General features: G+C 32.2%; 1 protein-coding gene across 8 annotated transcripts; it reads right to left on the reverse strand.

Annotated features, from left to right (window-relative positions):
• Positions 1–4989: 4989 nt before the first annotated feature.
• On the reverse strand, positions 4990–38245 carry LOC8289784 (probable cyclic nucleotide-gated ion channel 20, chloroplastic). Of its 8 annotated transcripts, XR_007214728.1 has the most exons (15): positions 38035–38232; positions 36861–37384; positions 35269–35460; positions 34432–34530; positions 31561–31698; positions 27523–27771; positions 26280–26546; positions 26011–26156; positions 24813–24890; positions 11084–11213; positions 9650–9896; positions 9159–9321; positions 8612–8729; positions 8034–8235; positions 4990–5452 (listed from the first exon to the last, which is right to left on the reverse strand). XR_007214728.1 is itself a non-coding variant. In XM_002524587.4 (14 exons), exons 2-13 carry the CDS (start codon positions 37368–37370, stop codon positions 8612–8614), a joined length of 2337 nt encoding a protein of 778 aa, XP_002524633.1. In that variant the 5' UTR covers positions 37371–37384; positions 38035–38232; the 3' UTR covers positions 4990–5452. The 8 variants fall into 8 exon arrangements, 7 of the variants coding, with proteins under 7 accessions (XP_002524633.1, XP_015578127.1, XP_015578126.1 ...); XM_002524587.4 differs by lacking the exon at positions 8034–8235; XM_015722641.3 differs by lacking the exons at positions 4990–5452; positions 8034–8235 and having other exon boundaries at positions 8470–8729; positions 38055–38245.
• Between the last annotated feature and the right edge of the window lie 21480 nt (positions 38246–59725).

The following is a 59725-nucleotide window of genomic DNA, read 5'->3' on the forward strand; positions in this document are numbered from 1 at the left end:
AGGAGAAGTTGGTATAATTCAATAAAAAATAAACCCTCAAAAAGAGGTGTGTAGCTCTATTCTTGACAGTAGGAGCACATTAGAGTTGCTTCACCCATCTCAATTGAGTGAGGAGTTGAGGTTGAGTTCGAGCCAATTTTAATTGATGAAGGCAATAATCTTCAATTATAAAGGAGTATAGGTTCTAAAACTCCTAAAAGGTATTTTTAAATAGAAAATGAGGCCTATATTGTCACTCCTCGTGATAATGAAAAACCTAAAACAATCAATGAGGCACTTGAATGTCTTGCAAAAGAAAAGTGAAAAGTTGCATTGAAAGTAGAAATGAAATATATAAGGGTCAATCAAGTTTGGAACTTGATTGACCTACCGCCATGATGTAAAGCCATTGGAAACAAATGCATTCTTAAAATAAAACGTAAAGCAAATGGTTCCATTGATAGATAGATACAAAGCTCGCCTAGTGGAAAAATGCTATACTCAATAAGATGGTATAGGCTATGAGAAAACTTTTTCACCAGTTGTCAGATTTTCCTCCATTCGCCTAATTTTAGCTTTGTTGCATATTTAGATTTAGAAATGTAGGGGCTTTTTTCGAAAGGCTATCAACGTTTACGTATATAGATAGAGTGAGTGTGCGTGCAGGAGCTACTTATTCGGTGCTATTTTGAGTTACTTTCTTTGCCTATGGTTACTTATTATTTGTTTGAAGATGCGTAGATTTAGAAATGTATCAAAAAACAGCTTTTCTCAATGAAGAGCTAGACGAAGAAATCTACATGGTACAACATGTAGATTATGTTGTTAAAGGGCAAGAGCATAAAGTTTGCAATCTCTAAAGATCTATGTATGGCCTAAAGCAATCATCCAAACAATGGTATCTCATGTTTCATAAAGCTATTTTGACCTACAACTTTAAAATGATTGATGTGAAACACTGTATTTATGTTAAAAGGTTAAATAACATATTTGTAATTCTATCTATTTATGTTGATGATACTTTGAAAGCTAGAAATAACGAGTATGTAATAGATATCACATTTTGACATGAAAGATATGGGTTAGGCTTACTATATACTAGGAGTTAAAATTAAAAAAAAATATCATTCAAAGAAACTTCTGGCTCTATCATAAGAGAGTTATATCCAAAATATTCTAGAATGTTTCCATATAAATAGTTACAAGCCTGTGGATACTCTTATGTCAAAGGATGAGGCTTTAAGTCTTAATATGTGTCCTACCAATCCATAAAAACAAAAATAAATGTCCATTGTACCATATACTAATGTTGTAGGAGGTCTTGTATATGTTATGATGTGCACCCGCCCAAATATGTATTTTATTGTTGGGCTAGTTAGTCGGTATCAATCAAATCCTAGACAAGAGAATTGGAAAGTTATAAAAAGGATATTGAGAATATCTAAAAAGCTTTATGGATTATCGTTTGCGTTATCAAGGGTCAGAATTGCGTCTAATTGGATATTCATATGCTAATTAGAGAGGAGACTTTGATCAATGCAAATAAACCTCTGGTTATGCTTTCTTACTTAATAAAGGCGCCAATTTTTAGGGTAGTAAGAAGCATACTAGCATAGCCTTATCAATAATGGAAGCTGAACTTATTGCATATTCGATTGTTGTGCAAGAAGTAGATTGGTTGAGAAAATTCTTTGGAAATTTAGATTTTTAAAATGATTTTATTGTAATAATCAAGCACCAATTGCTTTCACTAAAAGATTCCACATACTATAGTAGAACCAAATATATTAATACCAAGTACAATTACATCAAAGACATTGTTGCTAGATGGGAAGTAGCCATACAATATATTTGTACACACTAAACGGTTGCAGATCCCCTTCTTAAGCTAATATCAAGAGACATTTTTTTTACACATGTGAAATCTCTTGGATTGTATAGAATTTAGATAATTTAATCAAAAGTTGTTGAACTTATATTGTACTATTTAAATAAATAAAAATTATTATTATGTTCTCGAATATTAATATTCATTTCAGTAGCATATACACATCATATATTGCTTTATTCAAAAAGCTCAATAAAATGATGTGATACAGGCTTTAGATTGACTCGCTCACATGAGAAATTGCCTCTAGTGTTGAATTAGCGAGAAGAGATGAGAAGTTATGTTAAGATTGCCACCTCAAAAGAAAATAGGTGAGGTTGTAATTATGAACGCAATCCCCATCCAAATAACCTGTAAAAGCTAGATTTGAATTCTCAATTTTAATCTATTAAGAGAGAGAACTTAAAGAATTTAAGTTAGGTACTAAGTAGTTACTGAACTTGAATCTGTATAGTATTTTATTAGATATTAAAGAAATAGAAAATACTATAGTATATAATTCATACCATATGTGCTTGTTCGGCTAAAAAGGTAGTGAAAGAATAATCCCTTACTTTTCTAATGTGTAAGACCATGAGAATAACTTTATCCATATACATGTACCCTTATACTTTACTACTATTTGTATTTTATGTTTGGTGTTTTACTATCTTAGCATATTGCCTATATGGTTATGGATGATTAGGCCTATAGAACGTGTCTAGAAAAGCGGTTAAGCGTGAATTACAAATCTCGAGTGAAAAAGGAAGACTTTATTCATTGTCTTTGTTGGCTAGCCAATCTTGTCACTTGATAGAAATATGACTTGATTATAGATAAACAAAATTGATTTGTACAAAATATACTCTTTAAGAGATTAGAGATGCTACAATGATTCAAAAGGATGAGTCTAGGACACCGCAAGAATTACTAATTAATTACTAATTACTTTATTTAGGATTGAAACTTCTATGTTATTCTTAATAAATGCATAGTAATAAGCTCTCATGTGCAGGTCTATTCTCTAGGTCGCATGACCCATTTATTGGTATGAAAGTATATATTTGTTTAAATTTATAGAGTCGTATAATAGGATCTATCTGTCATGTGCGAGTCTTAGAATATGGGTTGAGTCGCCTATGACATGTTGACCAAACCCATTCATTTATCCAAATTCATTTGCCTTCATCTTAATTAATTAAGATTAACCTTATATTAGTAACTATTATACAGTTACCAACACAAAGACAACTAATCCACATGAAAATGGATAAAGGGGAGAGGTAAACATATAACAAATAATACTCATATTTGAGAAATATCAATTAACTCTCTACAATTTTTACTAAAAGAAGTATTTGGGTTATGATATAAGAGTGCATGTCCTTTGTGATTTGCATTTGACCTGGTGAATAATCACTATACTTATGGAATCTTCAAGAAGTAAGTAATTAACACTTGATTCTTATTAATTTCCGTATTATACAATATAAAAATTTTATGTATTAATATATTTTTTTATCAAATCTACAGCATTATGATGTTACATATACAAATTTCAACTTAATGTTCCTATTATCATTGATTCACATGATTTAAATATAAAAGTTTATAAAGTTTCAATAATTAGGTTAAATACTATGTACCTCTGAGGTTTATACAAGTTTGTTTTTGTGTTTTTTTTATTATTTTAAAACCCAATGAATTTTAATAAAACTAATTACTATACTCTCTACATCAGTTGAACGACAAATAATAATTTAAAATTACAATTTCATCATTGAACTTATTATCAAGTATCAAACTCACCCAAATTAGTTTTATTACCAGATTAGAGTAATATCTTATTTTTAGCACGTGATAATTTTAGTGTCTAATTAAAATAGTTAATAAATATTCTTTTGCTTTCTATGATTTTATTTAAAAATTTAAAATTGAAATGTACAGTAATTTAATAATATTGTTCAAAGAATAAGTGTTCTTAATACGTTTAGATTTTTTAGGATTAAATTATTCTAAAAGATAAAAGATACAAGCAAGTAAAAGGATTTTGATTTAATTATTTTAATTAGATACTAAAACTAATTTTTGCTGAAAATATAATTTTATTCTAATTTAACAATAAAATTAATTTTGGATGAGTTTAATAATAAGTACAAATATCAAATTATAATTGTAAATTATCAGTTTAATCCTTCAATAATAGCTTTATAAAGGATACGTTAAATTTGAAATACGATTCTGAAAGGATATTATAAAAGATACATAAAATTATTAAATAAAATGGTCGTCCATTGTCAATAATGCTCTACCCTTTCAGCCTCCTTCTGTAGAAAATAAATCATTCAAATTACTATTTAGGATAAGTGGTAAATACTTTCTAAGTATGAATTATCTTCTTTTTTATTTTATAAAAATTATAAAATTAAATCTTTTAAGTTTAATATTCTATTTAGGTTTAAGTATCTAAAATATATTTAAATCATTATCATTATTTCGGATAAGTATAAATTAAAATTAAAAAAAAAAGATAATTCATACTTAGAAAGTATTTACTATATTTTACTTTATTAAATCATTAGTGTGCAATTCTTTAAATAAATATACTTTTAGGATATATATAAATCTGTTGTTAAAAAAAAAAAAACAATGCATCTGAATGTTAGTTTTATTAATAATATATTAATTCATTTATTACTTAACTATAAAAATAAAGCTTAATTATGTTTGAACGTTGTAACAATTTTAACCAATTATATCAATTTTTTTATAGAAAAGCTTAGTTTTTCAATTTAATTTTTAAAATATAATCGGGCCACTCACTTTTTAATATCACAGTGGTTTTGCTGATTGTATAATTATTTAAAGAAAAAAAAAAAACAAGCCAACAAATATTGCTGGCCATCACTTTTTGCCTAAACGCAACATTTAGGCCCTTTCGTTATTTTTCTCGGTGATCATTTTTGGCTCTCCTTCTTTTACACATACTTTGATCCTATTGTCCCCCTACAGTTCTCATGTTCTACAACCACCTAAATATTCATTAACAAAACAAAAATCAGACCGATAACAATGCTATACTACTTAATTTGATAATTCACTTGTTTAATTTTGTGTTTGTAATAACAATTAAATGCCTCAACTGAAACAGAGAAAAGAAAATCAAAGAAATTGATATCAAAGAAATCAAGACTTTTTTACACAGAAACCTCGCCTTTGTATCGTTTTGGACCTTATCAACATTTCTTTTCTTAATACTCTCATTATCAGCTACACCAAGAATTCTTTACACAGAAAATCCGTATTCCCAACAAGGACCAAACCCACCAAATTAGTACTAGAAGTAATACTCCAGCATCCATTATCTAAGAACCAAGGTCAGGCTTTACAGACCACAGCCTCACCAAAATCACCCCCAAAAACCTGATTGTTGCTGCTGCAATTGGAGCATTCCGCTTAAATCACCACAAAATAATTCTCCCCTTAGTTATGCGGATGTCGTTCTACTTGAAGATGTTGCTCTTCTTGCTATTTCAAATGAACCTTTTGTCTTTCAAGAACTGTCAAGTTCATAAGTATAACATCTCCGGCAATAATGCTTCTTATCTTTAAAAAGATAATACCCAAAATAAGAACCCGTATAAAGAATACAAAAAGAGAAAAATACTGGGCTATAAGTCTAGTGCAAAACAGAAAGATAAATAACAGAACAGCAGGAGGAGGAAGAGGAAAAGAGGTGGCAATGGTAGTGGTAGCGACATCTCATTCCAGATTACTGTGAAGGGCTGAGAGATTAAAAGAATGAAAATGGCAATTATAAGATGGGGCTTAAGTCGTTCTGTTTAGGCAAAGTGAATAAGTCAGCATACTCATTTTATTTAAGAAAAATATATGATCCACGAAAACCACCATGGAATAAAGAATAGGTGGCCAGATTATATTTTTAGATATAAAATTAGAAAACAGATATTTTTGTAAAAAAGTTGATAGAATTGATTAAAATTGTTAAAGTGTTTAAAGTTAAAGAAAAAAATTCAAGTAATTAGGCCGAAAAATAATTAGTATAATTAAAAATATAAATAAATTCATCTACAAATGAATTTACTATAATATAAGAGTTTTCTTAATTGCAGTAAATTAGAAATTTTTATAATATTAAATTTAAAAATATAAATATTATTTTATTTTTTAAATAATAACAAATCAAATAACTAATATTAATGTAAAAAAAAAAAAAACGAAAACTAGTTATATGTAAAAGCTTTGGAGTGTTATAAAAGGGTGGTGTGCGACTATGTCCCAATTTCTCAGTATAATGCATCATCTGCCATGGCCAAAAACTAGTTAAACATGTTAATACTCTGCAACTGAAAATTCACAAGAAGTTAGAGATTGTCATTAGATAATAATTCTACTTTGGGTTCCAGAGTTCAGAAATAACCATAACCACCATAACAATAAGCATTTGTTATGGAAGTTGCATGGGATTGTATATAGTAATTAGAAGACTGATTTAATTTAGAGTTATAATCCTACTTAGATTATAATTGTATATATTAGGATTGTATATATTGTGTATATATATATAAGTATAACTCCCTTGATCATATAATAAGATTTTTGGATTCTTCACTCAAATCACATGGTATCAGAGCCGGTTTTTTGTCTGCGATGATGGGTTTAAACCTGGCCTGTTTGCATATCATGTTAAGCGTGAGGAAAGGTGTTTGAAGTTGTATTTATCCCACACCGACACTTTCTTTATCATCAGTTCTTAGTTTACCATAACTATCATTTAATTTAATTTTTGTAAACAAACTCACTCGTAGTCTTAACTGTTATGTCTCATTTTTTTCAGATCATTGTTTGTTTCAAGATCTTATGAAAAAGAGGATTATTGGTAAAGGACATGAGTCTGAGGGTCTCTACATTCTTGATACACAAATTCCAAGATCTATAGCTTGTTCTGGAGTGGTAACCCCTTTTGAAGCATATTGTAGGTTGGGTCATTCTTCTCTTTATGTGTTAAAGCAATTTTGTCCTCAGTTTCAAAGTTCGTCTTTATTAAATTGTGAGTCTTGTCAGTTTGCTAAACATCGTCTTAGTTCAAGTCCTAGAGTCAATAAACGAATTAGTGCTCCTCTTAAGTTAGGCCATTCAGATGTTTGGGGTCCACGTCCAGTTGAGTCCAAAATTAGATATAAGTATTTTGTTACTTTTATTGATGATTACTCTCGTATGACATGGTTATATTTAATGAAAAATCGTTTGGAGGTGTTTTCTCATTTTTCTGCTTTTTATGCTGAAAATAAAACAATATTTAATATTTCTTTACAAATATTGAAAAGTAATAATGCTAAGGAGTACTTATCAAAATTCTTTTAAATTTGCTAAAGGATACGCTCAACCTTATGGGGTAGATTATTCTGATACACTTTCTTGTTGGTAAGCTGACTTACATAAGATTGTTTACTGTTAGTTGTGTATGTGGATGACATTGTCATTACTATGAGCGACACTATAGGAATTTCATCCCTTAAATCTTTTCTCCACACTCAATTTCATACCAAGGATTGGAAATGTTGAGATACTTCTCGAGTGTTGAGGTAATAAGAAGTAAGAAGGGAATATTCTTATCTCAAAAGAAATATGTATGTGACATGTTATCCGAGATAGGAAAGTTAAGAGCTAAGCCATGCAGTACTTCAATGGTTCCTAATTTGCAACTCACAAAAGATTATAAGTTATTTAAAGATCTTGAGAGATATAAAAGATTGATTAGAAAGTTAAATTATTTCATTGTGACTTGTCCAAATACTGCGTATTTAGTTAGTGTGGTAAGTCAATATATGTCCTCTCCAACAGTTAATCACTGGACAGCTGTCGAACAATTTTGCTACTTAAAAGGAGCACCTGGGCAAGGAATATTATATGGTAACCATGGTCATAATGGAATTGAATGTTTTTCGAATGCTGACTAGACGGGATCCAAGGATGATCGAAGGTTTATTTTAGGCTATTGTGTATCTGTTGAAAGGAATTTGGTTTCATGGAAAAGTAAGAAGCAGAATGTTGTCTCACGTTCAAGTGCGAAATCAGAGTAGAAAGCTATGATCAAGTCAGTATGTGAAATAACGTAGATATATCAACTATTAACTGAAATATGAATTAAAACTTCAGTACCAACCAAGTTGTGGTGTGATAACCAAACAGCTTCACATTGCATTCAATCATGTATTTGATGAACGAACTAAACATATCGAGATTGACTGCCATTTCGTTCGTGAAACGATTCAGCAAGGTTCGATTTCCACAGGTTATGTGAAGACAAGAGAACAACTAGGAGATATCTTCATAAAGGCTCTTAATGGGACTCGAGTTGATTATCTCTGTAACAAACTGGGCATAATTAATATTTACGCTCCAGCATAAGGGAGAGTGTTATAGAAGTTGCATAGGATTATATATAGTAATTAGAAGACTAATTTAATTTAGAGTTCGAGTCCTACTTAGATTAGGATCGTATGTTTTGTGCATATATATATATATGGGTTAGATTAGGATCGTTTTGTGTATATATATATATATATATGGGTGTAACTCCCTTGATTATTTTCGGACTCTTCACTCAAATAACACATTCAATTACTTAGAAATTGAACAAATTACGTCCCCAGGAAGTATGATTCTAACACATGTTGGTCTAAGAATTGACTATATATGCAAGTAGTATATATATATGTTCATATATTATATACTTCACACCTATATTTTAGATTGATTTGATCGAGAGGTGCTGATATGCTTTAGACGCTTCTGCCGGTATCTCCATGCAACTTGAATGCGTGTAGCTGCAAGACCTCTCCAATAAGGAGATTCATACCTGTCAGGATGCAGAAAACAGAAATTATGTCAGGTTATAGGACCAAAAAAAACTTATGTCAGGTGTTAAGGATATTCGGATAATTACATATAATTCTCAACATTTCACCATGTTAGACTGACAACTAAAGCATTGGAACCTGAAGAGAACTAGTTAATTATCAGAATCAAATCTCAAGGATTCATTAATTTGATTCCACAACAGTAGGGAAAGATTAGTACTTAGGACCTAAACTCATTGGGAAATAGTAACATACTTCAAGGATTTTATAAGTGGAGAAGGCAGGATGCTTAAATACCAAGTATCTCACTTGCATCCTTTTACAAGATGAACAAAGTTGAATGCAAGCAGATATCTAGAAGTTAATCACTCTACTAAAATAGTATTATTTTCAGGTTCTGAAGAAGATGCATTGGGGAAGAAAATCACCTTATGGCTCCTTGAACACGTGAATCCCGTAAGTTTCTTGCAAAGAGATTTGTCACTTCTTCAAGATCTGCAGCACGAAGTGAAAATGCTTCTACATTTGACAAGCATCTTACTGTCCTACTGCTAATCAATCGTTGTCCAGGAATCTTTACTTTCACTCCATCTGTAGATAACAATATTTCTAAAATAACTCATTCTTGGTTCATCTACTATGCTTTGGGCACAGAAGAGGATAAAGCATTCCTACAACCAATAGAACTCCTAACCCCTTATTCAGGTGGGACTTGAATCTAGTATCTTCAAATTTAAATCTAGCATCTTCAAGCCCCAAATACAAATATTCAAACAACTTGAAAATGCACTACAGAATTAACCAAAAATCATTTCACCGACTTTTTGTATGCTCTTATGGTTCAATAACATGTTGATCATCATTTGTCCAGTCCACAAATAATGGAGAGCTGATTTAATTTTAAGAATGACGACCATACCTTTGCTAACTGAAGAACGCTCAAGACACCAAGTGAGAAGTTCCTCACCGCAGACATTCCCTTCAGATAAGGGGAACATAGTGCCATCTTCTCCTATACTTTCCAGTTTTCCACGCACAATAAAGACCATCTTCTCAACCAGACCACCATGGTACAAAATTTCACTGCCTTTGATGTATATCTTTTGTTTTAGTCTCTCGCAAATGGCATCCAAGAAATGATTATCCATCAAGGCAAAAATCCAAACCTACAAAACACATTTAATTTTCAGTAAAGTCACAAGGAGTTAATTCAAAATCAAAGTATTATGATATAATAATCATTAGTACACTTGAAATGCCATAATTCAACTGTTACTCAAGATTTGGATTAACTGAGTGGTGGGATTATTGGAATTATGTCAACTAGAAAAGAGAAAAGTCCACGAAAATATCACCAACAAAATTGCACACCACATTGGTCAAATTCAATGTTGGAGACAAATCCCATACTTATCCACTTTCTTTAGTGTATTATTCAGATACAGTTCTCTGCCACAAGATCTTGAAAAAGACAGGAATATACATACATGCAAATTTGTTAAAGAGAAAGAATAAAGAAACATATTTTCTAGTGTACTAAACAGTATGGTATCATTCAACCATTTCACGAATTGATGAAGTTTTCTTTGCATGGATTTGCATCTAAAAGGTACATCTGGTGCAAGTTTCTCAAAAGAACGAGAATAATTTTATTTTCTCACAGTAATCAAAGACTTATCCTTGATCCTTGCATAGCAGGGTAGCTCATACACTAGGATACCTTAATCAATAACTGAAATTAGAAAAATATTAAGAATCTATTCTTACCCAAGGTTCTTTGACAAATCACCACTCATTTGTTTGATGCCATGTTAAATAAAGTAATGTTACATCTAAACTCGATTAAGCTAAAATATCAAACTAATTGAGGTTGGCTATATGAATATTCTCCATTCCATCCTATGTGTGCGATGAGGCAACAGATTAGGATAAGATACATCTAAAAATCAAATACTTCAGTATAGCTTTAGGATTATACCCTTTGTCAGGATCATTAGACATACACTTGGTTATTTGTTGCAACCATCTTTTACTGGTAACTTTAAATGTTTTCTAGTTTCACAAGATTAGTTTTCAGGAACAAAAGAGTACCCTTCTTTTTCCTCCATGATTCCATCAGCAATTGATTGATATGATGCTAGAAGGTTGCTTAGCTTATTGGTAGCAACTTTAGCAGGTGAACAGAAGGGCAAAGGAAAAAAGTTTTCGCGAGGCCCTACTGATATAAGCTGAAAAATCTAATTGTTTTTCATCAATCTCAGCTTTTTAAGGATCTAAATCATGCAGTATAAATACACTCGTATGCATAAATTGAATCTGTTCTATTACTATACTCATAAATTCCAGACCTTACTTTTTTAACAAATTTGAAGAGGTGCCGTCTTATATCCCTCTGGAGATCTTCAGGCAAGTTCTCCAAGAGCATTCCTTCAATCACACCTCTGGTCGCAGCCCAGTTATACCTTTCAGCTTCTAGTACTTTCCTATATGATAGTAATTTAGAAGGCTCAACAAGCAAATAAATGCCACATACTGGAATAATATAAGTTTTATGTCAGGAGAAACATTTCAACTAACATACTATATCAAAAGAGAAATAAGCAGTGATTGGTTTAGTATAAAAAAGAAACAATCCCCTTATCAGGGTGAGTCGGAACTTGTTTCTTATGACACTCAATCAGTATGTAGCCCAAAAGAAGATTTGAGAAGGGGACTGTCTAGAATGACAAACAAATTGCCACTTATGATGGGAATCTGGTTGTCGACCATTCACCATTATAAGTGAGTATAAGATGAATTAGGAGATATTGTGCATAGGCATGGGATGATACGTTAGATTCTGAAGTCACCTTTATTTAGAAAACTTTACTAGTTAACTTGTGTTTGACAGTATTCACATTCCATTATGTAATGATTTGAACCCTATATTATAGTAGGAATTGTATATGCAGATGTTATATAATGAGGTGAATCTTACTTCAAGTTAATGAATCTTTTTTAATTTTTAATACTGATATATTATGATTTAAAGATAAATTTTCTAGTGAATTTTATATCACTATCAATGCCCTTGTACATCAGATGAACAAGTTTTATGCTGGAAGATTATTTTTGGTATATGTTGATAAGTTAGAATAACTAATTAGTTTTTGTTTGTTAGAGATATGGATAAACATTCTAAGGTTTAGGGATAAGATAAATTAGTTCCTATCTAAGTTCTTTTTCTATCCTTTAGCTAGTATATATAAGTTGTGTTTCTCCTATGTTTGATATATAAAAAAAGTATAAGAGAACATTTCTCTTTTTTCCTTTCTCTATAAAATTCTACATGGTATCAGAGCTGAGGGCTTGATCATGAATTTTAAGGCTGCCATGGTTGGCTCTAGTTCAGCCACTTCAGAAGCTAGCAGTGGCGTGACACCATCAGGGGGAGTTTTTCAGCTACTTCCACCTGTTCCTCCTGAAAATTCTCTTCAAATCACCATTCACAAACTGAATGGCAAGAATTATCTTGAATGGTCTCAGTCCATGAGGTTGGTGATTGATGGAAAAGGGAAACTTGGATACTTGAATGGTGAGATAAAACCACCAACAACCGATGATTCAAATATAGGCGATGGCGCTCGGAAAATTCAATGGTTCTGCCTGGTTGATTAACTCAATGGATCCGGTTATTGGAAAACCATTCATGTTTTTGCAGACTGCTCGGGATGTTTGGGAAGCAGTTCGAGAAACCTATTCAGATTTGGACAACCATTCGCAGTTATTCGAATTAAACACCCATATGTGGAAAATGCAAAAGGTAATCGAGAGGTAGCGACTTACTATAATGATATGATGGTTGTTTGGCGGGGAATTGGACATGTTTGAAGATGAACAATGGGAGAATCCTAATGACAGTTCTCGGTACAAAAAGAAAATTGAAAGAGGACGAGTATTTGTTTTCTTGGCTGGTTTAAACAAAGATCTTGATGAGGTTCGTGGACGTATATTAGGAAAAAATCCTTTACCAACTATTAGAGAAGTTTTTTCAGAAGTGCGTAGAGAAGAAGCACGACGAAAGTGATGCTGAAAAATGATGAACCAAAAATAGATGCTGACGGATCTGCTCTTATAACTCGAGGTACAAACTCAGGGGGAAAGCAGAAACCCTGGTGTGATCATTGTCGAAAACCATGGCATACTCGAGATACTTGCTGGAAATTGCATGAAAAACCGAAGAAGAAAACAGGCAGCGATAACACCAAGTTAGGAGGAGATGTACGAGCTTTTCAAGCTAGCAATACTAATTCGGGGCAGCAGTCTTCTTTTGAATCTCTTCCTTTTACCAAGGAACAGATAGAGCACCTGTATAAAATGTTTAAGTCCCAAACTTTAGAAAAATCTGACTTGTCTTGTTCTTTTGCACAATCAGGTAATTCTTTCATTGCAGCCATAGCTTGTTCCAAATCCCATAGCACTTGGATATTAGATTCAGGTGCTACTGATCACATGTCTGGCAATTCGCAAATTTTTTCCTCTTATATACCTTGTGCAGGAAATCAAAAGGTTAAAATTGCAAATGGTTCCTTAGCCACTGTTGCTGGGAAAGGAACAATTCCTATTTCCTCTTCTCTAGTTCTTAAGAATGTCTTACATGTTCCACATTTGTCATATAATCTTTTGTTTGTCAGTAAGTTAACCTCTGATCATAATTGTCAAGTGATTTTTAAGTCTTCCTATTGTAGATTTCAGGATTTAACCTCGGGGAAGATGATTGGGGGTGCTAAATTGGATGGTGGACTCTACTTCTTCAATGATGAGTCAACCTTTGGAAGGCAAGACCTGCAAACTTGTTTCAATTTTATTTCTGTTTCAAGTGACACTAAGATTATGTTATGGCATTATCGGCTAAGACATCCAAATTTTCAATATTTAAAGTATTTGTTCCTAAAGTTATTCATGAATAAAAATCCTTTATTTTTCCGATGTGAATTTTGTGAATTAGCTAAACATCACCGAATTGTTTACCAATCGCAACCTTATAAACAGTCCAAGCCACTTACCATAATTCACAGTGATGTTTGGGGTCCTTCTAGAGCGCCAACATTTTCTGAAAAACGCTGGTTTATCCTTTTTATTGATGATCATACTAGAATTACTTGGGTCTTTCTTTTTAAAGAGAAATCTGATGTTGAAAGTGTGTTCAAAAATTTTTATAATATGGTTCAAACACAATTTCATACTCAAATTAAAATTTTTCGAAGTGATAATGGAAAGGAGTTCTTTAACAATGTGTTAGGACAATTTTTTGCTGAAAAAGGGATTATTCACCAAAGTTCTTGTAGTAACACGCCTCAGCAAAACGGAGTGGCTGAGAGAAAATAAACATATCCTAGAGGTTGTTAGAGCTCTTAGTTTTACAACTAAAATTCCAAAGTATCTTTGGGGAGAAGTAGTTTTAACTGCCATATATTTGATTAATAGAATGCCTACAAGAATTTTGAATTTTAAAACACCAATTAAAGTTTTTAGTGAATGTTTTCCCATAACTCGGCTAACTAGCAACATTCCTTTAAAAATTTTTGGAAGTGTGGCTTTTGTCCATAATCATGATCCAAAACGTTCAAAACTTGATCCAAAAGCACATAAATGTATTTTTGTAGGTTATCCTGCAAATCAAAAAGGTTATAAATGTTTTGATCCAGTTTTGAAAAAAATGTTTATTTCTATGGATGTCACTTTTTTTGAAGGACAATCATACTTTGACAAGTTTCATCTTCAGGGGGAGAACACTAGTGAAGATGTCTCAACTGATTCTGGTTATGATTTAAATTCTGATTTAACTTTTGAGTTTCTTTCAAATAATGGTATTTCTTGGGAGTCTAATCATGTTTCAAAAGAAAATGGGTCGAAAAATAAAGAAACTGTGGAAACATGATTTAAATATTGAAAATACTGAACAGCCTTTGATAAGGTCATCTCAAAATCAAAATATTGAAACAACTGATATCTATGCGGAAAAGTTTAAAGGTCTTGTATATTCAAAGGAACATCAAGCACAAAAAAGAGCCACCATCCCACAGCACCATCAAGAATCTAATCAGAGGTTGGATCATGAAATTTATGGTAAGTCTCCAAAACTTCCTACAAATAATCCATCTAGTCAACTTGGTCTTCCCATTGCTCTTAGGAAAGGTGTTAGGTCATGTACTAAACATCCTTTGTCATATTTTGTATCTTACAAAAATATTTCATCACCATATTGTGCTTTTATCTCAAAAATGTCTAGTATGGTTATTCCAAATAGTGTTCAGGAGGCTCTAAATGTTCCTGAGTGGAAAGAAGCTATTTTGGAGGAGATGAGAGCCTTGGAGAAGAATGCTACTTGGGAAGAAGTGGATCTGCCAAATGGGAAGACAGTTGTCGGATGTAAATGGGTGTTTACTGTGAAGTACAATTCAGATGGATCCTTGGAAAGATATAAAGCTCGTCTAGTAGCTAAAGGATTTACTCAAATATATGGAGTGGACTACTATGAAACTTTTTCTCCTGTGGCGAAACTCAATACTATTCGAGTGCTCTTGTCTGTTGCAGCTAATCTAGATTGGTCCTTGAATCATCTAGATGTGAAGAATGCCTTTTTGAATGGTGACTTAGAAGAGGAAGTATACATGGAACCTCCACCTGGTTTTGCTCAGAAATTTGGAGCCAAGGTATGTAAGCTAAAGCGATCTTTATATGGCCTTAAACAATCTCCTAGAGCATGGTTCGAGAGGTTCACAAAGTTTGTTAAAAGTCAAGGTTATAATCAAAGTCAATCTGATCATACTCTTTTCATAAAGAGTTCTATTGAAGATAAAATTTCTGTTTTAATTGTCTATGTAGATGATATAGTTTTGACTGGAGATGACATAATTGAAATAAGCAGATTGAAACAAAACCTAGCCAAAGAGTTTGAAATGAAAGATTTAGGCCAACTAAGATACTTTCTTGGAATGGAAGTGGCAAGGTCAAAGAAAGGCATTGTTGTCTCACAACGGAAGTATATTCTAGATCTCTTGAAAGAAACTGGAATGAGTGGTTGTAAACCTTCTGAAACTCCAATTGAAGCTAATTCTAGACTTGGGAGGTAAAGAATGGTGTTCCGGTGAGACACAGGGAAGATATCGGGAGGTTGGTTGGAAAACTGATTTACTTATCACATACTCGTCCGGACATTGCTTTCGCTGTAAGCTTGGTAAGTCAGTTTATGCATTCCCCATATGAAGAACATCTTGAAGTTGTATATCGAATTCTTCGTTATTTGAAAAGTACACAAGGAAAAGGACTTTTTTTCAAGAAAAATGAAAAAAGAGGAGTTGAGGTGTACACGGATGCTGATTGGGCAGGTTCAATCACTGATAGAAGGTCAACTTCTGGATACTGCACATTTGTTTGGGGTAATTTAGTCACATGGAGAAGTGAAAAGCAGAATGTAGTTGCTAGAAGTAGTCTTTGAGGAATTCAGATCAATGGCACAGGGAGTGTGTGAGATTCTTTGGCTGAAAAGGGTTCTGCAAGAGCTTAAAAGATCTGTGAGTTTACCTATGAAGTTGTATTGTGACAACAAGGCAGCTATCAGTATTGCTCATAATCCTATTTTTGATATAAAAGATCTGTGAGTTTAACTAAAGGGTTATTTAGACAACAATTTGAATTTCAAGTTAGCAAGTTGGGCATGACAGATATATTTGCTCCAACTTGAGGGGGAGTGTTGATAAGTTAGAATAACTAATTAGTTTTTGTTTGTTAGAGATATGGATAAACATTCTAAGGTTTAGGGATAAGATAAATTAGTTCCTATCTAAGTTCTTTTTCTATCCTTTAGCTAGTATATATAAGTTGTGTTTCTCCTATGTTTGATATATAAAAAAAGTATAAGAGAACATTTCTCTTTTTTCCTTTCTCTATAAAATTCTACAGTATAGATAATAAGGCATGGGCTTTTGTATAGTAAATTGTTACTGCAAGCTAAAAAATTTCTTAGATGCAGATTGGGCTGGCTCTTCTATGGAACGAAGGCCCACTTTTAGGTTATTGTATATTTATTGGGAAACATAGTTTATTAAGAATAAGAAGCCAAATGTTGTGCGGAAGATGAAGATTTCACCGACTTTGTCTCTCTCTCTCTCTCAATCTTTCTATAATTGTCTAGAAAATTCTTTCTCTAGAATTTTGCATATTTATCTATTTAATATTAAAAAAAAAAAAAAAAAAAAAAGAAGAACCGATTTTGCAAAAGTCAATAACCGACTTAACAACACTACAAAAAGGAGCTCAAATCCTTAAATGTGCCCAAGTAGTGCATGAAATAAAAATTGTGTGGTGAAAGTGAGCACTAGTGAGAGCTAGTGTGTAGTACATATTTTTGTACTAAGAATCTATTTAACATTAAAGAATTCTTTGTGTGCAATCAAGTCCCCCACATAAATTCTACAAGTGGTATTAGAGCAGACGGTCAGCGATCAACTACCAAGTGTTTCAAGAACAAGCAATCAGGGATCGTGTTACGTCGAGGTGCCGCTAGTGTGTAGTCTGTGTTTATGAAGCTCGTTCATCTGGGACCAAGCTTACTTGGTTAATTGGAGAGAGTAACCAAGTCATAATGGCGGATATATCCAATTCAGTAAGTAGCCTTGAAAAACTGAATACTAATAATAATAGCAATTGGAGTACTCATATGCAATTCTACCTACTTGGTCAAGATTTATGGGAAATTGTTGGAAGGAGTGAGACAACACCTGCAATAAATCAAAATAACCATAAGAGATGGAAGGTCAAAGCCAATAAGGCCATGTATGTTTCCGTCGGTATCGGTGAAGGATGATTTGCTGCAACGCATTAGGGATGTCAAGACATCCAAGGAGGCATAAGAAACTCTTGCTGGATTATTCGCTCGGACGAGTGATGCCAAGCTACAACACCTCGAGAACAAGCTATTATCAATCTCGCAACGTGATATGACAGTGAGTACGTACTTTACCAAGCATAAAACTTTATATCAAGAAATCTGAAAATTAGATCCTCAAAATCAAATTACGGATACAAGAACAAGGAAGATCATAATTCATGGGTTACATCCCGAGTTTAATGCACTCGTCACGGCATTTCGTGGATGGTTTAAGGAGCCATCTTTAAATGAGTTAGAAAATGTATTAGCAAATCAAGAAGCTTTAGACAAACAAATGTCTAAAGTATCAATCAAGGAAGAGGAGAAAGCCCTCTTCAGCAATAAAAAGGGCAAGGCTCCTGTAGGCGGTGATCAGCTCTGTGTAAAGCCGATTAGCTCTGCGCAGAGCCGATTGACTCCATACATGGAAAGTTTGACAAAAGTTTGCATTTCAGTCCCTGAACTTGTGAAATCCATCGTTTTGACCCTCAAACTTTATTTTTCTTGACAATTAACTCCATTTGATTCGAAAAAGGTAATTTTGGTTGAATTAACTCCAACGTTAACCTCAGATTCGCCTGTCCTTCGTCTCCCGAGACCTAAGAAGGCAGTAACTTTCATCATAGGGTTTTTTGTAATTCTCTCGATATCTAGATCCAGAAAATAGGTGCTGATAGCTCCTTACACCGTAGGATCGAGGAATGGAGGAAAACCAAAGCAAGAAGGGTGGTAGAAACGTCACAAGGAGTTGGCAACAGCGGGGAGCTCACCACAACCATCAGTCGGAGGACAAAACTAGCCATCGCAAGAATGGTCAGTGCTATAATTGTGGCAAAGGAGGCCACTATACTCGAGACTATCGATTTAAAAGAGCTGAAGGGAATGTTGCAACATCCACTCAGTCTCAAGTCGGAAGTGAAGATGAATGAATTTCTAGGCTTCATGTGCCATTGCCGAACTAGTAATAGGCAACTCTGATGAGTTTACACCTTCCTTCACAACTATGTTAAAATAGGAGCAAGCGCTTATCACAATGAGTGCTAAATCTATCAATTACAATGATAACTGGATATTAGATTTTAGGTGCTCTAACCATATGACAGAAGATAAAGAAAATTATCAAGCATGACAGTATATGAAGGGGGATGAGTTGTTACCACTGCAAACAACTCGAGGGTACCAATTATTCACATTGGCAAGACGACAATGATGACTAGATATAATTCGAGATAAGTACCACCTGAGAATGTATTTCATGTATCTATGATGAATAACTTAATATCAGTGTCTCAATATACACCCTCGAGGAGCTATATGGTGTTTAGGCCACAAGAGTGAAAGTATATCGAAGTCTAAAAGCCAACAACCACACCACTCATGGAGGGACGAAAGCTAGAGTCTATTTACGTGATGTCAGCACAAACAGCGTACACGGATAAGACCAAGAGAGACAGCTGATTTATGGCATGCCCGACTAGGACACATGAACTATCACAAGTTGAAAGAAATGATAGATAAGTCCATGCTTAAGAGACTTCCTGAGCTCGACGTTCAAAAGTGTTACAGCTTGTATATAGCTTAATTAGAGGAGACTAAATTAGATTTCTAATAGGAGGTCTTCTTCATATAGTTTTCCTATTTAATTTAGGATTCTTTATAACATGTGTATATATGTGTGGTTATTGTTGATAAGAGGTGTGAGTTTTCCAATTATGTGATTTCATGGTATCAGAGCACGCAAATTAACTCTAGAAATCAATTTGGGAATTTAGGAGTTTTTCTTGGTTTAGCAGTAGGGTGTTTGATTTTTTGGGTCTTGTGTACCAAAGTTCAATTTGTTTCATCGCCTGCATCAAGACGAGCGCCACCTTCCGATCGACGTCTAGAGATTTTGGTCACCCGAGTCCAAGCGCGTGAACCATACGTGCCATCACAACTTTCTGGGTCTTCTCCACTTGTCTGCACGTGGAGGTGCGTGAATTGTCAGAAACTTCTCTGATCATCTTTTTTGAGGTCACACAGGTCTATATTAGGCATTATGTTGTCTGGTTGTGTGAAACTTCGAATAGGTCAAGGAGTTGTTTTGATACAGGTTCTGAGTTTTTTATTCTTTGATTGTTGCTACTGTTTTGGATTTCGTTGTGCTTTGTTTTGAGGTTAGGGTTATTATCCATTGCTTTAATTAGCTAGTTTCTCTGAATTCTTGAAGTATGGTTGAAAAAAGTTGGTGATTATGCCTAAAATTGTTCCCATAGGGTCAAAAATCACTGAACATAAACTTAATAACTCTAATTATTTTGATTGGAACAAATCTGTGCATCTTTATTTGCGGAGTGTTGATATGGACTACCATATGACGGATGATCCGCCTAAAGATGAGTCTAAACAACCTTGGCTATGGGAAGATGCTCGTTTATTTTTACAAATTAGAACTGTATTGACAATGAGATTGTGGGCCTGATTAATCACCATGAATATGTGAAAGATTTACTAGAGTATTTAGAATTTGTACACACTGGGAAGGGGAATATGAATCGCATGTATGATGTGTAAAGCCTTCTATCGAGCTGAGAAACGAGACAAGTCTCTCACGAGCTATTTCACTCCCCATCATACCCTTTTTCCAACTAAGTCAGTATTTCCTATTGAAATTAGGATATTTGGTTGTACTTGCTTTGTTCGTGATGTTCGCCCTCAAACCACGAAACTTGATCCTAAATCTTTAAAGTGCATCTTTCTTAGCTATTCTCGTGTTCAAAAAGGTTATAAATGTTATTGTCCTAGTCTTAATAGGTATTTGGTCACCTAACGTCACTTTTCTAGAGGATAGAGCATTCTATCCATCTTCCACATTACCGGGGAAAATGGTAATGACGTGTTGGTATATACTATCATATCTCCTGTTTCTGTTTTAGATGTTTCTGCTCCTACTTATCCACCAATTACTCAGGTCTACTCTAGACGGCAGAATCCTCCTGATACATGTCCTGAACCAGATCCTTCGCCATCAGATCCCGTGTCAAGTGATGATCTTCCAATTGCCCTTCACAAAGGTAAAAGTTAGTGTACTTACCCTATTTCTTCCTTTGTGTCTTACAACCATGTCACCAACTACCTGTCTTTCATTGCATCTCGACTCTGTTTCTATTCCTAAGGCTATTCAAGAAGCCCTATCCCATCCTCGCTAGCGTAATGCTATAATGGAGGAGATGAATGCCATAACTGATAATGGTACTTGGAATCTAATAGATTTACCTGCAGGGAAGAAGGCCATTGGGTGTAATGGGTTTTTGCAGTTAAAGTAAACCCTGATGGGTCAGTTGCTCGTTTAAAAGCTCGTCTTGTAGCAAAAGGATATGCTCAAATTTATGGAGTTGATTATTCTGACATTTTTTCTCCTGTTGCTAAGTTAACTTCTGTCAAATTATTCATATCTATGGCAGCCATTCACAATTGGTTTCTGCATCAATTAGATATTAAGAATGTTTTTCTTCATGGAGATCTTCAGGAGGAGGTGTATATGGAGCAACCTCCAGGTCTTATTGCTCAAGGGAAGTATAGGAAAGTCTGTCATCTTCGGAAATCTTTATATGGCTTGAAATAGAGCCCGCGTGCCTTGTTTGGCAAGTTCAATCAAGCAGTTGAAAAATTTGGGATGAATAAAAGCAAATCTGATCATTTTGTCTTCTATAGACAATCTGAGGGTGGCCTAATCCTGCTAGTTGTCTATGTGGATGACATTGTCATTACTGGAAATGATGCTTTAAGTATTTCATCTCTTAAATCCTTTCTTGACAGTCAATTTCACACACAGCTTGTATATAGCTTAATTATAGGGGACCAAATTAGATTTTTAATAGGAGTTCTTTGTATATTTTTCCTATTTAGTTTAGGAGTCTTTATAACATGTATATATATGTGTGGTTATTGTTAATAAGAGGTGTGTGAGTTTTCCAATTCTATGATTTCAGAGAGGATACAGTATGTGTTGGATGTCAATATAACACCAGTTACCTTATGAAGATTCCAAGTACAAAGCAAATGACCCTCGAGTTAGTTCCTTCATACGTGTTTGGACCTGTGAAGCAAACATCCATCAGTGGGTTTTGGTATATAATAACTTTCATCGACAACTTCTCAAGGTACGTATGGGTATACTTTATAAAGGAAAAATCATAAGCTTTAAGCAAGTTTAAGAAGTTCAAGGAGATAGCTGAAAATGAAGTTGATTGGAGAATTTTGTCTACTGACAAATAATGAAGGTGAATATACTTCGTATGAATTCTAGAAATATCTACAAGATTGTAAGATACACCGTCAATTGACGTGTACCAACACTCCATAACAGAAGATGTAGCAGAAAGAAAGTATAGACACCTTGTAGAGATATGCACAAGTATGTTTCATACGAAGAATGTTCCACCTCAGTTTTGGGCAGAGTGCATGAAGACGGTTGTGCACGTGATCAACAAGTTGCTACAAGCACCACTTGGATCGATTTCATCTTTTGAGAAGTTACAGAACATAAGACCTACTGTAAGTCACTTTTGAGTTTTTGGTTGTGTATGTTACATTTTTGTACCTGATTATTTGCGCACCAAGTTAGATAAGAAAGCAATAAAGTTAAATTTTGCGGGTTATGACAATCAAAGAAAAGGGTGGAAATGTTATGGCCCTATAACTAGAAGATGTCATACTTCAAGAAATGTGATATTTGATAAGGCTTCATTTTGGTGGTCCTCTCAATCAATGGTTTTACCAAACTCAAAAGAAATTGAGAAGAAAATACAAGAGAGATTTGAACAAGAGGAAGCAGTTGAAAGAAGCACTCGGGAGGTGGAACTAGACACAGAAAAAGCTGGTAATAAGTAACCCGAAAAAGCCAAGTCTCCATGGCATATGAGAGCACACCAAACATCAGAAGAAGCAAGACCAAGCCAGTCTGAAGAAATTCAAAATGTTGAAGATGCAACAGATTTGTGCCACATTTACGAACATCATAAAGGAGACACAAGCAAAATCCTAAGTTTGCCAAAACAGTGCTTATTGAAGTTAAAAATATAAAAGCAAGTACGTGTGCATTAGGAGAGAGTAGTCGGTAAGGGGAGTATTATAGATTTCACCGCCTCTCTCTCTCTCAATCTTTCTATAAGATGCTAGAGAAGAAGAAGTCCTTGCTGCTGGTTATCGAAGCTCGACTCTGGAATTCTCAAGTGAGACCTACTTTGATTCAAAAAGAAGGCGAAGGCTTTGGCAAGATTTGTGGAACTAATCATGCCTTTATGCGTGCGCCCAGAAACATAGGCCGACTGCTGAGCCCAATCTGGCTCAGCCGCACCACCATGGGTGAGCGGTGTGACTTTCTTCCATGCCCGGGATGGTGCTCTTTACTTGAAATCCTTATGAAGTTAAGCCTATGTGTCCTAAAAAAGAACACACTATGCCCGACCCCCTTTTCTCTGGAGAATATTTTCTCTAGATTTTTGCTTATTTATCCATTTAATTAAAAAAAAAAAAGGAAGATCCAACTTTGCAAAAGTCGGTAACAAACAGACTTAACAACACTATAAAAAGAGCTTAGCTCCTTAAATGTGTCCAAGTAGTGCATGAAATAAATTTGTGTTATGTAGTATATGGTGAACATGAGCATCAATGAGAGCTAGTGTGTAGTACATAATTTGTACTAAATTCTATTTAATATTAAAGAAGTCTTTGTGTGCAATTAAGTCCCCACATAAATTGTACAAGATCTACCACAAAGTCGCACTATGAGCCATGCCTTGAGTTAGATGTGGATTCTCATGGGCATACCATTGAAATGTTGGCACTTTAGCTATCAACACAGTATTCTAAGCATTTAAGATATTTTGCATGTGGTAACAACAGACAGACATATGATAGTAATCCAAATAGGGCAGTTGAGTGAATAATATGGTCATTCTGTAAGAAAAGTTTCACCCAGTGCAAGGGCACTTATCCTTTCTTGCACAAAGGCCATATTTTCAAGTAAGAAAGACTATAAAATACTATGTATATGTATGTGTGATTGTGATCCTGTTATTGGAGATAAGTGAAAAATATGGTCTTTGCGTAAGAAAAATGGTCTGGTTAATCAGTTGTATTACTATAGTAAAGATCTCACTTTAAAACTCCACTAGTAAGATTATAACTATAGTAACATCTTTACTGGCACATTTTTTACATGCCCATCCCCCAAACCTGGATCAGCTTTTTCTAATTCCTGAAAATGGAACCAAACAGCAACAAAAGGATTGGCTGTTACAGTTCGAACTCTGTCTGATTCTGAATACCAAATGGTCCTATGCTCAGTTACAATTGCAAGGTATTTCAGGAAACATTTGCACACATATAAGAGACGTTCTTCTATGAGTATTTCTAAATTACCAGTATGATGAGCTTGTCTACACAAATTCATGAATTCACCTATTCACAGTTCATAATAAGCATGACCCTTGCACTTTTATTGATTTTTCTGGAACAGTTGGAAAGGTGACAAAGATAGCACAGTTAAAAGGAAAATGATGCAGGAGACGTCCCATTCAGAATAGAGTTTTATTTATTTTGCTTATTTCGTTTGGTTTAGGACCTTATTGAGTTTTCCGATTTAGTTTGTTTAGGTTTCTTTCCAGCTTTATTTGGGAATTCTTATTTGATTAGTCTTTTATTTAATAGTATTAGTTTTTAGTCCAAGATTACAATTTATCCTAGCTAGTAAAAATGGGGATACAAGTGGAAAATTTCAAGTTGTATTTTCTTATTTCAACTTCAGTTTTAATTAAGAGGTTCCTTTAAACTTTAAATACCTAATTTTAGGTCAGGTCTCTGCTTCAATCTACAAATCTTTGTCTAAAATTCTGTATTATTCATATCTCTACTGCTGTCCTACCAAGAAAACATGATGAATTTATTAGTAAACATGCTATTCTCATGGAGAAGATGAATACTTTTGCTCAAAATTAACAGTATTTTTTTAGAATTGTAAACACCCCCAATATATCAATAAGAAATAGTATGCTATTACATGAAAATATCATAACATTTTAAGCAAGTGTTTCTTTGTAATTAAGATAGAGATGTGTTTCTTTTATATGGTTGTCAGAAGGGTGGAAGGGGGTTTGTGGGCGGGGAACGCAGAATGAAAATGTCATACCTTCTTAGTTCTTGTGGTAAGCGCCGATGGCTCATCCATTGCTCAACATCACGTCGTCTTAGTGACATTTCCAACCTCCTAAAATTAAGAAAAATAACAATTCATTAAGAAAATTATTGTCTTGCAAACTGACGGAAAAATCAAATAGAAAAGTTTAGTTGATGAAGAATAAATTCAATGCAAAATTAATTGGCACATTGCATCATAAATAGATATCATAGTAGGTGATTCGTAGAAGTTTGTTTTGAAAATGGGATTATGGTACTATATATCATCTACTAAATGTTATCTTAACATTTTGGACATTTAACATGTGTAGCTTATACCAGTTAAATAATTCTCACATATCTCCATGTCAATTAAACCAAGCAACTAAATAGTGCAACTTACTCTTTAATTACTGTCAACAAACGAACTAATGTCATATGATATGAGAAAGAGCCCCAAAATCTGAGTAAGACTTAAATTTACAAAGAATAAACTGTTGACTTTTTTTCTTTTTTGAGAATAACAATAACTGTTATTACTGTTACCTTCAATAACAGATTTGTCACCATATGCATAGAGATTAGTCAATCAAAATCAAACTTTTATTTTCATAGAATGTGCATACAGATCAAACTTGCTGCAAATTTCAGGGCTGCAAGTTCAACAAACGTTTCTCCATCATGCTATCCACTGATACCTAGATATAAAAAAAATTTCAAAAACAAAAAACGGATCTTGAGTGTGTCAAAGACTTGCTAAGTAAAGGAGAACTCTGTCCAAGGTTATGTAATGTAACTTCATTTGCATTATTTGTTAAACTCATCTTATTGAACGTCCCAATCCTTAAGTAACAAACAATTATTTTAAGACTAATTTTTTAAGGATGGTAGAAAGGTTAAGCAGCAATTTGGTAAATAACCTTATCTTTGTTAGTTGCAAAAAACCTATAAGCAGTTTCTAGAGAAACTACTTAATAATAACATCAGATCAAAACCTAACTAATTAAAACTTGAAAAGGCACAAGAGTATAAACCTCCTCTCCAGTAAAGCACCTTATACCGCACTTACATTCACTAGTGCCATCCATGCATTCAGAATCAAGAATATCATTTCAAAGAAGTAGTCATTTCTTCAGTAAAAAACTAGGAAACATTAACTGGAAAGAATAAAATCAAGTGGCATTTTTCATAACATTAAGAAAAAGTCGTACCTTCGACCAAGTGCTTGGAGAAAGTTTTGAATATTTCCTATGAGAAAAGCAAACAGTAAGAGGCCAACTCCAACAATGGCCATCGTAAAGAGGACTTCCCAGACAAAATAACTTGGCGTCTGATTTCCAGCAAGAGTGCTGATTTGCTTCAAAAATACAAAATTGCATTCATGATGTCAACACTCAACAACTACCATGAAAGAGAAGAAAAACTATGATGATTAAGATTATGATCAGAATCCTTGAATAAGTCGCCTTTGGGTAGTTACCTGGAATCCCCAAAACAATGAATACACATATCTAGTGACAACACTGTGCCTTGTTGTGAGGTTAACAGCTTGGATAAAAATTCCATATGAAAAACCATCTTCGGTGAAACAAGCACTAGCATTGACATTGCTCTGTGTCCAATTTTTCCACTTTGAATTAGAAGCATTGCGTTCTACATTATTCCCATGACCACAATCTATGAACTGCATACACTCGGGCCAAATACTAGAATGACGGCAGGCATCACGAAGACACCGGTTAACCCTCTGGTAGAATAATAGGTTGGAAGGGTTAGGTGAGAATAAATCATTTAAAAACTATCAATGATGCACTGCATCATTGATGAGTAATTTCAGGATTTTTCCAGTCAACTCAGAACAATAAGATAAGAGACAACCAGAGCATCAAACACAAAAATATATGACAATATCTAATTGAAGATATTTAAGAAGCCATGCAACTAAATCAAATATATCTGGGAATCAATTTTACTGCCTTCATGAGAATAATGTCATCTGAGTATATAAACTTACCATAAGCATTTGAGCTTACAAATAATAAAGCAACAACTCAATATATACTGATAAGTTCAAGATCTTAAATTCTGAAAAATACAGTTCTGCTATAATCCAACATATTGGAACAAGGTATCGCCTCATGGATAGAAAGTAAATAGAAGGGAGATAACTGTAACTCATATATGTGCACGCACCTATTCATATAACAAGTAAATGTTAATAACATATCTTTTCTGGATTGGAGTATTGGCATCAACAGTCCCAGACTTATATGCAAAAATCTATGGAAGTTTACTTCAATCAACATGTATCCAGATTCCATTTCAGTCTATTTGTTTTTCTAAATTGCCAATCAGTCAATAGGCTTTAACAAAAGCTGATTGAGTCAAAAAAATCGCTGCAATGTTTAAGGTTCCACTATGCAGTTAAATTAAATGCGAACAACAGAATTTGTTATATCATAATATACTTCAAATTAAAATAATATCAACAAAAAAAATTTAAATGATTTGGAGAAAAATGTTATTTTGGTTGTTGTACTGCCTGTAGATTTTAAAAATTGCAAACCGTAAAAACACTGCTCATTTTCCGTTGTACATGAAAAAACTATAGAAAGAATGATTATGTTCAGGAATAAAGTTCCAAGCATAACATCTGGAGTATGAACAAAAGTAAAGAACTCAACAAGCACGCTTGTTTAAACATTAAGATGACTTTTGCCCACCTGCAACCCAAAGAGGTACCAGAGTGCCCCGACAACATGGCCAGACAATATAAAGGTGAGAAGATTTATGAAAAAGTTTGACCATGCTGTCTCAAATATGAAGCCACTAGGAGACACGCCAACAAGAAGAGGTAAGAACCTATATAACCTCGGAACATATTGGACAAGAACTGCTGCTTGTAGAAGGTTCTTGGCATAATTTGCTCCAGATGATCCCAAGCCATTTGGTAAGACCAATAATATAATAATCTGCACAAGTACCGTCAACATGAAGCATGCAGTTCGAAGTAGAACATGAACTAACAAATTCAGGTGTTAATTCAAAGACGGCAGCTCACAAGTACCATCAACATGAAGCATGCAGTTCGAAGTAGAACATGAACTAACAAATTCAGGTGTTAGTTCAAAGACGGCAGTTAAACACCTTGTAGAAACCTCTCTCTCTCTCTCTCTCTCTCTCTCTCTCTCTCTGCACAAGTACCATCAACATGAAGCATGCAGTTCGAAGTAGAACATGAACTAACAAATTCAGGTGTTAATTCAAAGACGGCAGTTAAACACCTTGTAGAAACCCCTCTCTCTCTCTCTCTCTCTCTCCCTCTCTCTCTCTCTCTCTCTCTCTGCACAAGTACCATCAACATGAAGCATGCAGTTGGAAGTAGAACATGAACTAACAAATTCAGGTGTTAATTCAAAGACGGCAGTTAAACATCTTGTAGAAACCTCTCTCTCTCTCTCTCTCTCTCTCTCTCTCTCTCTCTCTCATAATGCAGCTTTTACTCAAAAGTTACCATCAAATCATCAGTGTAAAAATCATACTGGTTTGGAAAGTTTGATTGACATAATCCAAAAATTTACTTTTACTTTGACACAATGTCCACATTCCTCAAAAATATCTCTCTCTCTCTCTCTCTCTCTCTCTCTCTCTCTCTCATAATGCAGCTTTTACCTTTTTGCTTTAAGTTTTCAGTCATGATGCTAAGTTCCTTACGACATACGTGTAACAAATATCAAAAGTTACCATCAAATCATCAGTGTAAAAATCATACTGGTTTGGAAAGTTTGATTGACATAATCCAAAAATTTACTTTTACTTTGACACAATGTCCACATTCCTCAAAAATATTTGATGTTCCTAATGTTTGAGTTATGAAAAAGACAAATTGAAGTTGGGTTTACAAAATTGACATCTCTAGTTTTTAAATTTTTATGTTTTGATCTTCATTTAAGTTTTGGAAATCTATTTTTTACAGTAATTGATTAAAAGCCTAATAAAATTTTGGTTTTCTAAGCTCGAAATGCACCATAAGGAGTGCCTATCTTCTTTAAAACCTTTGTTGGTGGTGTTGATCTAAAGGCTAATTAATCTCTATTTTTATCTTAACAACCAAATTGAATGTTGCTAACTATATGTTTGAGTCTCTATATGACAGTGCATAAGGGTTCAAATGTTAGGAAAAAGTACCTTAAGCTTTCAAGTAAGATTTGTAAAAAAAGACATGTAAAGCATGAGAGCTCATTGAAAGCGCAAGGGCGCATTTCATATGGTCAAGTTGACCATCCACGAGTAAAGGAACCCCTGACAGAACACCAAGAACTTGAAGACACCTGGCAGTCAACAAGTCTTCATTGCCAGAAGCGCAAGGGTGGCCCAAAAACCTGAAATGGCAGTAGATTACTTGACGAGAAGCACGGGGGCAGTTTTTGCAATTAATGCGGAGTCAGTAAATGCTTCTGCAGTGCCACATGTCCAAAGCCGTTGGAGTCCCAACGACTCTTTTCAGAAAAAGTGTTTTTCAGGCAGGAAGTAACTTTTGTCAAAATCGTCAAGGTTTGCATTAAATAAGCTATGGGCTATTTGTGACATCTTTTTGAGGATTGGTATGAATATAAATACCCCTCTTGCAAATTTATTTCTTAATTTTCTACACTTAAATTCTTCCTTTGCATAATGTATTAAGTTGAATCTCTTTATTCAACTAAACAAAAGAGATGTTGTGTGAGCCTAGACATTAAAAAATAAGGAATTAGTTGTTGAGTAACCATTAATACTCAAGGGTTAAGGGACTTAGTGAGGGAACTGAACTAAGGGAAGAGGTTTAGTGTTAGCCTGTGAAAACACTAAGTTGTTGGGTGAACTTGCTAAAACCCAAAGGTTGTAATCAAGTTGATTATAGTGGAATATTCAAGTGTGATCTCGAGAGTGGACATAGGAAGGATTGTTCTCAAACCACTATAAACCTTTGTGTCAATCTCTCTAACCCTAATTCTCTTCCAAACCCCTCAATCCTTCTTTAAGATTCTTATGTTTTATACTTCAAATATTTTCTGCGATTTGAAATCACTAATTCAACCCCCTTCTTAGTTCCAAGGGACAACAGGTGGTTTGGATGTTAACCATGTGTTTTAGTGGACACATAGATCATCATTGGTCTCTAAGCAAAGCAATATTCTTTAATACATTGTGATTGCAGCCGCCTAAAGGTTGAGACTTGAGACCAATTAGAAAATGGGACAAATTAACTCGTCCAAATAATGATTATTGTGGTTGCAGCTGTCTCACGGCAGGGAGAATTAAAAAGAATGGAAATGAAGATTAGTAAGAGAGTCAGAAGAGGGAGAAATTGAAGTTTTGATCTGTTAGGATCAAACAATCCATTATTAAGTATCAAATTGTCACCTTTATATGCTAATCACAGAGCCCAAAAATATACTAACACTTCTTAGCTAAAAACTCTCTTAACATAATGTCCAGCCCATGATTAACTTGATCAGCTAATTGCTAGCTCAACAGTTTCCCTAACTCCTTTCCTGTCATTGGAACTGCTATAACTCAGTTCACCAACTTGCCTAAGCTGTTGCTTTGGTCACAGATTTATGTTTTCTTCAGCTTAAACTCACTAGTTGTTGTTGTAGTTCAGTTGCAGCTTGGCTATAGCTTTCCTTTTTCTATCTATGTCAGACTCTCTTGTAACAAAAATTGAACCTTCATTGCTTGCAAGGCTAACATTATTACTCTCTCTCTCTCCCTCCATACTTTTATTAAAATAATTACTGTAACAATAATTGAATCTTCATTGCACAAAACTGCACTATGTTTACAAAAGGTATGATAAAACCAGGTCGAGTGCTTAAGCACTTACTTTGGCATGTCTAATGATGAGAAGCTTAATTGGGAACTCAATTAACCTTACTAATATTGTTTTAATGTTCTTTATGCAGGAAAATTCATCTTTCACAAAGCAAGGGTACTTTCATAATTTCCAGATTTGCTGGAAATTTTATTCTAATGCCTTTGCTCTCATTTTTAAGTAGTATGTTAAATTTTAGCTGATTTAGGAAATCATTACTCGTTTTATTCTTATGTTTCAGTTCCAGCTTTCAGTAAATGTATCTTTCCTGCAGTTGTTGCCTCTCCGCTTATATGATGCTTATGAAATATTTCAACTAATTCTAATGATGTTTATGTGAAGCTTAAATTCCTTTTTCTTGTGTCATTGTTCATCATTATTATCCACATTATTGTACACAGGCATGCACTGCTCACAAGTCCTAACTTGTAAGCTGTCCAATGATAGAACTTCTTTCTCTCAAACTCTTTCTTGTGCATTGGCATCCCCCTCTACAAACTGTATGCATTAGACTCAATTTGGGCTCGCCTTGACTCATGAATCATGAGATCCTCACCACTATGAATATGGGGATTGCATATGGCACTAAAGAGTCCAAGAATTAGCTAATACACAATAGTACTTAATGCTCAATATTCAACATTCATTCTCAATAAAATTTCTCAAATTATAAAGTGGTAAAACACCAGTCACATGCTAAGTGACTTCAAAGCTATAACTTGAATGACATAATATAGATTAAATATGTTGGTATTTATAAGCAGTCAAGAGCCCAAAACCTGGATTGCAACCAGATCTTAAATGAATGAATATAGATACAATATTTGATCATAAGGCATTGGAAAAGGGGGGAAAGAAGAAGACAAATGTAAGTCACTATGCCAGACGACTAATGAAGTAAACTTACTTGAGGAAGCGGTAACATGATAAATAAGTCAACCAAGAAATAACCACAGAGGTAGTTCATAGCAATTTTCTTTGGATGGTCAACTAACTCTCCAGCACCAACCACCCTAGACTCAGGAGCTATATAAGCCAGCCTAAACTGCATTGAAAAAAACAAAGGGAAATAAAATAAGAGTTAAAAAAATCCATTGACATCAATCCAATTAATTTCTTCAGTATAGATAAAATACTATAATTAAGGCATCCCAGTGTTGACTAAGACAGATTTGATATTAAATAGGCAGGCAAAGAGAAATTTCTAGATCATGAAGAATGAGAGGAGGTTAATATGTAATATCGAACATCAAACTGAATAGTCTCAAACTTATGCATTAATTATTCTAGAGGTCTTTACAATTTACACTGACGCTCAATACATTCATAGCAATAAGATCACTCAAATTTGATTTTGTTGCAATCAAGATAATCAGGTGAGTTTAGTCAGAACCATGTGATAATACCTTAAATTGAAATTAAATAACGTCATTGCCATAAAGTGACGTTTTTTAGTGTACATCTCAATGACCACGAGAATAAGTTAACCCTCACACTACAAGAAAACTTTTATATGTGACCTACACTGCAACAACAACTACAATTAAGAAAACTACAATTGGTGATATGAATCTAGGAAGGTAGGAATTTGATTTAAGGAAGTGGAAATAGTAAGCTAAAGTAATTATATATCATGTTAAATAATAAAATACTTCCAAATTAGTAGCCCAATGACATGGTATCATGTTTTAACAAGAAAGTAATCTTGTATTATAAGAATTCGTGAACTTGGATATTAAGTATGGCTAGCTATAAATGTAGCCACTAGGAAGGATTTTATGGCAAGGGATAAAGGTGAATATAAGCAACTTGTAGTGCATTAAAGATCAATAAATTGTGTGAGTTTTGTGAAATTTGGGCAAGAAAAATACAATCCAGAGTATACTAAGGTAGTATTTGGTAAAACTGAGAATTAAGTGCCGAAACATTAGACATTAAATATAATATTACTGAAAAGTTTTAAATCTAATTAAGTTGTTTGATAACTGTAATTACTACAAATCATTAAAATTCTTGATTGGACATATTTAGGAGAGTGTATTCAATTAAGACTTTTCAAGACTTTGACGGAGTATAAAAGTCATAATGTATTCAATAATAACTTTAAAAAACTTTGAAGTCATGGGGTATTCAATAGACTTTTAAAGACTTTAAAAAAGTCTATAAAAATTAGGGGGTATTCAATTACAACTTTTTTAAAGTCTTTAAAAGTAAGCTAGTATTCAAAAAGTCATCGACTTTTATAAACATGGACTTTTATATACTTTTAATGACTTTTATGCATTATTATGAATAAAAATTCTCAAGATTTCAATAGACCTTTTTTTTTAAAAAACTCATCTTTCTTCTTTTCAAATTCTCATGCATTATCATTTTCATTTCTCTTTACTATATTCTCCATCTTCAAAGATATAAGAACTTAGATGAAACTCAGAAGCTAAAAATTAATATTTTCTTATACTCACACATACAAAAAATTAATTGAAAGTTTTTAATTTAAATTTAGAAAAGCCCTCATAAAAAATATGAATTTTAAATGAAGTATTTAATGAATTGTTTTGAGTAAACAACTCCACTATATATAGTATTCTAGGTTTTATTAGGATTATTTGGATAACTTTTTCTGTTGGTAAGCGTAATTGTCAATTTAAGTATTTATCAAATAATTAGTAAGCGTGATTATTATTGATTTAAGTATTTATCAAATAAGTAATAAACAAAATATAACGAGTATGATATGAATTTGGTGGTTTAATTGGAGAAAAATTGTAATATATGATAATTTCTTTTTAGAAGAATTATTCTCTTGACAAACAAAAATAGTGTTCATGTTGTGAGATAAAAAAATTTAAAAATGGTATGAATTTAACACAACAATGAAATGAAATCCGTTACTTGTATATGGAGTTGTATATAACATTATGTGGATTAATGTTTAAAGTAAACGCAAAAAAAAAATGAAAAAATAATAAAAGCAAAATGATTAAATTCATTTTTAAATAATTAAATAATAAATAAATATTAGTATGTGAAAATCAATAAAAGTCAATGTCTATAAAAGTATTTTTAAGTAGAGTCTGCGAAAGTCATTCATAAATTCATGAACTCTGTAAAAGTCATTAAAAATCCAGCAACTCTTTAAAAGTAATTTATTTAAAAAAAAAAGTCTTTAAAAGTCTTAATTAAATATGCCCTCCTTAACTTTATAATATTGATTCTTAAGATTTAGCCATCAATTATAAATTTGGAATTATTTAAGAAAGAAAAAAATTTAGAAACAACAATCATATAATGACAATAATTCTTTTCACAATATATAAAAACAATATCACAAAAGTTCAATAATGATTTTAAGGATTTATTAAGGGCATAAAAGTCAAATAAAGAGTTTTTGGTTTGTTGGTGATAATTTGAAGATGTATCAAAGGCATAAACATCACTCCATTAAAAATAATTGAAAAATAACAACTAATTGTTTTAAGAAGAAATTTAATGTTAACTATTTTGACTTACCATTTTAAGTGGTTTTTGACTGACTTGAAACTTTTAAATTGAGCCCATATTACATTATCAAACCATATTTAAAGTAATAAGTGCTGGAAATATTAATTTTAAGTTATAAGTTGGATAATCAAACTATCCCAAGTATAGAGACATATTTCAGCAATAGATAGACATGGCAGATTTAGAAAGAAAACAAATTAACAAAAGGGGAAAAAACGAGGAAATAAACAAATGACAAGAGGATTTGGCACAAGGAGCTAAAAGAGTATTGTACCTGAAGAAGTATGTTCAATAAGTATATGAAGTCAGTCATGCTCCTAAAAACAATAATGGTTGTTGTCAGGGGCCAATTAATAACTATGCACTTATTTTCCTGCATCCAGAAATTGGTAAATAATGTAATTTCATAACAGATACAACTAAAATAATGAACCAAGAAGAATACCGTATGCAGCACACAAAGCTTAGACACCTCTTCCAATTATCAAAAAAGAAAGAAGCAAAGTTAAGAAAATAGACATCAAAGCTGCTGCAGCAAGAACAGCCCAAATATAATAGACCCCTAGTAATTCATATATGGAAGCAAGAAACCTTGACTGTTAGAGGATGCTATTCAGAATTCACATTGGACCTTCTTGAGATCAGGAACAACCATCATGTCTTAAAGCTTCACATCTCAAGTTCATTTTTATGAAAGTTTCCTCAAATTTCATGCTCTAAAGAATGCTCTTTAAAATTTTTAAGTCCATTAATTTGGGCCAAGGTATCATGCAGATTGTAGGTACAATGGGAAGGACTCTTATTCTTGCACAAACTCAGAAAACGGTAACAATATCTTTATTAGCAAAGAGACCTATAAATTAAAGGGTTGAGATGTGTGTGCACTGGCATGTGCTTGCACTTGCATAAGAGTGTATGTCATGCGAAACTCAATAGGATAGAGAAATATCCCAGGTCATTGCACCAAAAAGAGCGTTTTCATTTTATATTCTGCATAATGAAATGCTTACTAAAATTAATCAGAGCTATGCTTCAAAGCACAACCTATGAACTTTATAAGTCAATTGTCACAGTAGCTCTGCTCCATCAGTAATTACATATAAAGTCTTACCTGTTGCACAGACAACATGAAGAAAAACAAAGGGTCCACAAAAATTGCCACCAGGCAACAAATGACACAGAATTTGTTCCATTGTTGAACTACTTTTGTATGAGGATTCATAACTCCAGGAATATATCGCTTTAGAAAAGATGTAAATCTCGTTGCCCAACCTTTAGCATCCCCATAAAGAGCATTATGGAACTGTAAAGAAGCAACAAAAAAAGAAATGCATAAGCATATCAATGTGGCTGCTATTGAAAATAATTTAAGAAATAAAGGATAGGAACAATTTACATGTTAAATTGACGATCTAGCAACACTTCAGTAGATACTTTACAAAATCAAGAAAATAAGGCAGAGAACTATAAACACAATCATTGGGTACAAAGGTTATTTGCTTTGAAACTACATGTTATAGAAGTTTTCTCTTTTGGAATCTCAGTTTATTAGTAACCCTCCTATCTAGGATTAGTAATCGTTATACAGCAAGAAAGATTCGTTTAGCCTCTACTAATACTTTCTTAAGCTAGTTATTTCCTTAAGCTTTTGATAAAGGAATTACAAGTTTGAATTTTCCAAAAGGCCAAATGCCATTCATCTTTTCACTCATTAATTCTTCCTCCATTCATCTTTTAACCCCAAGTTCCCTTGCTTTTCAACTCCAATCCAAAACTCATCAATTGCTTAAGATTTTGTGACCATAAAGCATTAATGGGAAATTTGTTGAACATTCTTACATCAGAGTCATCTTCTTGCTTTATAATTTGTAGAACTACAAAGAGAATAGCTAAGAATGGTCAAATGTGAGGGAGGATTTTAAAGAAATGAGACACCAGTAATAGCATATTCAGAGGACCGTTAGATATTAATTGCTAAAATTTTGTAAGAACAAAATGTATCCCATATTCTGGCTTTAAGTCACAACTCTACCAAGACGAGCAAAGAGTTTCTACATATTTGTGGGATATTGAATACTTGAATGGTCAAATTTAATACCTTTCTTCACTGCACAAATAACCCTCTGCCACAAATAAACACAGCCGGAGCAACACATTAGTTAGTTGAGATGTTTCAGTATCCTCATCAGTATAGTAGTAGAGTCCGTGTAAAGTAGTGTGGTGTTCCAGTCAAGCAAACTATCAGACTAGCATTTTCAATATTTAAGGGAGTGATACTTAAATAATGAAGCTTTTCAGTCTTAACTCAGTGGTTGAAACCAGAGACGTGTCTCTCATAAAAATAATTAAAAAAGCAAGTCAAACTAGGTACACCTGACAAATATGATGTAACGTTTAACTGTAATAATTATTTTCCAGCTGAAATTTTAAAAGATTCAAAAAGTGCATTGCTTAAAAGCATGCATCTGTTATTTTGGTTGTCCTAATCATCCATACATATTGCTAATGTGGCTTGTTTGCAAGTCAAAACCAAGAAAGCAAGAAGAAATAAGTCAAAGACCCAAATTTACGCCCTCGTGATTAAGGGCTTCTGATAGAAAAAAATCTGAGTTACAATGAAGTAATGATATATGCTAAAAGTCTGTCGTTTGGAGTTGAATTATCTATCAGTTATAGCAAAACAAAAGGTGGGGGAATGTTCACCTTGGAGTCAAATATAGCTGATGCTGTTAAATGTTTCTGTTCTGCTGGTTTGAAATTGTAATATGTTGGGCATGTTGTACAATAAGGATCATTGCATACTCCCAACTGTCCAGACCTCAGTAAATGTTCGTTTTTACCAGTATACTTGTCGTCTGCCCAATCATGCTGATCCATTTTACTAAAAGAAGGAATCTTCTCAGCCTTGGATTCTGCTACTTTGCGATTGGGTACACCATGGTTAAGTCGAAAATTTTTATCAGCTTTGCGATTGCTATAGATTGGACCACTCATCTGATTCATTTGAGCTCTTCTTTCACTCCGCAAGGGACCAGTATAGCCCACAAGGTTGGCTTCATTTCCATAGGACTCCATGGTATTCATGGGAATAGAGATTGATGCACTCTGAGTTCTTGAAACAAAAGCCTGAAACCGAGAATCTGGATTTTCATCCAGTAACTGGGGATGAACGTCAGACAACATTGGCACCTCATCCTTATCATAGCTAGCCATTTAGTAAATAAGACCTGCAAAACAAATACCAAACAAACTGAATATTCTAAATAAAGAGATAAACTATTATGAGGTGCCTATTGCAAGAAATGTAATCAAATAACTCCAACATGACTTAAAAATTAAATTGAAAAATTAAACCAAAGAAAAAAAAAAAGTAGAAGCAAAAAGCCATAATTCCCCGATGTCAGTACAATTCAGCAAAAGCATATCAATAATACATCGCGGAAAACAAGAAAAATACAATCAAGAAAAGGACCATATTAGGAAAGAAGGAAAATAGTTAGTTGTCAAGCTTGTAATTATTAATAAAGAAGAGTTGAACTCATTGGACAGGAATTCCAAAACTTTCTCTTTTAAAACACATAATAACAAATGACATAGATCCTAATATCACATATGAAGGCAGCAAGTAAGCTTCGTGAGCCAAATGCCAAGTTTAAATGAAAACAGAATCTAAACTGACTGCCAAGTTGAACATGTGCAGCATGAGCAAGGAAGGCACAGAACCCCAATTTTGCAGAGGTTTAATTAAGAATAGAGGGCAAACACAATTCATTAAAGTTATCCTCAATAATCAAAATGCATGTGAATTTGAAAAAGGAAAAAAAAAAAGACTAAAGAAGCAAGTTTAATTCATGAAAATGTAAAGATATATACAAACCGGTGGCTAGAAGGTGATACCCTAGTGGAGAAAGCGACCAAAATCATCAACCAGCCACAGCATGAAAGACAGGCGAGCAGAGAAAGAGAGTAAAAAGTGAGAGCAGAGAAGAGCAGAGCTGAGAAAGAGAGACTTTGAAAAGTCAGTCAACAGCAGTCTGCTTTGGGGATTTTTCTTATTGAGATTGTTATTGACCCTATTTGGCAAGACTTTGTTTGGAGTTTTTATTAGGGTGAAATTCAACTCACACTAAATTACAATTTATCATAAAACTTGTGACATTATTGAGGCAATAGCGTCGTGCTTGTCTTTATATCTAAATAGTACTAAGTTTTTAATTTATTTTTTTTAATATCATAATTATTATTTTTATTTCAATTGATGGTATTTATTGAAATTCAGATAATTTTTTATTGATATGTTAATTAATATCATGTTTAGTTAACTTCTCGCTGCCACATTAATAAAAAATACTAGAATCCCAATAGGTAATAATTTCACCGAGAGTGTAAGGAAACATAAGGGCAATTGATTTTAAGTAGGAATTTAAGAAACAGTATATTAGCATTAGTTTTTCATTGCTATTTTAGATGAGTATTTATAGGAGAAGAGTATTTTCTTGTCTGGCGTAATTTTAAAGATCATGAATTCTGATTTTTTAAGAATAGTGCTTTATGGTTGTATGGAATGATAGTTCGACTATTGAATATGTTAGTGGTTTAGGCGAACTGTCGACTATTGGCGAATTCTTAACTCACATAAAAATTCACCTTTAGGCGAATCTCCATCAACCACTATGATTGAAATAAAAAATAATGAGTGTGGTACTAAAAGAAAAAAAATTAAAAAATTAGTACCATTTAGATATAAGTGACAAAACTTTGATACTAACAGAGCAATTTATTCAATGTTATTATAACATATATAAAAGTGCAGAAGGAGAGTAGACATATTTATCAAAATGATTTTATTGATTATTAGTTAATTGAGTTAATTAGATTATTTATTAAATAATATTATTAATAAATATATTAATAATTTATCAAATATAACCCTAAAAGTTAATTAGATTACTTTAATTAATTTATATTCATTTATTTTTTCAATTAGTTATTTATTGATATTACGTTAATATCTATCATGTTCATTATATATTTGTTCTGGGTATTTACTATTTGCCTCTTATATTTTTTATATTATATCAGTTATTCTCTAATATTTAAAAATTATATTCTTTTATCCTTTTATTTCGTGATTTTATACTAAAAACTTCTTACGTAGAATTTTCATTAGAAAATTATTAATTAGATTTAATTATATATTATTTGCTCCCTAATTTTTTGTTAATATATAAATTGCCCTTTATATTTTATTTATTACATTAAATTTTTTATATTTTAAAAGTCAATACAATTAAAATATTTAATTGATAAAAAAATATAATTTGAACTCAAACTTCTAATCAAAGTTAGAATTCAAGTATAACAAAATTAATAATAAGATTAATATCTATTTTATTTTAATTATTTAAAGTTAAACTATATAAATCTTTAATATTTTAATAAATATAAGTACGTTTAAAATAATTAAATTTTACTAGAATTTAATTATGCTAAAATTAAAGTAATTAAAAAATACTCATTAATTATTTTTGTACAGACACTAAACTTAATTTTTACATAGAAATTAGACAAGGAGGTTCTAGTATAATAAATAAACTATAAAAGGCAATTTGTATATGACACCAAATATCAGGTGATAAATTATAAAATCAAACCTAATTAATTGTTGTTTAACTGAAATTCTGACGAAAGAGATTTTAGTATAAAATTATAAAATATAATACTAAAAATATATAATTTTTAAATATTAGAAGGTAACTAGTATAATACAGAAATATATAAGGGGCACATAATTACCCCATTTGTTTCTTAAATATATTACTTTTTAATTAATTATATTAAATTAGTAAAAAATCAAATCAACTAATTTCAACAACACTAATTATACAACTATTTCAATAATTTTGTCTATTCCTCCACTCTGTACTTTTATATATTATAATATTTTTTTCTACATGATTTTCAAACAAAAGCCACATGAGGTAATTCTACCATTATACTACTGCTAATTAATTGATTATACTATATGAATTAGTGTTTTTTACGTGTTTGTACATATGTTTGTATATTTTCATTAAGAACAATTGGCAATTCTCTAATGCTAGAAAGCTTGAGAAACTAGAAAGAAAAATAATAAAAGAAAAGTGGGAGGGAAAGAAGTGGAAGAGTCCAATAGGATAGATACATAAATAATTTTTATATTCTAATTGTACTAAAAGTTAATTATAAAAATATAGATAATTATTATTAAAATAATATTAGTAATATAATTTAATCTCAAACTCTACATAAATAGTAATATTCACCTAAAGCTCTTTATCTATAGTAAATTTATTAAAAGTTAATCACTTTGAAGGATATGGATAATTATAATAAATAATAATAGTAGTAATATAATTTATTTTGTTATAATATTATTTGAAAACTCTATTTTTCAGTTAATATTGAAATTCTAATAAAGTTAGACTTCTAGAGTTGGACTTATACTTAATAAACTATGAGTATTTTTATTATAAAATTAAAATCATTGTTAATTTAAAATTCTAAAGAGTTATTAAATAACATATATAAAAGTGCAAAAAAGAGAAAACATGCAAATTTACTAAAATAATCTTATTGATTATTTAGTTAATTAGATTAGTTAGATTATTTATTAATTATTTTTATTAATAATAAAAATATTATTAATTTATTAAATACAGTCTAACTCTAAAAGGGTAACTCTATTGGAATTTTAATATTGGATGTAAAATAAAATTCTTAAATAGTTAATAATTAGTTAAAATCCTAACTATATTTGAAAAAGAGACGGAATGAAAAAAGTAAAAAAGCAAAAAGCAAAAGCTTTTATTTCTTATTTTTGTTTTTGATAAAAGGAATAGGTTCAGATTTTTGGGTTTCGTTATACAAAACAATATCTCTTAATTTTAAAAAATATTTTTCTCTATCTGAGGGATCATTTATTTTGTCAATTAATTCAAAAAGATCTGAAAGAGTTTCTTTTGATAAAACATTTAAAGTTGAATTACAATAAGGACCTGTACAAATTCCAGGACCCTCACAGGTTTTAAAATCAGTATTAGCAGAAGATGTATCACTTAAAACATTTAATTTGTTTTCTTCAAAATCACATAAATCAGAATTTTCAGAATCTGTATTAGATAGTAAAAGATTAAACATTTGATTTTTAAGTTTGTCAGAGACATCTAAAGCATTGATTTTTTCTTTCATCTTACACTGGGATTTAAAATGACCAACACGTCCACACTTATAGCAAACAGGAGGACTTTTCTTCTATTATTTCTCTATTATTAAGATCCTGCTCCGCACATGGTATCAGAGCCATAGTCACTAAACTTGTAATACTGTTTAAGAGAGTGTTGGTCAGCCTGGTTTTCCGTTGGTCAGCCCATCTTCCCAGTAATCGGTCAGGGTGGTCCCAGTAGGTGGTCCCAATATCCTAAACATTATTTACCATTTATTGTCTTTGGTTATGGCATCATTGTTTCGTAGTTTCAATAGTAGAGAAATGACTTCTTCTTCTTCTTCTCTTTCTGAATTAAATTCTGAAGAATTTACTGTTCAAGAGTCTAATATTCCTGAAATAGAAAATCAGTTACATAATCGGTCTATCCCTAAGCAAAACATTAATAGTATTTATCGTATTGGAACTTTTGATTTTGCACAAAATTATTATATTAAACAAACTGAACAAACTATTGCTTCAAATAAATCCCATGAAAATTTACATTTGCTTTCATCATCTGCATTATATGAACATATTAAAAAGAAATTTAAATTTTTGCATATAGGCATGGTTCAAATTGCTGTTAAACCTTTATTTAGAATTGGTTTAGACATACCCATTTTTCTCTGTTTAAGAGATGCACGACATTTGAATTTTTCAAATTCACTTTTGGCTATGGCTGAATCAAATTTAGCTAATAGTCCTGTTTATTTTAATTGTTATCCAAATTTTTCAATTTCGTTATTTGACTCAAATATTTTAGATACTTTAATTTTAACTGTAAAAACTAAAAACATGGATTTTGCTGAAAATTCTAGATCTATAGCTGTCATTTATAGAATTTACTATAAAGTAATGACGACAACTATAGATCCAAGAGCTAAACATTCTTTAACAAGAAATGAAACAATTTTATTTGAAGCCAATCCTTTACATTCCAAAATACAAGTAACCAAAAGACTAAAATGGAATGAGTTATCTCAAGCTGGAACTTGGGATTTACAAGAAATTAATAAACCACAATCTATTGAAAATAATTCTAGAGTTTCACAAATTTTAGAACAATCTAATGGTTCTGTTCAAATAAGTTTTTCACATACTTTTTTACCTTCCTCTAGACTTTCAACTTTTGAAAATTCTAGACCTTCTACACACACAACACGTTTTCCAAATCTACAAGGAGTTGATTTTGACAATATGATTCCACAACCTTTTTATACTGATTCTATTAACATAGATCAAGATAAAAATTCAGATGAACCTGTTTTATCACCTTCAAGATCAACTATGGAAAATTTTTCAACTTTAAATATGATTTCTACTCCTTTTGAAATAGATAAACCTTTTTTACGATCTGACTATTATCATATACGAAATCGTGAAAAAGTTTTATGGTTTCAAAACTATTTTTCAAAGGGTGAGAGAGAGACTATTCAAGAATAATTTTATGAATATTTAAATTCTGTTAAGATTAATGTTCCGTTTTTTATCTGGTTTGAAATTTATTTTAATAATAATGATATAGATTTTCCTTTTAAAAATCTTTTTACAAACGATAGAGTTTCTAAAACGTGGACTACAACCGTAGGAAACAAACAAATAATCTTTGTTCATCCACCTTTAGAAGAAGTTAAAATAACTGTTCAAGATCAAGAAATAATTTCTTCACCTTTTAAAAAGATAAGCTCTGAAAATGACAACAAACCTCCCTTATTAAAAGATATAAGAAACGTCCAAAATTAAAATAATTATACAAACCAAATTCTTTTTACAATTGCTTCACAGCTTGACAGGATAGAGACATTTAACATAAATAATCAATAAACACCTAGGCCAGGTGGCATACCTATGAAACCTATTTTTCAGCCTCACGAAATTCCTGAACAACAGTTAATTAAATTAAATGATAAAGATGAAATTTTAAATCAAATAAATTTAAAATTAGCTAATCTATCCTTAAAAGATAAACCTTCTGTTAGCGTGCTTAATTCTGAAGAATCTAAACAAAATGAAAACTTTGAAATTAAAGATTTAGAAAGTCAATTTGTTAATGATACTTTTGAAATAAATAAAATATACAATAAAAGAGGTTACGACAAACCAAGAACTAGACACTATTATCCTAGACCTACTCCTCCAGATATTTTGTTTGAAAAAACAGTTAATTTTACTCAAGCAAAATATGATGGAGATTCTGTCTATGAGTGGAACCTTGATGGTCTATCAGAATACCAAATTTTAAATATGCTTCAAGAAATTACCATGGCTTGTACTTCGTACAGAGCCAGATCTGTAAATAACACTGATAAAGAAATTGCTCAAATGTTAATTTCTGGGTTTACTGGTCAATTAAAAGGTTGGTGGGATAATTACACCTCTCTAGAAGATAAATCAAGGATTTTAAATGCTAGAAAAATAGTCATTAAAACTGAAAATCAAACATCTGTTCAAACTGAGGAAGAAGATGCCATGGCAACTTTACTTTTCGCTATTACAAAATGTTTTGTTGGTGAACCTAATCAATATCAAATTCGATCTTCTGAAATTCTTTCAAATTTAACTTGTCCTAAACTTCAAGATTTTCGCTGGTACAAAGATGTATTTTTAACTAAAGTTTTTTCTCGAACTGATTGCAATCATAATTTTTGGAAAGAAAGATTTATTGCTGGTTTACCTAAATTATTTGCTGAAAAAGTTAGAACAAGAATTAGAGATTTTTATGGAAATGTTATCCCTTATGATATCTATTTTATTTTAATTATTTAAAGTTAAACTATATAAATCTTTAATATTTTAATAAATATAAGTACGTTTAAAATAATTAAATTTTACTAGAATTTAATTATGCTAAAATTAAAGTAATTAAAAAATACTCATTAAGTATTTTTGTACAGACACTAAACTTAATTTTTACATAGAAATTAGACAAAGAGGTTCTAGTATAATAAATAAACTATAAGAGGCAATTTGTATATGACACCAAATATCAGGAGATAAATTATAAAATCAAACCTAGTTAATTGTTGTTTAACTGAAATTCTGACGAAAGAGATTTTAGTATAAAATTATAAAATATAATTGATAGGAAATCATCATCTTAGCAACCACACACCCCAATAACTAATGAGTTATGATACATATGGAATGCAAGAAAACACCCTCCAATCAAGATGATTCCAAAACCCAAGGATCTCCTCAAGTGAAGATAGGAAAAACTAGTTCCAACAATGAAACTAGCACTTGAATTCAACTCCAAACGCCACAAACCAAGTATAATTTGATAAGTTATGAATCAAACACAAGATTTTGGTTAGAGAACACCACAAACTAAAAATAGTTTGATAAGTTAAAAGTTCATGCAAGAACTTAAGCAAAAATACTCACAAAGAGCAAACAAAGATTATCATTCAAAATTCTATATCTACAAATGTATTTGGCTTTGATATTTATAGCCAAGACAAGACAAAGAAACCTAAATGGATGTATTTTGAGCTTCCCCACGTTTCTCCCTTTAATTCTCCTTAAAACTTATTAAAAGTGGCTGTTTTTACATTGATGTCACTCATTTTGTAACTCCCAAATGACAACTAATTCTATGCATCCTTTTTGTAACTCCAAATTATGACTAATTATGTGCATCCATTTTGTAACTCTAAAAGACAACTAATCACACCATAACTTAAGAAAAACCTGATAAAAATGAAAATAAAAAGGCTTCAAATGAATCTTATTGGACCTATGAATTCAAAATTCCAAACTTATTGCACTAAATTGATGATTTTGGATCCTTTTTGCAATCCTAAATCTTGGGTTGAGCCTTGTTGTGTTCGAACACTCCAAATGTCTTTAATTAAGCCCAACAAAGCTTCTTGCATCCTTTTGGACTTGGATCTTGTCATCAGACCTCATTGAAAGCTTAAAGGATCATTTGTAATTCTTGTCTTTATTGCATCAATAAGGTTGGACTCTTGTTTTCATGCATGAGTTGCATTTCCATTTTGGACCTTTTGGTGCATGCCTTTGCAATGGAATCTCATGGCAGCCTTGATTCATATCATTCCCCCTTTCTTGAAATAAAATTCGTCCTCGAATTTTGCCCAAATATTGCGAAAGAGATAAACATATGATCTCAAACGATAATGGAATGCCATCATCAACCTGCAATTCCTTCACAATAGTGATTAGAGGAACTTTAGAATAAATAATATTTTTAGTACCAATAAATTCAATATGCTCAAAAGTCTCGATTTTATCAAGCAAAACTCTTTCATTCTTCACTAACTGAACCATTGCCTCTCCATCAGCGACAAACTCTTCATTATTGAATTCATTCAAAGGTAACAAGTCATTGTCTTTCTTGCCATCTCCAATTATCGAGTCTTCAAAATCTACATTGACTTCAGTAGAGCAATTTACCTCCTTTACATCATCGATGTTAGTCTTCAATGATGGCTTAGAATCGGCTTTATCTTTAAGATGCTTAAGAAACCTATTAGTCAACATCTTGAACTCTTCAAGCTCATGCTTAAATGCTTCAAGACCGATTCTTAAAGATTTGTTCTCCTTGGACAATTCATCAACAAAAACTAGACTTGGTTGTCTATCTAACCTCTTAGGTTTAGATTTAGAAGAATAAAAATTTTGTCTAACATCTTCATAACAATCATTTCTTTGACCCCACATCTTATCATAAGATTGATAACGAAAATTTCGACATTGTCTAATAAACTCAGCTTCATGAAACATTCTTTTTCTTTTTTTGTATCTACGGATGAAATAAAGATAAAAATAAAGAACCACAAAGAAGTTTGAAGGAAAGAACAAAAGATATGATACGGAATTTGAAGGAAAAAAATACATAAAGAGATTAACAAGAAGGGAAAACAAACATTTATTTAGTGAACACAAAGGTGTAGACTTTAAAACAGAGTACTTAGAAGGAAAAATTGAAAAGAAAAATTCGACACTAAAAAAAAGAAGTAGAGAAGATGAGAAACTTTAATAGCACAAAAGAAAAAACAAAGATAAGCAAACCTCAACTTGAAGCAAGCTCGATGCAAATGATAGGAAATTATTATCTTAGCAACCACACCCCAATAACTAATGAGTTATGATACATATGGAATGCAAGAAAACACCCTCCAATCAAGATGATTCCAAAACCCAAGGATCTCCTCAAGTGAAGATAGGAAAAACTAGTTCCAACAATGAAACGAGCACTTGAATTCAACTCCAAACGCCACAAACCAAGTATGATTTGATAAGTTATGAATCAAACACAAGATTTTGGTTAGAGAACGCCACAAACTAAAAATAGTTTGATAAGTTCAAAGTTCATGCAAGAACTTAAGCAAAAACACTCACAAAGAGCCACAAACTAAAAATAGTTTGATAAGTTCAAAGTTCATGCAAGAACTTAAGCAAAAACTCTCACAAAGAGCAAACAAAGATTATCATTCAAAATTCTATATCTACAAATGCATTTGGCTTTGATATTTATAGCCAAGACAAGACAAAGAAACCTAAATGGATGTCTTTTGAGCTTCCCCACGTTTCTCCCTTTAATTCCCCTTAAAACTTATTAAAAGTGGCTCTTTTTACATTGATGTCACTCATTTTGTAACTCCCAAATGACAACTAATTCTATGCATCCTTTTTGTAACTCCAAATTATGACTAATTATGTGCATCCATTTTGTAACTCTAAAAGACAACTAATCACACTATAACTTAAGAAAAACCTGATAAAAATGAAAATAAAAAGGCTTCAAATGAATCTTATTGGACCTATGAATTCAGCCCAAACTTATTGCACTAAATTGATGATTTTGGATCCTTTTTGCAATCCTAAATCTTGGGTTGAGCCTTGTTGTGTTCGAACACTCCAAATGTCTTTAATTAAGCCCAACAAAGCTTCTTGCATCCTTTTGGACTTGGATCTTGTCATCAGACCTCATTGAAAGCTTAAAGGATCATTTGTAATTCTTGTCTTTATTGCATCAATAAGGTTGGACTCTTGTTTTCATGCATGAGTTGCATTTCCATTTTGGACCTTTTGGTGCATGCCTTTGCAATGGAATCTCATGGCAGCCTTGATTCATATCATTCCCCCTTTCTTGAAATAAAATTCGTCCTCGAATTTTGCCCAAATATTGCGAAAGAGATAAACATATGATCTCAAACGATAATGGAATGCCATCATCAACCTGCAATTCCTTCACAATAGTGATTAGAGGAACTTTAGAATAAATAATATTTTTAGTACCAATAAATTCAATATGCTCAAAAGTCTCGATTTTATCAAGCAAAACTCTTTCATTCTTCACTAACTGAACCATTGCCTCTCCATCAGCGACAAACTCTTCATTATTGAATTCATTCAAAGGTAACAAGTCATTGTCTTTCTTGCCATCTCCAATTATCGAGTCTTGAAATCTACATTGACTTGGGTAGAGCAATTTACCTCCTTTACATCATCGATGTTAGTCTTCAATGATGGCTTAGAATCGGCTTTATCTTTAAGATGCTTAAGAAACCTATTAGTCAACATCTTGAACTCTTCAAGCTCATGCTTAAATGCTTCAAGACCGATTCTTAAAGATTTGTTCTCCTTGGACAATTCATCAACAAAAACTAGACTTGGTTGTCTATCTAACCTCTTAGGTTTAGATTTAGAAGAATAAAAATTTTGTCTAACATCTTCATAACAATCATTTCTTTGACCCCACATCTTATCATAAGATTGATAACGAAAATTTCGACATTGTCTAATAAACTCAGCTTCATGAAACATTCTTTTTCTTTTTTTGTATCTACGGATGAAATAAAGATAAAAATAAAGAACCACAAAGAAGTTTGAAGGAAAGAACAAAAGATATGATACGGAATTTGAAGGAAAAAAAATACATAAAGAGATTAACAAGAAGGGAAAACAAACATTTATTTAGTGAACACAAAGGTGTAGACTTTAAAACAGAGAGTACTTAGAAGGAAAAATTGAAAAAGAAAAATTCGACACTAAAAAAAAGAAGTAGAGAAGATGAGAAACTTTAATAGCACAAAAGAAAAAACAAAGATAAGCAAACCTCAACTTGAAGCAAGCTCGATGCGAATGATAGGAAATTATTATCTTAGCAACCACACACCCCAATAACTAATGAGTTATGATACATATGGAATGCAAGAAAACACCCTCCAATCAAGATGATTCCAAAACCCAAGGATCTCCTCAAGTGAAGATAGGAAAAACTAGTTCCAACAATGAAACGAGCACTTGAATTCAACTCCAAACGCCACAAACCAAGTATGATTTGATAAGTTATGAATCAAACACAAGATTTTGGTTAGAGAACGCCACAAACTAAAAATAGTTTGATAAGTTCAAAGTTCATGCAAGAACTTAAGCAAAAACACTCACAAAGAGCCACAAACTAAAAATAGTTTGATAAGTTCAAAGTTCATGCAAGAACTTAAGCAAAACTCTCACAAAGAGCAAACAAAGATTATCATTCAAAATTCTATATCTACAAATGCATTTGGCTTTGATATTTATAGCCAAGACAAGACAAAGAAACCTAAATGGATGTCTTTTGAGCTTCCCACGTTTCTCCCTTTAATTCCCTTAAAACTTATTAAAAGTGGCTCTTTTACATTGATGTCACTCATTTTGTAACTCCCAAATGACAACTAATTCTATGCATCCTTTTTGTAACTCCAAATTATGACTAATTATGTGCATCCATTTTGTAACTCTAAAAGACAACTAATCACACTATAACTTAAGAAAAACCTGATAAAAATGAAAATAAAAAGGCTTCCGAATGAATCTTATTGGACCTATGAATTCAGCCCAAACTTATTGCACTAAATTGATGATTTTGGATCCTTTTTGCAATCCTAAATCTTGGGTTGAGCCTTGTTGTGTTCGAACACTCCAAATGTCTTTAATTAAGCCCAACAAAGCTTCTTGCATCCTTTTGGACTTGGATCTTGTCATCAGACCTCATTGAAAGCTTAAAGGATCATTTGTAATTCTTGTCTTTATTGCATCAATAAGGTTGGACTCTTGTTTTCATGCATGAGTTGCATTTCCATTTTGGACCTTTTGGTGCATGCCTTTGCAATGGAATCTCATGGCAGCCTTGATTCATATCATTCCCCCTTTCTTGAAATAAAATTCGTCCTCGAATTTTGCCCAAATATTGCGAAAGAGATAAACATATGATCTCGAAACGATAATGGAATGCCATCATCAACCTGCAATTCCTTCACAATAGTGATTAGAGGAACTTTAGAATAAATAATATTTTTAGTACCAATAAATTCAATATGCTCAAAAGTCTCGATTTTATCAAGCAAAACTCTTTCATTCTTCACTAACTGAACCATTGCCTCTCCATCAGCGACAAACTCTTCATTATTGAATTCATTCAAAGGTAACAAGTCATTGTCTTTCTTGCCATCTCCAATTATCGAGTCTTCAAAATCTACATTGACTTGGTGAGCAATTTACCTCCTTTACATCATCGATGTTAGTCTTCAATGATGGCTTAGAATCGGCTTTATCTTTAAGATGCTTAAGAAACCTATTAGTCAACATCTTGAACTCTTCAAGCTCATGCTTAAATGCTTCAAGACCGATTCTTAAAGATTTGTTCTCCTTGGACAATTCATCAACAAAAACTAGACTTGGTTGTCTATCTAACCTCTTAGGTTTAGATTTAGAAGAATAAAAATTTTGTCTAACATCTTCATAACAATCATTTCTTTGACCCCACATCTTATCATAAGATTGATAACGAAAATTTCGACATTGTCTAATAAACTCAGCTTCATGAAACATTCTTTTTCTTTTTTTGTATCTACGGATGAAATAAAGATAAAAATAAAGAACCACAAAGAAGTTTGAAGGAAAGAACAAAAGATATGATACGGAATTTGAAGGAAAAAAAATACATAAAGAGATTAACAAGAAGGGAAAACAAACATTTATTTAGTGAACACAAAGGTGTAGACTTTAAAACAGAGAGTACTTAGAAGGAAAAATTGAAAAAGAAAAATTCGACACTAAAAAAAAGAAGTAGAGAAGATGAGAAACTTTAATAGCACAAAAGAAAAAACAAAGATAAGCAAACCTCAACTTGAAGCAAGCTCTGATACCAAATGATAGGAAATTATTATCTTAGCAACCACACACCCCAATAACTAATGAGTTATGATACATATGGAATGCAAGAAAACACCCTCCAATCAAGATGATTCCAAAACCCAAGGATCTCCTCAAGTGAAGATAGGAAAAACTAGTTCCAACAATGAAACGAGCACTTGAATTCAACTCCAAACGCCACAAACCAAGTATGATTTGATAAGTTATGAATCAAACACAAGATTTTGGTTAGAGAACGCCACAAACTAAAAATAGTTTGATAAGTTCAAAGTTCATGCAAGAACTTAAGCAAAAAACACTCACAAAGAGCCACAAACTAAAAATAGTTTGATAAGTTCAAAGTTCATGCAAGAACTTAAGCAAAAACTCTCACAAAGAGCAAACAAAGATTATCATTCAAAATTCTATATCTACAAATGCATTTGGCTTTGATATTTATAGCCAAGACAAGACAAAGAAACCTAAATGGATGTCTTTTGAGCTTCCCCACGTTTCTCCCTTTAATTCCCCTTAAAACTTATTAAAAGTGGCTCTTTTTACATTGATGTCACTCATTTTGTAACTCCCAAATGACAACTAATTCTATGCATCCTTTTTGTAACTCCAAATTATGACTAATTATGTGCATCCATTTTGTAACTCTAAAAGACAACTAATCACACTATAACTTAAGAAAAACCCGATAAAAATGAAAATAAAAAGGCTTCAAATGAATCTTATTGGACCTATGAATTCATTCCAAACTTATTGCACTAAATTGATGATTTTGGATCCTTTTTGCAATCCTAAATCTTGGGTTGAGCCTTGTTGTGTTCGAACACTCCAAATGTCTTTAATTAAGCCCAACAAAGCTTCTTGCATCCTTTTGGACTTGGATCTTGTCATCAGACCTCATTGAAAGCTTAAAGGATCATTTGTAATTCTTGTCTTTATTGCATCAATAAGGTTGGACTCTTGTTTTCATGCATGAGTTGCATTTCCATTTTGGACCTTTTGGTGCATGCCTTTGCAATGGAATCTCATGGCAGCCTTGATTCATATCAATAATAAAAAAAATATATAATTTTTAAATATTAGAAGGTAACTAGTATAATACAGAAATATATAAGGGGCACATAATTACCCCATTTGTTTCTTAAATATATTACTTTTTAATTAATTATATTAAATTAGTAAAAAATCAAATCAACTAATTTCAACAACACTAATTATACTACTATTTCAATAACTTTGTCTATTCCTCCACTCTGTACTTTTATATATTATAATATTTTTTTCTACATGATTTTCAAACAAAAGCCACATGAGGTAATTCTACCATTATACTAATGCTAATTAATTGATTATACTATATGAATTAGTGTTTTTTACGTGTTTGTACATATGTTTGTATATTTTCATTAAGAACAATTGGCAATTCTCTAATGCTAGAAAGCTTGAGAAACTAGAAAGAAAAATAATAAAAGAAAAGTGGGAGGGAAGGAAGTGGAAGAGTCCAATAGGATAGATACATAAATAATTTTTATATTCTAATTGTACTAAAAGTTAATTATAAAAATATAGATAATTATTATTAAAATAATATTAGTAATATAATTTAATCTCAAACTCTACATAAATAGTAATATTCACCTAAAGCTCTTTATCTATAGTAAATTTATTAAAAGTTAATCACTTTGAAGGATATGGATAATTATAATAAATAATAATAGTAGTAATATAATTTATTTTGTTATAATATTATTTGAAAACTCTATTTTCAGTTAATATTGAAATTCTAATAAAGTTAGACTTCTAGAGTTGGACTTATACTTAATAAACTATGAGTATTTTTATTATAAAATTAAAATCATTGTTAATTTAAAATTCTAAAGAGTTATTAAATAACATATATAAAAGTGCAAAAAAGAGAAAACATGCAAATTTACTAAAATAATCTTATTGATTATTTAGTTAATTAGATTAGTTAGATTATTTATTAATTATTTTTATTAATAATAAAAATATCATTAATTTATTAAATACAGTCTAACTCTAAAAGGGTAACTCTATTGGAATTTTAATATTGGATGTAAAATAAAATTCTTAAATAGTTAATAATTAGTTAAAATCCTAACTATATTTGAAAAAGAGACGGAATGAAAAAAGTAAAAAAGCAAACAGCAAAAGCTTTTATTTCTTATATTTGTTTTTGATAAAAATATATTTTTAAGCTCTTAAATTTTTTAATTTTATTTTATTATGTCTTTTAATTTTTATTTTATTTGATTAAATTCTTGTAATTTTATTTTTGTTTGTCCTGAAGATTTAATAGTCCTTAATTAAAGTAAAAGTACAAAAGCTCAATAGAACAAATAAAAATCTCATAAAATATTTATAAATTTTTAATAAAATTAAAAATAAAAATACAAAAACTCAATAAAATAAAATAAAATCTCAAAAATTCAATAAAATAAAATAAAATAATTTAAGAGCTTAATAATAAATTTTACCTTTATTTTTTTATTGCTCAATTGGGATGGGCATTGAAGGTTTCAATACGTCAATACCCTTTTTTATACCTGTGTCTAAGTTGACGCTTTACCACATTAAAGCTTGCACGACTATTCTTAATGTATAATGAGTTTCATATTATGTATCCCTTACCATGTCAACATGTAAATTAAAAAAGAACTTTTAAGGTGAAAAAGGATATTAGATGTTAAGGAATTTTGGTTAAAAAGTTTTACATTTATTTACATTATTACTTTTTCAGATATAATACAAATTTTAATATTATTAAAATTTCAATTTGAATAGATAACTTTTTAATTAATTTAATTTTAACTTAGTATTATTTTATATATAAATCATTATCTATAAAATTATATTAAAAATTAAATTAATTGCTCAATCATTAAGCTATTATTCCATTTAATAACATGCAAACTTAAATGCATATATTACTTTAACTTTTGATTTTTATTGAAGACCACTAAGTCAATATTTTGATTGATATCTCTTAAAAGACTTACATAAAAATATATCTATATCTAGAATATGGTTTCAGGCGCACACCCATATGTTCTAGCGACAACAATATTATGAGGCTTTGTAACCTAATTAGTTACAGAGATTAACGCGGAGAAAGGGAGTCACCATCTAAATAAGTTATCCAAATACTTTTATTTCTTACGTGGCTAACTAGATTTTATAAGGAAGATTACCACATCCAGAAATAGATCCGAAAATTAATTTTCTTATTTGTGTATTCATATCTTTAATATTATTAGTTAATAATATATTTCCTATAAATGCAATATAATATTTTCTCCGCATAAATAGTACAACATATGAGGTCCACTTAATTCTAGCACATTTTATTAAATCTTGCCCAGTTTTTACTTTATTGATTAACCTAATTAGCTACTCAATTACATACAAAGGCTCACTTAGTCTAGCCCAATTTCATATATTAAATCAAAATTTATCAACTTTTATTTCTAAATGAGCTACTTTTTACATATAAGGCCTATTTTAATTTTCTAAATTTAAATGGATTGATTTATTAATTAAGCATTATAAAGCCCACCTAGGTCTAGTTAGGTTTTATAAGTACGCCCAATTACCATCTTATTAATCTAATAGACCATATGTTTCATGCCAAAATCTAAATTTTAGGCCTAAGTCTATATGGGTTCATGTTCAAACATGTGTAGATGATGAATACTTGAATCTTTTAACTAACTATGATTGAGTTTACATCTTTTAAGAAGTTCTTATGATTCAAGTTTTCTTTGGTTTGCATAATTTCTACATTAGTAAGATTATTTTTAGATAGTAGCTTTGAGTTGAGTATGAATTACTTAATTGATTTTGCAAAGATTAATTCTTAAGTTGCTATTTACTTGAGGACAAGTAAAGGTTTAAGTGTGCAGGTATTTGATCGGTCCAAATTATATATAGATATTTAAGGATATTTTAGAGCTTTAATAATATATTTCTATATATAATATAGTGAAAATATGTGTTCTTACCTCACTTTAATTTTCTTATTTAAATTCAAAAAATAACCGCCAAATAGGAGAATTTGAGCCAAAAACGCAATAATGGGCTTTAAATGGACTGCGGCTGTAAAAGGCTTGGAAATAAGACACGTGGGCTACTAATAATATATTTCTATATATAATATAGTGAAAATATGTGTTCTTACCTCACTTTAATTTTCTTATTTAAATTCAGAAAATAACCGCCAAAGAGGAGAATTTGAGCCAAAAACGCAATAATGGGCTTTAAATGGACTGCGGCTGTAAAAGGCTTGGAAATAAGACACGTGGGCTACTAATAGCGCGGGCCTAGCCGAATTTGTCAAAGACCAAGAAGGGGGAATTAATTAGTTATGATGTAATTAATGCATAATTATCTTTTAAGTTGTTTATTTTATTTAGGACAGTAAGAGATAATTATAGTAGTTATGTGCTGAGAGAAGAACTCTAAAAAGGGGATCTCTATAAGAAGTAGAGGTTAATTAAACAAGAGGAGTTCTTCGACTACTATTCTCTCTGTGAAAAAGGCTTCTATTATTCTCTCTATAGGAATTTCTACAGCTCATCATCTTCTGCATCTAGTTAGTCTTGTTGCATTATTCTTTCAAGAATCAAAAAAGCTTTTTAAGGACGTGGAGATAAAGAATCAATCTTCTTCATTCCTTAAAGGGCCTTTGAATTTTGAGAGAGTTTTAATTTTTTATTTCTTTGTATCTTATGTCTTTCTATTTAATTACAATGACAATCGGATTAAGTATGTCAGACTAAGTTCCATAAGTGTTTAGTTTGGCTTTTTACTTATGTATGAAACTTATATATTATGAGTTTAATGAATGATTTCTTACTTCATATATAAACTATTATTATTGGTTGACCATTATGATATCCTTGATATTACACATGTTTGGATGCTTGATTTTGAGTTGTTTTTAGGGCAAATTATGTGTTGTTGTATTAGAGTCACCGTGTTTTAGTTTTCATTATGTCTCAAGTGTTTTTCTAGGTACATCATCAAAGTTAGAGAGAAATCAGACTGAATTCGAGAAGAAACGGATGAATCAGGCGCATTAGGCTGTTAAACACGCCTTCCCAACACGCCCGTGCTGAGGAGCATGGTGCTCGTACTGAAGAGCACGGTTAAGGTCAGAGGGCGTATTGAAATGCCTTACCCATAGCGAGAAGAAGTGATTTGCAATACGACCCAAATCCAAGCCATGCTGAAGAAGGCCAGATGTACAATTTTAGATCAACACGGCAAGGATCCAGGCCGTGCTGGTCAGCATGGGCAAAATCCAAGCCGTGTTGGATCCCGAAACCTAATCTAAAAGAAAAGTAAAAGAAAGATATTCAAAAAGGCTAAGAATTCTAAAGAGAGAACTTTAAGATATTTAAGATAGACTTTGAGAACAACCTTCCAGACGATCAAGAAGAAGAAAATAGAAACGAATTCCACTTCAAAAATCATCCAGATAGCTGTTCTTGAGGATTGGATTGAAGATTCAAAGGAAAGAAGAAAGAGAGCTTGAGCTGTAGAGATTAGATTTAGAGTAATTCAAGAGGGGATAGCATTTTCACCATTTGAGAATAAAGTGTTCATGTTCTTTTCGATTCTTGTTTACTTTGTATTTGTTTCTTGTATTAATTTAATCATGAACATGTGTAACTAATCTTATTAAACCCATTTGGGAGTGATTGGATTGACTTATGCTTCACTGATTGGATTGTTGATTTAAGATTGTAGTTTTTATTCAAGTATAATAAAATCTATTGTTTCTTCTTCATTGTTGAATCAATTTGAGAACTCTTTTGTAATTGAGAAATTCAATTGAGTTTGGACAACTGCTTGTGTGATTAAATGATTTGTATTTTAGAGATAAGTGTAATAACTTACTGGAATAAGAGCTAGATGATGTGCGTAGAATATACACATCTAAATGGGGTTTTTAAGGCTGATTTTATGTATATTTGGATGTGAATTGGTCCCAAAACTCACCCTATGCGTCTGTTTATGTGCATTAGGTCCAAAAGAAGTCAAAGAGTGATAAAGGGAAGAATTGGAGCAGAATTAGACGTCAAAGTTGCCAAAACAAGTCAAGTTTGCGCATGAGGAAACTGAACACGGCCGTGTTAGTTTTAACACTGGCCGTGTTCCCAACACGTTCTGAAGAGCAAGCCGTGTTCCCAACACGGGAACCAAAACGAGCCGTGTTGGGTGCATTTGACAACAGGAAAAAGAAGCGTTAAGGAGCACGACCATAGAGAGTAACACGACCATCAGTATGGCGCCGTGTTCCCGACACGCCTACCAATACCAGGACGTGTTCCCAACACGGGAATCAACACGGCCATGTTCGCGGTAGTTGGACGAATTAATTAAAAGAAAGAAAAAAGGGAAACGAGAAAGGAGGTGGGGGAGGTCGTCAAAAAACTCTTTTCTTCTCTCTCTAAGGGTTTTCTGAGCTGGAACTAAGGAAAAAGGAGACTTGGACCAAGGTTTCAATTAGATTCTCTTTGAAGATTGAAGATTGAGCGAGGTTCGTTGATCGGTTTCAATTCGAGCAAGAGGAACAAGAATCGATTCAAGATTGGGCAAGAGGAATTGGAGCTGTTTACTCTCATCCAAGGGTGTATTCGGGTTTCTCTACCTTTACTCATTGTTGTAATTGACTTCTTGTGGGTTTTGATAATGAACATGATTAGTTAAACTTGTTAACCCATTGGGCTTCTTTATCTAAGGATTTTTGTACTTAACTTTTGAATTAAATGTATTGATTTTCAATATTGGTTTGCAATGGAAGTGCTTATTGATTTGTTCTTCATATCTTATTGAATGATTATTGGAATTTGAATGCTCTTGAGAAGACGTTTAGGTTTTGATTGTCCTTTGCAACCTAGAATTGAATTCGCCTAGAGATAGGGTGTTCGTTCTACCGGATTGAGAATTAATAACTCTCAATAGTGTTAAATGGTACATAATGCTAAGTTAGATAATTAGAGTTAGGAAGAGATTTCAACCTAATTAATTTAAGTTAAGATGTTAGTGTCCTTGAGAAAGGCATTAATTGCGTAGAGATTTTCCTACGGAAATTGAATTCAATCAATCAATTCCATCTTTAGTTTCCATTCCCTAGAGACAAGAATTCCCAAAAGGTTATTCCTTAACTTGAATTAATCCTTCCCTAGTAGACGTACTTAGACAACAATTAGAGTAGGTATTAGTTAATTTAGGAATTATTCATCATTCATTTTAGGCTAATATAACAGAGAACAAAGGAGTAACTCTGGGCTTTCACTTTTCCAAGGAATACGACCTTGATACTCGCCATTAGTGCTAGACGACATCGATAGGTACACTGCCTTAGATTGTAGCTGCATAGATAGCAACCATCACTAGACATTCTTATTAGCGGTAATTTAGAGATTAATGCTATTCTAAAATCAATTGTTAGGAAGAGATTCCAACTTTAGATATTTAGGATTAGGAATTGGTCAACTCGAGAGAGAGGCCAATTCATTTAAGAAATTATCCACAGATTGCAATTCTTAATCAATCAATTCATAATTTATTATTTTTAAGCTGGATAGCTAAAGGGATCCCCAATTGGGTTAACTCATCTCATTGTCTTTTTCAAACTTTCATTCTCTTTGTTAAAATTTAGTTTTTATTTGCATTCTCAATCATTTTTAGTTAATAATCTTCACCATCTTTTGATCGGTTAGATAATAGAAATAGTGTAGTAGCAGTAGCTTCTTAGTTTCCGTGGGACACGACATTGATACTTATCGTAGCTAGATTACATTCGATAGGTGCACTTGCCTGTAGATTGCTAGTCGTGTTTTGTGAAGCATCAAGTTTTTGGCGCCATTGCCGGGAACCTTGTTTTGAGAAATATTGTAAATTGTGTGTTCTTGTTAATTTAGCGATTTATTCTTTGTTCTTTATTTATTTTTGTTTGATTTTATTCCTTTATTCGTTTATGTTGTTGGTTATTCATTGTTTTAGGTAGGGATGACCAGGAGATCCTGATCTAGTAGACCCTCTACCGGAACTAGAACGATCCCTCAAGCAGTTGAGGAAGCGATTGAACGTAGAGAAGGAAGAGATTCAGGTTGAAAAAGCCGTAGACGAGTGAACCGGAAGACACTACAGTAGAGATAGCAGACGCCAATGACAACAATGAGAATAACTGGACGATGTATGATTTTGCGAGATCATCGCTGAAGGGGACGCAAACATGCATTACAAGATCAATTGTCGCCTCCAATAATGTGATTCAGATGGTGCAACAAACAGTTTAGTTTAGAGGCTGGCCATATGAGGATCCTAACGCCCATATAGCGAGTTTCTTGGAGATTTGTGATACCTTCAAGATTAATAGGACAGCAGATGATGCAATTCGTCTCCACTTGTTTCCATTTTCTTTGAGGGATAGAGCAAAGCAGTGGCTACAGTCGCTACCTCCAAACACTATCACTACTTAGGATTTTTTTGCAGAGAAATTTTTGTTTAAGTACTTTCCTCCCTCTAAAACTGCTAAACTTAGAAATAACATATATTCTTTTGTGCAGTTTGACGATGTGTCGATGTACGACACTTGGGAGAGGTACAATGACCTACTTAGATGCTTCCCACTCCATAGACTACCAATCTGATTATAGGTACAAACTTTTTATAATGGTTTGAATTTGGCTACTAAGCATATAGTAGATGCAGCTGTAGGTGGTTCTTTAGGCGGCAAGACATTAGAGCAAGCCCAAAGCTTGATAGAGGAGATGGCCACAAACAATTACCAATGGCACACTACTAGGAGCAGGACGAGATGTCAAAGGAGGTACACTAGTTGGATGCCACTACAGCCTTGGCGCTCAAGTGGAGTTATTATCCAAGAAACTTGATCAACCCCAGATACTTGTCCAAGCAGCTCAAGCAAGTTGTGAGTTTTATGGTGGCCCGCATTTCAGTAGTAACTGTATATCAGGAGGTATGTTTGCTTCTTCTTCATCTAACCATGAACAAGTGGACTATATGAGGAGTCAGCCTAGGCAGCAGAACAACCCATATAGCAACACTTATAATCCAGGATGGAGAAATCATCCGAACTTTGGATGGAGGAACAACAACAACTAGGGGC

The sequence above is a fragment of the Ricinus communis genome, chromosome 2 (genome assembly GCF_019578655.1).
Source record: "Ricinus communis isolate WT05 ecotype wild-type chromosome 2, ASM1957865v1, whole genome shotgun sequence".
Classification (NCBI taxonomy): domain Eukaryota; kingdom Viridiplantae; phylum Streptophyta; class Magnoliopsida; order Malpighiales; family Euphorbiaceae; genus Ricinus; species Ricinus communis.

Excerpts from the sequence above, each read along its gene's own strand:
- LOC8289784 (XM_002524587.4), bottom strand. The coding sequence starts at position 37,370 with ATGGCTAGCTATGATAAGGATGAGGTGCCAATGTTGTCTGACGTTCAT. Across the intron at positions 26,547-27,522 it reads GGTACCTCTTTGGGTTGCAG|AGGGTTAACCGGTGTCTTCG; the intron begins GTGGGCAAAAGT and ends TTATTCTACCAG. Across the intron at positions 26,157-26,279 it reads CATTGTTTTGGGGATTCCAG|CAAATCAGCACTCTTGCTGG; the intron begins GTAACTACCCAA and ends GTATTTTTGAAG.